The following is a 62,370-nucleotide window of genomic DNA, read 5'->3' on the forward strand; positions in this document are numbered from 1 at the left end:
AGTTAGCAAGCTTATTTCTCTGCTCAAATCAGCTAACGTTGTTTTGAGGAGAACAGGCTAGCTCCCTGTCGACTCACGACTCAACAGGCAATGGGGGAGAAGATTAGATGTACAGTTGCTTCAATCGGGGTGTTGGAGTACCCAGACGAAATGGCGGCAAACTGCCCCAGAGATAAAAATTAAAAGGTGCGATCTCTCAGATTCTATCTTAATTACAGAGCTAGACGTCTATGTTGAACCAATGCAATTGTATACATTTTATTGGCTTACTATTAGCTGCTTTTCCTGAAAATGTCTCTGATATACAGTACCAGTCAAAAGTTTGGACACCTACTCATTCCAGCGGTTTTCCTTATTTTTATTATTTTCTACACTGTATAATAGTGAATACATCAAAACTATGAATTAACACATGGAATCATGTAGTAACCAAAAAAGTGCTAAACAAATAAAAATGATATATTTGAGGTTCTTCAAAGTGGCCATCCTTTGCCTTGAGGACAGCTTTGCATGCTCTTGGCATTCTCTCAACCAGCTTCATGAGATAGTCACCTGGAATGCATTTCAATTAACAGGTGTGCCTTGTTAAAAGTTAATTTGTGTAATTTCTTTCCTTAATGTGTTTGAGCCAGTCAGTTGTGTTGTGGTATACAGAAGATCGCCCTATTTAGTAAAAGACCACGTCCATATTATGGCAAGAACAGCTCAAATAGGCAAAGACAAACATCATTACTTTAAGACATGAAGGTCAGTCAATCCAGAACATTTCAAGAACTTTTAAAGTTTCTTCAGTTGCAAGTCGCAAAAACCATCAAGCTCTATGATGAAACTGGCTCTCATGAGGACCGCCACATGAAAGGAAGACCCAGAGCTACCTTTGCTGCAGAAGTACAGTTCTTAACTGCATCTCAGATTGCAATGCAAATAAATGCTTGAGTTCAAGTACAGATACATCTCAACATCAACTGTTCAGATGAGAACAAACTCTACTAAAGGACACCAATAAGAAGAGATTTGCTTGGGTCAAGAAACACGAGCAAGGGACATTAGACCGGTGGAAATCTGTCCTTTTGATCTGAGGAGTCCAACCACTGTGTCTTTGTGAGATGCAGAGTAGGTGAATTGATGATCTCTGCACTGATTTATTTAGAATGCAAAAGACACTTAACCAGCATGGCTACCACAGCATTCTGCAGCAATACACCATCCCATCTGGTTGGCACTTAGTCCCACTATCATTTATTTTTCAACAGGACAATGACCCAAAACACACCCCCAGGCTGTGTAAGGGCTATTTAACCAAGAAGGAGAGTGATGGAGTGCTGCATCAGATGACTTGGCCTAAACAATCACTTGACCTCAACCCAATTGAGATGGTTTGGGATGAGTTGGACCGCAGAGTGAAGGAAAAGGATCAGCTTGTCTTGTCTGGACTCAGTGCAGATCTAGGATCATTGTTGCTTTTTAGATCATAATGTATCAAATTACATGGACTGGTGGGACCTGACCGTAGATCAGCACTCCTACTCTTGGATGCTTCTACCAAAAGGCAGAAGACCACCTGCAGGGACGGGGCTGGGATTAAAATAAATAAATAACAGGACAAAACACGCATCACGACAAGAGAGACAACACTACATAAAGGGAGACGTAAGACAACAACATAGCAAGGCAGCAACACAACAACATGGTAGCAACACAACATGGTAGCAGCACAAAACATGGTACAAACATTGGGCACAGACAACAGCACAAAGGGCAAGAAGGTAGAGACAACAATACATCACGCAAAGCAGACACAACTGTCAGTAAGTGTCCATGATTGAGTCTTTGAATAAAGAGATTGAGATAAAACTGTCCAGTTTGAGTGTTTGTTGCAGCTCGTTCCAGCTGCAGCGAACTGAAAAGAAGAGCTACCCAGGGATATGTGTGCTTTGGGGACCTTTAACAGAATGTGACTGGCAGAACGCGAGTTGTATGTGGAAAATGAGGGCTGCAGTAGATATCTCAGATAGGGGGGAGTGACGCCTATGCGAGTTTTATAAATAAGCATCAACCAGTGGGTTTTGCGACGGGTATACAGAGATGACCAGTTTACAGAGGAGTATAGAGTGCAGTGATGTGTCCTACAAGGAGCATTGGTGGCAAATCTGATGGCCGAATGGTAAAGAACATCTAGCCGCTCGAGAGCACCCTTACCTGCTGATCTATAAATTATGTCTCCGTAATCTAGCATGGGTAGGATGGTCATCTGCATCAAGGTTAGTTTGGCAGCTGGGGTGAAAGAGGGGCGATACAGGAAACCAAGTCTAGATTTAACTTTAGCCTGCAGCATTGATATGTGCTGAGAGAAGGACAGTGTACTGTCTAGCCATACTCCCAAGAACTTGTATGAGGTGACTACCTCAATCTCTAAACCCTCAGAGGTAGTAATCACACCTGTGGGGAGAGGGGCATTCTTCTTACCAAACCACATGACCTTTGTTTTGGAGGTGTTCAGAGTATTCAGGCCCTTTACTCAGTACTTTGTTGTGAAGCACCTTTGGCAACGATTTCAGCCTCGAGTCTTCTTTGGTATGACGCTACACGTTTGGCATACCTGTATTTGGGGAGTTTCTCCCATTCTCCTCTGTAGATCCTCTCAAGCTCTGTCAGGTTGTATGGGGCTTGTCGCTGCACAGCTATTTTCAGGTCTCTCCAGAGATGTTAGATCATGTTCAAGTCTTGGCTCTGGCTGGGCCACTCAAGAACATTCAGAGACTTGTCCTAAAGCCAATCCTGCACTGTCTTGGCTATTTGCTTAGGGTAGTTGTTCTGTTGGAAGGTGAACCTTCGCTCCCAGTCTCAGGTCCAGAGGACTCTTCATCAAGGATCTCTCTGTACTTTGCTCCGTTTATCTTTGACTCGATCCTGACTCGTCTGAGAGTACTTTAGGTGCCTTTCAGCAAATTCCAAGGGTGCTGTCATGCATTTTACTGAGGAGTGGCTTCCGTCTGGCAACTCTACCATAAAGGCCTGATTGATGGAGTGCAGCAAAGATGGTTGTCCTTCTTGAAGTTTCTCCCATCCCCACAGAGGAACTTTGACAGAGCTCTAGAGTGACCATCGGGGTCTTGGTCACCTCCCTCCCCCGATTGCTCAGTTTGGCCAGTTCCAAAAATAGTCTTGGTAGTTCCAAACTTCTTCCATTTAAGAATTATGGAGGCCACTGTGTTCTAGGGGACCTTCAATGCTGCAGAAATGTTTTGGTACCCTTCCCCAGATCTGTGCCTCGACACAATCCGATCTCGGAGCTCTACGGACAATTCCTTCGACCTCATGTCTTGGTTTTTGCTCTGACATCCACTGTCAACTGTGGGACCTTACAGTATATACACAGGTTTGCCTGATGCCTCGCCTGGTTTACCAACTACTTCTCTGATAGTGTTCAGTGTGTCAAATCGGAGGGCCTGTTGTCCGGACCTCTGGCAGTCTCTATGAGGGTGCCACAGGGTTCAATCCTCGGGCCAACTCTCTTCTCTGTATACATCAATGATGTTGCTCTTGCTACTGGTGATTCTCTGATACACCTCTACGCAGACGACACCATTCTGTATACTTCTGGCCCCTCTTTGGACACTGTGTTAACTAACCTCCAGACGAGCTTCAATGCCATACAACTCTCCTTCCGTGGCCTCCAACTGCTCTTAAACGCAAGTCAAATTAAATGCATGCTATTCAACCGATCACTGCCCGCACCTGCTCGCCCGTCCAGCATCACTACTCTGGACGGCTCTGACTTAGAATATGTGGACAACTACAAATACCTAGGTGTCTGGTTAGACTGTAAACTCTCCTTCCAGACTCACATTAAGCATCTCCAATCCAAAGTTAAATCTAGAATTGGCTTCCTATATAGCAACAAAGCATCCTTCACTCATGCTGCCAAACATACCCTCGTAAAACTGACCATCCTACCAATCCTCGACTTCGGTGATGTCATCTATAAAATACTCTACACTCTACTCAACAAACTGGATGCAGTCTATCACAGTGCCATCCGTTTTGTCACCAAAGCCCCATACACTACCCACCATTGTGACCTGTAAGCTCTCGTTGGTTGGCCCTGGCTTCTTACTCGTCGCCAAACCCACTGGCTACAGGTTATTCACAAGTCTCTGCTAGGTAAAGCCCCGCCTTATCTCAGCTTACTGGTCACCATAGCAGCACCCACCCGCAGCACGCGCTCCAGCAGGTATATCTCACTGGTCACCCCCAAAGACAATTCCTCCTTTGGTCGTCTTTCCTTCCAATTCTCTGCTGCCAACGACTGGAACGAACTGGAAAAATATCTGAAGCTGGAGACTCATATCTCCCTCACTAGCTTTAAACACAAGCTGTCAGAGTAGCTCACAGATCACTGCACCTGTACATAGCCCATCTGTAAACAGCCCATATATCTACCTACCTCATCCCCATATTGTATCTATTTATTTATCTTGCTCCTTTGCACCCCAGTATCTCTACTTGCACATTCATCTTCTGCGCATCGACCATTCCAGTGTTTAATTGCTATATTGTAATTACTTCGCCACCATGGCCTATTTATTGCCTTAACTCCCTTATCTTAACTCATTTGCATTCACTGTAAGTAGACTTTTTGTTTTCTTTTGTTCTACTATATTATTGACTATGTTTTGTTTATTCTATGTGTAACTCTGTGTTGTTGTATGTGTCAAATTGCCATACTTTATCTTGGCCAGGTCGCAGTTGCAAATGAGAACTTGTTCTCAACTAGCCTACCTGGTTAAATAAAGGTGAAAAAAAATAAAACAGGTGTGTGCCTTTCCAAATCATGTCCAATCAATTGAATTTACTACAGGTGGACTCCAATCAAGTTGTAGAAACACCTCAAGGATGATCAATGGAAACAGGGTACACCTGAGCTCAATTTTGAGTCTCATAACAAAGGGTCTGAATACTTATGTAAATAAGGTATTTCTGTTTGTATTTTTAATACATATGCTAACAATTATAAAAACCTGTTTTCATTTAGTCATTATGGGTTATTGTGTGTAGATTGATAAGGAAAAATAATGTATTTAATCCATTTTAGAATAAGGCTGTAACGTGTGGAAAAAGTTAAGGGGTCTGAATACTTTCCGAATGCACTGTATATTGATATATCTCTATCTACCATTTTCTTTCACTAGATTACATATTCAACAAACATATCACACAATAGTTTACAAGGGTGTCTGTGATGGATCTTGCCATCCAATTAAGTTTGTTTTTCAAATATTCTGGTTAATTATGTTTAAGTTTAGATTTTCAGCACTCAAGTCCCCTTTACTCAACAAATTTGATCCCTACTTAGCACAGTGGAAAGAGTGCTTCCTAGCTATCAACTTGTAAACAATTACCCATTCCTTTAGGTGAGTACTATTTTAATAGTATGTTCAAAATAATACACATTTATGACTGTTGCATCCCGTTTTTCTTTATTCTGATGGGAATGACATTTGTTTTTTATTATAATTATTAGGTGTAGGTTGCTAGCTACAGTATAGCCTAACGACATCATCAAGTTTGCTGACAACACGACAGTAGTAGGCCCAATTACCATCAATGACGAAAGGACCTACAGGGAGGAGGTAGGCACTCTGACGGCGTGATGTCAGGTAAATAACCTCTCCCTCAACCAAAACAAAGGAGCTGATTGTGGACTTTAGGAGGAACCAGGCTGGGCACTCCCCCCTCAGGAGGCTGACGAAATTTGGCCTGTCCCCTAGGGCCATTAGGGTTCTATAGGAGCACCATCGAGAGCATGCTGTCGGACTGCGTCACAGCCTGGTAGGGCAACTCCACCACCGCTGACCACAAGGCTCTACAGAGGGTGGTGCACCCAAAGGTGCGTTCGGCTGAGCGTATCACTCTCTGTAAAACTTCCTGCCCTCCAGGACTCCTACAACACCAGTTGTCGCAGGAAGGCCAAGATCATCAAGACACGGCCTGTTCTCCCCGCTTCCATCACTCAGACGCAGGCAGTATAGAAGCATCTGTAACGGCATTCAGGTGGAAGAAGGAGAGGACCAAAGCGCAGCGTGGTTAGTATTCATCTTATTTAATAATAATCCAAACTGAACACTTCCAATTACAAATCAACAAAGTGAAAACCGAAACAGTTCTGTCTGGTGCAGACACACAAAGACTGAAAATAACCACCCACAAAACACAAAGGAAAACAGCCTACCTAAATATGGTTCTTAATCAGGGACAACGATTGACAGCTGCCTCTGATTGAGAACCATATCAGGCCAAACACAGAAATAGAAAATCATAGAAAAACTAACATAGACAACCCATCCAACTCACGCCCTGACCATACTAAAACAAAAGACAAAAAAAAGGAACTAAGGTCAGAACGTGGCAGCATCATGGCAAAAACTGACAGATTGGCCAATAGCTTCTACCACCAGGCTGCTGAATAGCCACCAGTAGGCTCCCCCTCTTGCCCCCCAGTCATTCTACCTCCCAATGGACATTTACCCTTCCCCCACTCCGCAATGGACATGTATCATTGTTACAGTTGTAAATATGTATACATTATATTTTGTATTATAGTTTCATTCACTTCTCTTTGACCTGTACTGTTGGAGCTCGGCGCTTAAGAATTTCACTACACCCTGCAAATACATCTGAGACCCTGTGGATGTGGCTAATAACATCATCTATCTATACTGAACAAAAATATAAACGCAACATGCAACAATTTCAAAGATTTTACTGAGTTACAGTTCATATAAGGAAAATGATTGCGGCTGGGTACAGCCATCGGTGGGCCTGGGAGGGCATAGGTCCACCCACTTGGCAGCTAGGCCCAGCCAATCAGAATGAGTTTTTCCTAACAAAAAGGCTTTATTACAGACCAAAATACTCCTTGTGTTGTGTGACAAAATTGCACATTTTAAAGAGGTCTTTTATTGCTCCCAGCACAAGGTGCACCTGTGTAATGATCATGCTGTTTTATCAGCTTCTTGATATGCCACACCTGTCAGGTGGATGGATAATATTGGCAAAGGAGAAATGCTCACTAATAGGGATGTAAACAAATTTGTGCACAAAATTTGAGAGGAATAAGATTTTGCTACGGATTTTGCTACACTCGCATTAACATCTGCTAACCATGTGTGTGTGACCAATAAAATTAGATTTGATTTGAAGTAGAGGAAGATGGGTCAAGGGGGAGGGATCCTGAGAGGAGTGGTGAGTAGTAGATAGTTACCAGTACAGAGGGACAGGCCAACAAGTGATATATGCTTCAGTAAGATTGGATTTTTAGCATTTATACCAATGGTTATCAACTGTACTGCAGGGATGGAACATAAGTCGCAGAAAATTAAGGTTGTGGTGACAGCTGCAGAGAGGTATTTGGGTGTACAAGACTTTAAGTCAGAAAAGTTACAGGGTGTGTTGACTGGTGGTGTGCCCTCCTTTCAGGCTGTTGGCCTGAGGTAGGACTAGATAGATTGAAATAGTGGACTAGGGTGGTGTGTTTTTAGTGTATGGTTAGATGGTATACATTTGTATTATTTTATTGTGTTTATTGTTTCAAGAAAAGTATAAGCGAGTTATACTCCAGTCTAGTAGGTGGCGGTAATGCAATATTTATTGGATGCCAACCCCCGTTAAACCTAATCGAAGAAGTGATTCACACACTGTCTATTTCATTACAGTAACATCGTTAGGCAGGCCTGAAATAAATAATAAAAAAATGTTACTGAATGAACCACCCATCTCTTGTGGGTAGTGGCGTTCAGCTCGTCTTTTTATACCCTGGAACAGCACTCTTATCTCGTGATTCATGATGCTGCGCAAGTGATGTTATTTTTGAAATATATTCGCGCAAGTATGAGTAGGCCTGCTTTATCTAATGTAAATTCTCAAAACAGGTAATGTGATGTGACCACTACAGATTGTATTTGTGTTTTGTTTTACGACTCACAGCTCTCTGCCCTCAGCACAGCGAACAATGAATACTACAGGGTAAGTTCTTGACACATTTATGCATGTTTGTTTTTTTAACTTTATAGGCAACCATGGTAACAAAAGATAAAGTTACTAGATTCGTTAGGCTACGTTTCGTTAAAGTCAATTCGGCTGCAATAAAGAAAAAAATTGTACAAAAATACCAACCCCAAACTGAATTAGCTAAAATCTGTGGTCTATCGTTGTAAACTACTGTATTTCCGGTAAAAGCATTATGCCCTTGTAGCTAAGCCTAGTTAGCTACATTTGTAATTTTAGTTTTTTGGCCTCCTTGGCTTCTTCGCAACAACACACCTGGCCCATGTCATCATACATGAATGACAAAGTATCTCCTAAATGGGGACATTGTCATTGTGCACACTGTGGTGAAGGATATGACAATTCTACACAGCAGAATACATTGTGTGGATTTTTTGAAATTATTTGTTTTCTCTTTCACTGTACACACCAGTTTGAGAAAATCCTGTTCCTGGAGACCTGTAGGCTAGGGTATGCAGGCTGTTGTAAAACACCTGGTTCTTGATTTGCCAGTTGAATAAGGGGGGTTACAATTTTTTTTTATAAAGTAAAGAAAATGACAGACACATTAGCCTGTCTTTGAAAATATGTCATTATATCAATAGAAAAGAAATGTGCTTGTATCTTCTAGTCCAGGCTATGTTGTTTTACAGATGTATAAACTATATGTAAACGTATAGTAGTTTATGAACTACTTTATAAGTCTACCTTTTAGCCCAGTAATATATAAATGAGAGGCCTCTCCCAGCACTAGGCCTAGGCTACACAGTTCACACTATAGAATGAACTGAAGTAGCCTACCAAAAAAAAACATTAACTGGGAAATCAAGGAACACATGAAGGATACTCTATTGTTGAGCTTTTAATACAGCACACACTCAGCCAAGGGCATATACTGGCCTGTCTTGCTAGCTGTTTAGGCATCTCACGTGGGCGTGTGAGTGAGTAACCTCAGAGTAGTTGTGATATCTGAGTTGAGTGGCGCATAAAGGAAATGCCACGGTAAAAAATATTTTTCACTTTAAAATGTATGTCAAACAAAAACCAATGATTGCAAAGTTAAACAAACCATACAACTATGCACAAGGACTACGTTTAGGCATTTTAAAGTGAAAAATCTGATTCAGTGTCACTTGGACTTGCCCGTAAACATAGTTCTTCTTTTCTCTGGAACTACATTCAGTTCCTCTTAGTGACAATTATTTTCTCAAGGATCATGAAGGTTTTGTGTACACATAGCGGAACAAGATTCAAATAGAACGTTTATATTATTCTGTGTTGATAAGATCTAGCATACAATGCTGTAGTATTTTGATAGTTTCACTTGTGCTTTTTCTGACCTGTGGGTTAGCAGCCTGTCAACCAATGTCTTGTTGGTAGTATAGTATTAATTTAGTCAACAAAGTAAAAGGACTAGAGTTGATTTACTGGTTACTATAAGTATACTGAACAAAAATATAAACGCAACATGCAACAATTTCAACGACTTTACTGAGTTACAGTTCATACAAGGAAATCAGTCAATTAAAATACATGAATTATGCCCTAATCTATGGATTCCACATCCATGGGTGGGCCTGGGAGGGCATAGGCCCACCCACAGGGAAGCCCAGCCAATCAGAATGAGTTTTCCCCACAAAAGGGGTTTATTACAGACAGAATAGTCCACAGTTTCATCAGCTGTCTGGGTGGCTGGTCTCAGATGATACCACAGGTGAAGAAGCTGGATGTAGAGGTCCTGGGCTGGCGTGGTTACAAGTGGTCTGCACTTGTGAGGCTATTGTTTGTACTGCCAAATTCTCTAAAATGATGTTGGAAGCGGCTTATGGTAGAGAAATGAACATTACATTCTCTGGCATCAGCTCTGGTGGACATTCCTGCAGTCAGCATACCAATTTCTCCTTCAAAATTGAGACATCTGTGGCATTGTGTTGGGTGACAAAACTGCACATTTAAGAGTGGCATTTTATTGTCCCCGGCACAAGGTGCACCTGTGTAATGTTCATGCTGTTTAATCAGCTTCTTGATATGCCAAACCTGTCAGGTGGATGGATTATCTAGAGCAAATGAGAAATGCTCACTAACAGGAATGTAGACACATTTATACACAAGAGAAATAAGCTTTTTGTGTGTTTTTTTAAACATTTCTAGGATATTTTATTTCAGCTCAGGAAACATGGGAACAACACTTTACAAGTTATGTTTATATTTTTGTTTCTCTATATTATGCTAAGTAGCTCCTCAGTGGAATGGGGGCATCCTCCAGGAGCCTAATTGTTTGAGATGTCACTCAACATTGTGTAAAGCTATAGGCCTTAGTAGTGTATGCCTGGTAGCTCTATCCTGGATCCATTCCTCTCAGTTCATCTAGACCAGGGTTCTCCAATCTTGTTCCTGGAGAGCTACCGTCCTGTAGGTTTTCAGTCCAACTCTGCTCTAGACTTTGTTAGTCAGCATTGATAGCTTTTCAACAGCTTTCCCTGTTGTAGTAGGCCTATGCTACGGCTGGGTCTCACTGTTATGTGAGACTGTTATGTTGTTGCACAAATAAACCTAAACTCACAGAATTAATGTTGCTAAAATGACCGGTTTTTATCATGTGCTCTTAAGTTATACAGTATTGTTAGCGACTGAACAAAAATATAAATGCAACCATGTCAAATATTTTACTGACCAACAGTTCATATGCACATTGTAATATTGTTGTATGGTGGTATTATACATTTTTGTATTATAGATATGTAGTGGTGTAATAATTTTATATGTTGTACTGTTTTATCTTTTGTTTTGTGTGTGATGTAAGTGCCTTAATGTGTTTGGACCCCAGGAGGCAGCAGCTAATGGCGATCTGTAATAAATCAGTCAATTAAGGAAATCAGTCAATTTAAATAAATTCATTAGGCCCTAATCTATGGATTTCACATAACTGGGAATACAGATATGCATCTGTTGGTCACAGATACCTTAAAAAAAAAAGTTGGGACGTGGATTAGAAAACCAGTCAGTATCTGGTGTGACCACCTTTTGCCTCAAGGAGCGTGACATCTCCTTCGTATTGAGTTGATCAGGCTGTTGATTGTGGTCTGTGGAATGTTGTCCCACTGCTCTTCAATAGCTGTGCGAAGTTGCTGCATATTGGCGGGAAGAGGAACACGCTGTCGTACATGTTAATCCTTACAGATCCTTGCGACATGGGGCTGTGCATTATCATGCTGAAACATGAGGTGTTATCGTTGGATGAATGGCACAACAATGGGCCTCAGGATCTCGTCACGGTATCTCTGTGCATTCAAATTGCCATTGATAAAATGCAATTGTGTTCATTGTCCATAGTTTATGCCTGCCCATACTATAACCCCACCCCACCGCTGATGTCACAATGTTGACATCAACAAACCGCTCGCCCACATAGTGTGCGGTTGTGAATCCGGTTAATTGTACTGCCATATTCTCTAAAATGACGTTGGAGGTGACTTATGGTAGAGATATTAACATTCAATTCTCTGGCAACAGCTCTGGTGGACATTCCTGCAGTCAACATGCCAATTGCATGCTCCCTCAAACTTTTAGACATCTCATCACGACTCAGGATATGACCAAGATGCAGACACGGGAGGCTGATAGTACAGTTCTCAGATGATTTATTAGAAACAGAGTGGCCTTTTATTGTCCCCAGCACAAGGTACACCTGTGTAATGAACATGCTGTTTAATTCACTTCTTGATATGCTACACCTGTCAGGTGGATGGATTATCTTATTTCAGCTCATGAAACATGCATTCATATTTTTGTTCAGTATAGCTTCAGGAGCCTCGGTCTCATGTGTGGCAAATCCACATTTCTGAGAATGAGTAAGCATACTGTATCTACACCAGTTCAGCCTAATCCACCATATTTTCTTGAGATGGGCTCATGACTCGTGCACACCGAGCCTGATAAAATCGGACATTTACAATGGGGAGAAGGGACGACTTCTGTCACATTGGGTTATGGGTATCTCATTTTAGAAGTCTCCTGGTTTCCTACTCCCTAGTTCTCACTGATAGGAAAGCATTGGGTTTAGAGATATCTAGGCTAGTGTTACAGTCTACCTTGCCCTACAATAGAGCCATAATAGAGCTTCACTGCATTACCTTCTCTTATTTAGAAGACAGGAACATGATTATGACAAAGGAAAGCAAGTATTTCAAAGCATTGAGACACTGGCAGTCTCGGCGTAGAAGAGCCTTCAAGTGAAAAACTTGAAAAAGTAAATAATTGTTTTATGGTAAATAGGTCAGGTGGTGGAGCCAGTCAAGTGTACTCTAATCAACACAAACAGTCTATATTATTAACCTAATACATCAATGTCTGTGATGATTGCACACTTCTGTGAGGGGGGCCCTAATTGATTGTGTAGGGTTGTTCCACACATGCTGAGCGGCCTCTCTTAGTAGGTACAAGTAGCCTAATCTTCCCAAGACAACTTTAACATCATTGTCAACAGTACATGGTTGTCATTAGCAATTAAGGCACTGTTTCTTTCTACACAATATAGCAAAATGTTTAGCTAAAAAATCTCCCCAGTGAGGGGCGCCCCATCATAAGTTGTATATTTCCACGTGTAATTTAGCAGTTTTTCCAAACTTCTGCTGTTTAGATAATGAATTACAGGTGAAAATAAGTTTGAGATAGTTAAGAGGCTGCTGAAAACAGATCCTGAGAAAGTTTCAACGTAGCCGAAATAACCTATAGACAACAGTATTATTATCATTTCTTTATTTGACCCCTTTTGTATCCCCAATTTCGTGGTATCCAATTGGTAGTTACAGTCCTGTCCCATCGCTGCAACTCCCGTACGGACTCAGGAGAGGCGAAGGTCGAGAGCCAAGTGTCCCCTGAAGCACGACCCAGTTGCAGCCGGCTGCTACAGAGCCTGGACTTGAACCAGGTTATCCAGTGGCACAGCTAGCACTGGGATGCAGTGCCACTCGGGAGGCCCAGTAGTAAACATTTTTACAACAAACTCACTTTGGCACTACTTTGACTTGTGATATATGTTAGTGATAAGGAGGGCATGTGGCAGGTGTTTCCATCTCCATACTCAGACCATTACCGTCAGTAGTGGAAGTAATGATATTGTAACGAGTGCACTGAGAGTGGGGAAGCAAGTTCAGGGAGTGAGTGTATTAATAAATAAAATAAACAATGAACACGAAACACAAACAACGCACCGACATGAAAGCAGTGCTAATAACACATGAGGAAAGAACCAAGGGGAGTGACAGATATAGGGAAGATAATCAAGGAGGTGATGGAGTCCAGGTGAGTGTCATGAGGCGCAGGTGCGCGAGGGTAACAAGTGTGCAGGATAATCAGCAGCCTGATGACCTAGAGGCCGGAGAGGGAGTATAGGTGACGGATATATTGGTGTCAGAAGTACAAGGTGAGGGTCTATTTTGAACTAGAAGTTATTGCCCTTTAAATACAGGCCTGAGAAAGGGGTTGGGAGTATTGCCTAAAACAATTAGTCATAGCTGTCACTTAATCACTGCTTATCTCATGGACTATTGCCTACTATCTGTCCTACTTTCTCACTTTCTCCACAAGGTCACTACTTTTGAAACCTTTCTGATTACTGTTTTGTATTTGTTTCAGAAAAACAGCACTGTAAGCAGCCCTAAGGCAACAGAAGACCAGGTCTGGCCACCCAGGCCAAGGGAGGGTGCAGGGTTCTGGGTGTAGGGTGCCCTGGCCACTGGGCCTATGGAGCAGATCCACTGGGTGAGACGCCGCTGGCAGCAGCTGGTTGCCACAGATTCAGGTCGAGGCCAGTACTCGGCCCCTGCCGCCCTACCCACCAAGAGTTCCCCAGTGCTCCACAACACACAGCTGCTTACTGGCAAACGGAGGACGGTCATCGCCCGGCACGGACGCCACCAGCAAGAGTACCACAGCATCTCCAAGGGATGCCAGGGCAACATAATCCGCACCACCAAGTACAACCTTCTGAGCTTCATTCCCATGAACCTGTTCCAGCAATTCCACAGGTGAGCGGAATACCTAACCTCATGCTGATTTACACAGGGGATGGGGTAGACCATACCTGATTACAATCAGGCAATCATGTTTGTTGATGTTGGGAAATGACTTCAACTCGAGCAGGAGTGCATAGGAGTCACTTTATTGTAATCATGGAATTAGGTTTGTTGTGAATTAACTCAAAACAAGCAGATGCCAAATGGAGACTGCAGAGCGCCCATAAGTGTACAGGTAGCCTTAGGGGCTGAGAGTCGATGTGGGATTTATCAAGCCCCTCCTCCTCAGGGTGGCCAACCTGTACTTCCTGTTCCTGGTGATGCTGAACTGGATCCCAGTGGTGGAGGCCTTTCAGAAGGAGATCACCATGATTCCCTTGGTAGTGGTGCTCATCGTCATCGCCATCAAGGATGCCCTGGAGGACTACCGCCGCTACCGCTTTGACCAGAAGGTCAACAACAACATCGTTACAGTGTACAGCGGGTGAGTGTGCCGGCTGGACAACAATGGCCAGGGTTTATCCTTCATACGGGGAATAGATCAACAACAGTCACTGTGTTGTTACATACTACTTCATACATAGTTATGGAGTTGAGTGTTTTTTGTTATTACACAATACACAAGCGGAGTAAGTTATGGTAATTATTACTATTGTGTAACATTGTTCTAATAAAATATCCTTAGTTACCAGATGCATTACGACATAGGTATATTGATTTTATGATGGCTAGTATTCAAACTGAAGGTCTTAAAACATCTTGAACACAAACTTCATATCCCACAGTCCTCTGTGTTAATCAGCAATAAAGCACCATGGCCTTTTCGCAATTGAATTTGCTCAACTCCTGCGTCCTCTCTCTGTCTCGCCTCCATTTGAAAAAGGTCAAGGGTTATTGAGGAGCGGCAGCGAGAAGAGGAAACGTGAACGAAAATGTGCTTGTATGAAATTAGACTCTCCTTCTCATCTTGTGCGTCATCAGGCAAATGACGTTTACAGGGGTGGATCCCAAAATAAATGTGTAACGTGATCAAAACAAATGATGTTAGTTGTGCAAGACATTTTATAGATAAAACATGTGGGCATGCTTTTCTCCACTGACAAAACAAAATGTGATTCAGGGGGGGTGTGACAGATTTTGTAGGATTCCGGTAGGATACACATGACTATCCTCAATGAAAGGTGGTTATCAAGGAGGGGAGGACACTCTTTCGTTTGCCTACTAACAAATTGACATCTCCTCAACCACTTATCGGTTTCTGAGTAACGAAGGAGTAGAGAAGGTGGAGGATGGACTTTTGCCCAAATGAGAAAAGACCCATGAATTGCATACGGGGACTTCCTGTAACAGTAGGATCAAAGGTGAAGTAGAAATTTACATGATACAGTCTACAGTTCTGTATTACCATTAGCATACCAAATATGAACATCTTTTCTAGAGAGAGCCTGATGCTGAGGACCGGTGATCCTTACACTGGATTAAATGTTGGTTATTGTAGATTCAGTTGTCTGTGTGACTGTATGTGGTATAAAGAGCACCATATATACAGCACAGATAATCTGGGCTTGCTCATTTACCCATTCCTTTGTGATGTCAAGGGTTTCTCAATCCTATTTCATAGAAAGTCATAAAAGTTCAACTTTGAGTTGTTTGTTTAAGACATGGAGGAGTGGCTCTATTGGTCTCTAAGGCAGCGAGGTGTAGTGTTAGTGAAGTTCCGGAGAGATACTCTCCACCATGACAGAAACGAAGCTCTCCCCGGCAAAGTAACTGTCTTTCTATCTAAACTTCAACCTGGCGACTCAACATCCTGGATCATGATAGACGATGACAGTAAAACAGAGTGGGCATTTGAATCTAGATGCAGAGCTCGGTCGGTCACGAGTGGCTGGAAATGCCGGAGAGAGATACAAGGGTTGACCAATAAGTAAACCCTCTGGATTTTAACTGGTGGAATCTTTCACTGGGCTTAGGAGTCATGTACAGCTTGGAGCGGCCGGTCCAAGGACAAAGTTCCTGTCCGAAGGACCGACTGGGGAGGAAGAGGAGGACGGTGGTATCCTCCCTCACAGAGGATGAAGAGCTGACGGAAATCCTCAAGTCATACAGCAGCAACAAGGTGACCACCACCAAGTACTCCTTCCTCTCATTTATCCCCAAGAACCTGTTCGAACAACTCCACCGCTTTGCCAATATCTATTTCATATTCCTGGCAGCTCTGAACTTTGTTCCAGTGGTCAATGCCTTCCAGCCCGAAATCAGCATTATTCCCATTCTCCTGGTGCTGGCAGTGACGGCAGTAAAGGATCTTTGGGAAGACTACAGGAAACACAAGTCGGACAAGTTCATCAACGGACTGGTCTGTGAGATTTACAGCAGGTAAATACACTCAGCGTAAATTTTAGTAGAACATAGGGTTGTTTGTTATCTCTGAATGGGAGCAAATGGAATTCAAATGGAATTAGTACTGCTTATATGGGGTAAACTGACTGAAAAATGGTTTGAAATGTTCTGGCTTGTGCACGAGATCCGTTTACAGGTTAACATTCTGATAGCTATATAGCAAACTGACCAGTAATTATGTGACAGCTACTTCTACAGGTAAACAAAACGTACATGCCTGTAGTTCTGCAGCTTCTTCTTTATACTTACGAGGGTTGTATATGGTGCCATCAAACTGACAAACATGCCAACTAGATCAGGTACAGTGCCTTCGGAAAGTATTCAGAACCATTCACTTTATCCACATTTTGTTACGTTGCAGCCTTATTCTAAAATGGATTAAATACATTTTTTTACTCATCAATTTCAACACAATATCCCATAATGACAAAGCGAAAACATTTTTTTTTTTGCTAATGTATTAAAAACAGAAATGCCTTATTTACATAACAATTAAGACCCTTTGACATGAGACTCGAAGTTGAGCTCAGGTGCATCTTGTTTCCTTTGATCATCCTTGATGTTTCTACAAAGATTAGAGTACACCTGGTGTAAATTCATTGATTGATTGGACATGATTTAGAAAGGCACACACCTGTCTATATAAGGTCCGACAGTGCACGTCAGAGCAAAATCCAAGCCATGAGGTCGAAGGAATTGTCCGTAGACCTCCAAGACAAGATTAAGTCGAGGTGAGGATCTGGGGAAGGGTACCAAAAAATGTCTGCAGCATTGAACGTTCCTTGCCTCTATCATTCTTAAATAAACAAAGTTTGGAACCACCAAGACTCTTCCTAGAGCTGGCCGCCTGGCCAAACTGAGCAATAGGGGGAGAAGGGCCTTGGTCAGGTAGGTGACCAAGAACCCGATGGTTACTCTGAAAGAGCTCCAGAGTTCCTCTGTGGAGATGGTTTTCCCATCTGGGAAGGTTCTCCCATATCTGCAGCACTCCACCAATCTGGCATTTATGGTAGAGTGGTAAGACAGAAGCCACTCCTCTGTAAAAGGCACATGACACCCCGCTTGGAGTTTGCCAAAAGGCACCTAAAGACTCTCAGACCACGAGAAACAAGATTCTCTGGTCTGAAGAAACCAAGATTGAACTATTTGGCCTGAATACCAAGCGTCACGTCTGGAGGAAACCTGGCACCATCCCTACGGTGAAGCATGGTGGTGGCAACATCATTGATGGGGATGAACAGCGCAAAGTACAGAGAGATCCTTGATCCAAACCTGCTCAGGACCTCAGACTGGGGCGAAGGTTCACCTTCCAATAGGACAACGACCCTAAGCACACAGCCAAGACAACGCAGGAGTGGCTTCGGGACAGGTCTCTGAATGTCCTTGAGTGGCCCAGCCAGAGCTCTGATTAAAAATCTTTGGAGTGACCTGAAAGAACTTGAAAGGATCTATAGAGAAGAATGGGAGAAACTCCCCAAATACAGGTGTGCCAAGCTTGTAGCGTCAAACCCAAGAAGACTCTGGGCTGTAATCACTGCCAAAGGTGCTTTAACAAAGTACTGAGTAAAGGGTCTAAATACTTATGTTAATGTGATATTTCTTTTTTTTTTTTTACATTTAGAAAAACCTATTTTTAGATGGGGTATTGTGTGTAGATTGATGAATACAATTTCGTCCATTTTAGAATAAGGCTGTAACGTAACAAAATTTGAAAAGTCAAGGGTTCTCAATACTTCTTAAATGCACTGTATATGCTGAACTGAAAGTAGGACAAGTTGACAATCTCTAATTACAAGGGGTTAAATTATACCATCTGTGGTTGTAAAACATAAATGTTGTGCCATGTGAGAGATGGACACACACACACATTTCACTCAATTCCTCTCATGTCTATCTGCACATAAGGCCTTGACAAGAGAAATTCATTGTTCAATGGCTTTGTCCTCACTTGTTGAGGTATCTTTATCATAATCTATTTTGCTCAGGATGGGGTTGCTAACCCCATATCAAATCTATCCCCTTTTCTGGAGACTAGGAGTGAGTGGTCGAGGTAGCCTATTGGTTATTCCTCCTAGGTCTACATGTCCCACCATGCAATCGTTCATAGCCTCAGGCTTACTGAGGTCAGACAATCCTTAGGGCAGGAGTAGATTCTCCCGCGTGAACATTTGTGTTGTAGAATCATTTGTACACTGCAAATTGACCACAACTAAGCCCAAAAAGAGGCTGTATTTGAAAATATTAATTTTGTACCTTGATTACATTGAGACACAATCACGTCTCTTTTTTTATTTGTGGGAATAGATTTTCTAAATTAAACTCATCATTTTCACCTGAATTCCTGGTGATTTGAGTCATTTTTTGACCAAAAACCAAAAACTTTAGGGGGCCAAAAAAAAATCACTCGCGGGCTGATGTTGGACCCCTGGCCGCCTGTTGCCGACCCCTTTCCTAGGGCCTATCCATACCAACTATCTTTAACATATATTTTATATTGGGTGAATAACAAACCACGGTATTACAGTCATTTGTTTCTCAGTAATTTGTTTCTCAGTCTCTGCCAGGAAAGGGTGGTGGTGGCCGCAGCCCGTCTGGTGTTCAACCTTCCCAAGTTCTCTCACGTCACCCCGCTCCTCCGCTCTCTCCACTGGCTTCCAGTTGAAGCTCGCATCCGCTACAAGACCATGGTGCTTGCCTATGGAGCTGTGAGGGGAACGGCACCTCAGTACCTCCAGGCTCTGATCAGGCCCTACACCCAAACAAGGGCACTGCGTTCATCCACCTCTGGCCTGCTCGCCTCCCTACCACTGAGGAAGTACAGTTCCCGCTTAGCCCAGTCAAAACTGTTCGCTGCTCTGGCCCCCAATGGTGGAACAAACTCCCTCACGACGCCAGGACAGCGGAGTCAATCACCACCTTCCGGAGACACCTGAAACCCCACCTCTTTAAGGAATACCTAGGATAGGATAAAGTAATCCCCCCCCCCCCCCCTAAAAGATTTAGATGCACTATTGTAAAGTGGCTGCTCCACTGGATGTCATAAGGTGAATGCACCAATTTGTAAGTCGCTCTGGATAAGAGCGTCTGCTAAATGACTTAAATGTAAATGTGGTGGTGGACAGTAAAATAAATGATTAACCTTGAGGTGTGTTCACACACTGTGGCTCATAGCTGCCTTGGTTGAACATTGTGTGTTCACTCACTCCCTCTGACTTGAAGACTTGTTTCTTAACACCCACCCTACCTTACAGTTGGCATGGTTCCATCTTGTGCATGTTGCTGTGTACCAAAACACAGGTCACTGACCAAAATGTAGACAAAAAAAGTGCAGGGTTAATGGTCTTTCCTGGAGTTTTTACAATGTAAAATACGTAACCATGTCTGTGTTTAGGAACGTTTCATGGTTGTTTAGAGGGACCTGTTCCTTTGCTTGTGTGAATACTGCTCATATGTGTGAAACTGTTATTTTGTTGTCTTTTTGTGGTATTGTTAGTAGAGGTCGACCGATTAATTAGGGCCGATTTCAAGTTTTCATAACAATCTGTAATCTGCATTTTTGGACACCGATTGTGGACATTTTTTTTTTAACCTTTTATTTAATTAGGCAAGTCCGTTAAGAACACATTCTTATTTTTAATGACTACCTAGGAACGGTGGGTTAACTGCCTTGTTCAGAACAACAGATTTTTACCTTATTAGCTCTGGGATTCGATCTTGCAACCTTTCGGTTCCTAGTCCAACGCTCTAACCACCTGCCTTACATTGCACTCCACGAGGAGCCTGCGTGGCCGGCTGACTACCTGTTACGCGAGTGCAGTAAGAAGCCAAGGTAAGTTGCTAGCTAGCATTAAACTTATCTTATAAAAAACAATCAACCTTAACATAATCACTAGTTAACTACACATGGTTGATATTACTAGTTTATCTAGCGTGTCCTGCGTTGCATATAATCGATGCGGTGCCTGTTCATTTCTCATTGAATCACAGCCTACTTCTTTCTCCAAACGGGTGATGGTTTAACAAGCGCATTCGCAAAAAAAGCACTGTCGTTGCACCAATGTGTACCTAACCATAAACATCAATGCCTTTCTTTAAAATCAATACAAAGTATATATTTTTAAACCTGCATATTTAGTTAATATTGCCTGCTAACATGAGTTTCTTTTAACTAGGGAAATTGTGTCACTTCTCTTGCGTTCGGTGCAAGCAGTCAGGGTATATGCAGCAGTTTGGGCCGCCTGGCTCGTTGCGAACTGTGTGAAGACCATTTATTCCTAACAAAGACCGTAACATAACATTGAAGGTTGTACAATGTAATAGCAATATTTAGACTTAGGGATGCCACCCGTTAGATAAAATCCTGAGTGGTTCTGTATTTCACTGAAAGACTTGAAAGACTGAAAATAAGTGTTAATTCAGTATTGTTGTAATTGTCATTATTACAAATAAATAAATAAAGAATCGGCCGATTTAACCCGTATTGGCTTTTTTTGGTCCTCCAATAATCGGTATCTGCGTTGAAAAATCATAATCGGTCGACCTCTAATTGTTAGCAACGTTTTAACAACAGTGGGGGACTTCAGGCCTTCATCATATTTGATAGTACGCACATTGCCCCACTCTCATTGCCCTCAAGCAGTTAACAGGTTATCTGGTGGTCTTTTTTACCATAGGAAACGGCAGATGTATGTGGACCAGCGTTGGCAGGACGTCCATGTGGGGGACTTTGTCCGTCTGTCCTGTAATGAGATCATCCCTGCAGACATGCTGCTGCTATACTCCTCTGACCCCCACGGCGTCTGCTACATCGAGACGGCCAACCTGGACGGGGAGACCAACCTCAAACAGAGACAAGTGGTCAGAGATCTGCCACGACAGGTATGTGGCTCTCATTGGTTTTTTGCTGTTATCATTAAATCATCATGATGGCACTTCAGTGTTTGAAGTACTTGAGGCTTAAGTCTCTTAAAGCAAGCGTGCAAGAGACAGGGCGGCTCGCCCTGCCTAAACAAAACACTGCCGTTTATTGTACAGCTAAAGGTGGAGTGGTACAATAATCAATAAAAAGCTTGATAAAACATGACACTAAGCTGTAATTTACCTGCATTACGCAACTGCACTGTATCTGTGTAAAAAGCTGTACGTATCCTGTAAAAGTATGGTGTAAGGAAGAAGAACATCAATAGGGATTAGGTCAAATATTGTCCTTGGGTCTAGTGGGAAAATGACTACAGAAATATTTAGTGTGCATGTCATGTGTTTCAGGATTCTGAGTTGACTCCAGAGAACTTCCACAGCCGCATTGAATGTGAGAACCCCAACAACGACCTCAGCCGGTTCCGAGGTTTCATGTGAGTCTGGTTTTGACTACAGACACTGTATGAAGACAGACGTCATTTTATAAACTTTTGAAAGGATAGGTAACTTCATTATTTCTTTTTATTTGTTTCCTACAGGGAGTACCCCAGTAAGGCACGTGTGGGCTTACACAACAACAACCTCCTTCTGCGAAGCTGCACCATCCGCAACACGGAGACCGTCATAGGCATTGTGGTCTATGCAGGTAAGAGGGTGAAACAATCCTCTTTCCGCAGGTCTAGCTCTTGCTAGGGTTTGGAGTATCCCATTATCCAACCCGGGTGTCCACAGCTGGTTTTCATCATATTTCAAGTTATACCTGGACAACCAGCAGGACTGTGGCAGTTTAGCACCTTTGAAAAGCGTTAAAAGATGGGCAAAGTGCTGTTTCTTTAGACCGATTTGCCTCATGATTAGTCAACTCTTGCACATTTTTTGTCCTTCACATCATAGTGCTGCTTCAGGCTCTTAGTGTGTCTTCACCAATCGGATTCACGGAAATCACTGGTCACGCGGGATGTGGACAACGCACAAAGTGCGCTCACAACTATCCTCCGGTACTTATTTAGCAAGCGTGATAACACATTACTCCAGACAGACACATGCAAAAACTCTTATTTTTATTTTTTTTAATTAGCAGCCTATACACCTAAACATTAGCAATCTGACATGCAGTATTGCATGGAAACTAGACAATTTTTCCATCTGATCAACTGTAGGCTGCATAATCTGACCTACTATGCACCCTGTCCCTCTGGCCAGGGTAAACAGAGCGGTAATATTGTGTATTTATAGCCCATTTCTTTGTCAGAAAATGTGAATGGGATCAAATGTGGTTTACATTCAAACCTTTGCTGACTAGGCAACCTAGCTAATCCAAAATGATTAACTGGAATTCATCAATAAACACAATAGCTGACGTAGACTGTGAGTTCATTTTAAATTAGGCGTACAGTTGCATAGGGCAGGACTACATGATGCAAACCTGTATAAAGCATGCTCAGCCCTGTGAGTTTTATTGCTAAATCATGTTGCTTTCTGTGTGTCTGTAGAGGAAAATTCCTAGTCCTTCTTTTAAAATATAATTCATATGATCAAGTACAAGGTTTCTGCAGTTTTACAGGGTTTTCATCCTCCCCAAGGCCATTTGTTTTTCCAGGAGCTTTTTTAAAATCATGTGACGTGATTAGAAAAACTCTGGTCCCATCATAGCCCATATTAAATATTTTTACAACCAATTAATCTAGTCATACCGTATAAGGTCTGGAGTTTTATCTGGTTAGGTTACCAGATCAGGAAAGACTACGGGCCCCAGAATTGTTTTTACACCACACCACTCTGGGACCTCTGGTGCCACCTCTGGTAACAGACTATGCTGGTGAGAGATTAATCTGCCTCTCGTGTACTCAATAACACTGAACCTGAATCTTCTGTCATAAAGCCTATATAATACTGCCCTTATGGAAAAATGGCTGTTGAGAACTACCACATTGTCCTGCCCCCATAATCTATATCAGTTGGCTGCTAGGAATGTAGCCTGCCCCTAGCTCCTGTCCCCACTAGACATAGTCAGGTAGGGCTGACTACAACACGGCAGGCTAAACCAGTCTGTCTGCTCAGGCACATAAGGTTTCTGCTCCCATTATTTTACTACAAAATCCATACAGGTATACAGTTACAGTACATCAGCTCTGGTACAATCAATGGCTTTTTCTCTCTCTCTCTCTATCTATATATATATATATATATATGAAAGAGAGAGAGAACGCATATATATATATATATATATATATATATTTTTTAAACCTTTATTTAACTAGGCAAGTCAGTTAATTAAGAACAAATTCTTATTTTCAATGACGGCCTAGGAACAGTGGGTTTAACTGCCTGTTCAGGGGCAGAACGACAGATTTGTACCTTGTCAGCTCGGGGATTTAAACTTGCAACCTTCCGGTTACTAGTCCAATGATCTAACCACTAGGCTACCCTGCCGCCGCCGATATGACATTCATTGAGTTTTCTTTCATTTTTCAGCAGCAAAAATTAAGGCTTTTGACGTCTTGTGCACTGCATTTCAATACCTATGCAATTTTATTGTAAAGAATTTCTCTGTTGTAGAATTGTATGTAGAGTTATGCCGTAAGGGTACTATCCCCTCTGCATGTTTATTCGTCACCCACAAACAAATACGGTATTTTGACCCAGGTCTGCTGAAGTGGTGGAAAAAGTACCCAACTGTCATACTTGAGTAAAAGTATAAATGCCTCAATAGAAAGTTACTCAAGTAAACGTGAAATTCAGCCAGTAAAATACTACTTCAGTAAAAGTCTAAAAATATTTGGTTTTAAGTATCAAAGGTTAACATAATTGCTAAAATATACTTAACTATGAAAAGTAAAAGTATAAATCACTTAAAATTCCTAATATTAAGCAAAGCAGATGGCACCATTTTCTTGTTTTTAAATGAACGGATAGCCAGAGTCATAGGCAGTAGGGATGACCATTTGTTCTCTTGATAAGTGTGTGAATTTTACTATTTTCCTTTCCTGCTAAGTATTCAAAATGTAATGAGTACTTTTGGTTGTCAGGGAAAATGTATGGAGTAAAAAGTACCATATTTTCTTTAGGAATGTTGTGAAGTAAAACTTGTCAAATATAAATAGTACAGATAACCCAATATACTACTTAAGTAGTACTTTAAAGTATTTTTACTTCAGTACTTTGCACTACTGGTCTGCTGTAAAAGCACACATACATGTACATTTACATGTATATAGCCATGGTTGTGTTGTGTGATCTTGAACGCAGGTCACGAGACCAAAGCCATGAAGAACAACAATGGACCGAGGTATAAACGCAGTAAATTGGAGCGCAGGCTGAACGTGGACGTGCTGTGGAGCGTTGTCCTGCTGGTCATCATGTGTCTGACTGCAGCTATAGGTCCGTACTGATCAATATAACTGACCACATCTATATGAAAACATGTGTCCGACCACAGCTATACAGTAGGTCTGTATTGCTCTCAATTTAACTGACCACAGCTGTATGTTTTTGCTGGCCAAATCTATATGAACACACTACTTATCTTGTCCTACCACACAGTTCTTGGTCTTTGCTGTTTTACCACAGCTACAGTTGAAGTCGGAAGTTTACATACACTTAGGTTGGAGTCAATAAAACTTGTTTTTCAACCACTCCACAAATTTATTGTTAACAAACTATAGTTTTGGCAAGTCGGTTAGGACTTCTACTTTGTGCATGCCACAAGTAATTTTTCCAACAATTGTTTACAGACACTTATAATTCACTGTATTACAATTCCAGTGGGTCAGAAGTTTACATACACTAAGTTGACTGAGCCTTTAAATAGCTAGGAAAATTCCAGAAAATGATGTCATGGCTTTAGAAGCTTCTGATAGGCTAATTGACATAATGAGTCAATTGGAGGTGTACCTGTGGATGTATTTCAAGGCCTACCTTCACACTCAGTGCCTTTGCTTGACATCATGGGAAAATCAAAAGAAATCAGCCAAGACCTCAGAAATAAATTGTAGATCTCCACAAGTCTGGTTCATCCTTGGAAGCAAATTCCAAATGCCTGAAGGTACCACATTCATCTGTACAAACAATAGTATGCAAGTATGAAAAACATGGGACCAAGCAGCCGTCATACCGCTCAGGAAGGAGGCGCGTTCTATCTCCTAGAGATGAACGTACTTTGGTGCGAGAAGTGCAAATCAATCCCAGTACAACAGCAAAGGACCTTGGGAAGATGCTGGAGGAACCGGGTACAAAAGTATCTATATCCACAGTAAACGAGTCCTATATCGACATAACCTGAAAGGCCGTTCAACAAGGAAGAAGCCACTGCTCCAAAACCGCCATTAAAAAAGCCAGACTATGGTTTGCAACTGCACATGGGGACAAAGATCGTACTTTTTGGAGAAATGTCTTCTGGTCTGATGAAACAAAAATATAACTGTTTGGCCATAATGACTATTGTTATGTTTGCAGGAAAAAGGGGGAGGCTGGCAAGCCGAACACCATCCCAACCGTGAAGCATGGGGGTGGCAGCATCATGTTGTGGGGGTGCTTTGCTGCAGGAGGTACTGGTGCACTTCACAAAATAGATGGCATCATGAGGTAGAAAAATGATGTGGATATATTGAAGCAACATCTCAAGACATCAGTCAGGAAGTTAAAGCTTTGTCGCAAATGGTTCTTTCAAATGGATAATGACCCCAACCATACTTCCAAAGTTGTGACTTTGTTGTCCTTAAGCCATTTTGCCAAGGTATTGGAGTGGTCTTCACACAGCCCTGACCTCAATCCCATAGAACATTTGTGGGCAGAACTGAAAAAGCGTGTGCGAGCAAGGAGGCCTACAAACCTGACCCAGTTACACCAGCCCTGTCAGGAGGAATGGGCCAAAATGAATCCAACTGCTTGTGGAAGGCTACTCAAAACATGTGACCCAATTGAAACAATTTAAAGGCAATGCTACCAAATACTAATTGAGTGTATGTAAACTTCTGACCCACTGGGAATGTGATGAAAGAAATAGAAGCTGAAATAAATCATTCTCTACTATTATTCTGACATTTCACATTCTTAAAAAAATGTGGTGATCCTGAATTACCGAAAACAGGGAATTTTTATTAGGATTAAATTACAGGAATTGTGAGGTGTATGTAAACTTCCGACTTCAACTGTATAGCGCTGCTGTAAACAAGTCTTTTGACCACATCCGTATCATTCTTTGTGTCCCCCAGGCCATGGTCTCTGGCTCAGGAACCTGAAGGACACTTCCTTTCTGATCCCTGATACCACGTCTCCTGCCCTGTCTGGCTTCTACCTGTTCTGGACCATGATCATAGTTTTACAGGTAGGTAGCACGCTAAATTTCTTAACACTGTGTTAATATGCTAAATTCATGATGCTAAATTATTTTCCATTCTCTCCTCGGCAGGTGCTCATCCCCATCTCCCTGTATGTGTCCATCGAGATCGTCAAACTGTGTCAAATCTTCTTCATCCAGAACGACGTGGACTTCTATAATGAGTATATGGACTCCAGGATCCAGTGTCGGGCCCTGAACATCACAGAGGACCTGGGTCAGATTCAGTATGTGTTTTCAGACAAGACTGGCACGCTGACAGAGAACAAGATGGTATTCAGGCGCTGCACCATTGCTGGGGTGGAGTACCCCCACGAGGAAAATGGTGAGAAGTCAAAGTACATTTTTCTACACAACACAACATTTTCCATCAGGGGTACTCATGATTAGGGTTTCAAAGGGAGGGTATATTACTGGAAACGTTCAAAGTTTACCAGTAAAATATCCGAATTTTAGTATCTTTAGGGATTTTAGACATCTAGTGGCCCTTTTGGGTACTTCAGATTATCACAGGCGTATGTAATCATCTCTGGCCCTCTAAAATATTGGATTTTTTTAATATACAGTACCAGTCAAGTTTGGACACATCTACTCATTCAAGGGTATGTCTTTATTTTGACTATTTTCTACATTGTAGAATAATAGCGAAGACATCACAACTATGAAATAACACATATGGATTCACTTAGTAACCAAAAAAGTGTTAACTTCTTGGTGACATTCAGTATTGAGTAGCTTGGATGAATAAGGTGCCCAGAGTAAACTGCCTGCTACTCTGTCCCAGATGCTAATATTTGTGTATTATTAGTAGTATTGGATAGAAAACACTCTGAAGTTTCTAAAACTGTTTGAATGATGTCTGTGAGTATAACAGAACTCGTATGGCAGGCGAAAACCTGAGACAAATCCAACCCAGAAGTGGAAAATCTCTGAAGTTTGTAGTTTCATTTAAGTGATTGCCTATCAAATATGATGTGTCTATGGGGCCAGATTGCACTTCCCAAGGCTTCCAGCAGATGTCAACAGTCTTTAGAAAGTTGTTTGAGGCTTCTATTGTGGAAGGGTGTCGAATAAGAGCTGTTTCAACAAGTGAACTAGGCTGAGGCCAATCAGTTGTTTACTATGCGGTCACGAGGGCGCGCCGTTCCTTCTTTTTCCTCTGTAATGAATACGCTATTTTCCGGTTGGAATATTATTGAAGATTTATTATAAAAATAACCTAAGGATTGATTGTAAACAACGTTTGACATGTTTCTACAAACTGTAATGGAACTCTTTTGACTTGTGTCCTTAGTAGTGGTTTCTTTGCAGCAATTCGACCATGAAGGCCTGATTCACGCAGTCTCATCTGAACAGTTGATGTTGAGATGTGTATATTACATGAACTCTGTGATGCATTTGTTTGGGCTGCAATTTCTGAGGCTGGTAACTCTAACGAACGTATCCTCTGCAGCAGAGGTAACTCTGGTTCTTCCTTTCCTGTGGCGGTCCTTTATAAGAGCCAGTTTCATTATAGTGCTTGATGGTTTTTGCGACTGTACTTGAAGAAACTTTAAAAGTTCTTGACATTTTCCGTATTGACTGACCTTCAAGTAATGATGGACTGTTATTTTTCTTTGCTTATTTGAGCTGTTCTTGCCATAACATGGACTTGGTCTTTAACCAAATAGGGCAGTCTTCTGTATACCACCCGTACCTTGTCACAACACAACTGATTGGCTCAAACGCATTAAGAAGGAAAGAAATTCCACAAATTACCTGTTAACAAGGCACACCTGTTAATTGAAATGCATTCCAGGTGACTACCTCATGAAGCTGGTTGAGAGAATGCCAAGAGTGTGCAAAGCTGTTATCAAGGCAAAGGGTGGCTACTTTGAAGAATCTCAAATATATGTCATCATGTCTCGCTCCATCCACCAACACCACGTTGCACCACAGACTGTCCAGGAGTTGGCGGATGCTTTAGTCCAGGTCTGGGAGGAGATCCCTCAGGAGACCATCCGCCACCTCATCAGGAGCATGCCCAGGCGTTGTAGGGAGGTCATACAGGCACGTGGAGGCCACACACACTACTGAGCCTCATTTTGACTTGTTTTAAGGACTTTACATCAAAGTTGGATCAGCCTGTAGTGTGGTTTTTCCACTTTAATTTTGAGTGTGACTTCAAATCCAGACCTCCATGGGTTGATAAATTTGATTTCCATTGATCATTTTTGTGTTATTTTGTTGTCAGCATATTCAACTATGTAAAGAAAGAAGTATTTAATAAGAATATTTCATTCATTCAGATCTAGGATGTGTTATTTTAGTGTTCCTTTTTATTTTTTGAGCAGTGTATTTGTCATGAAACACCCTCGGGAGTGGCTCTAACTGCTAGGCTACCTGCCTCCCATGATACCATGACACTAAGGATTTTGTACAATGTATTTAACCATTTCTTTCGTCCCTCCCTATCGGTCTTTCTGGCAGCGAGGAGGCTTGAAGTGTACGAGGAGGATGAAGCGATGGGTTGCTCCCATACGCTCAAGTCACGTGCCAGCGCCAAGTCCCTGAGCTGCAAGTCACTCAGCTGCAACCGCAGCTCTGTGTCCCTGCACACACTGACAGGCCACTCTGAGGGGGAGGAGTCACCCAGCCCCACCCTGCCCCAACACAGTGCCTTCAGTAGCCCCATGGTGAAACTCATACACCCAGTGTTTCTTAATCCATTCACAATAAGACCCCTCAGGAGATGCACGTTTTTGTTCTAGCCAAGCATTAAGACACCTGATTCTTCTAATCAAGACTTGTTGATTCGTTGAATCACACACAACTGACGGCATGATATGAAATGTCTAATTCCTATTTTCCTGTCTTCCCTCAAGGAGAAGGATATAGTCCCAGACCCTTTCCTGGTTCAGAAGCTGAACTGTCTGTCCTCTCCACTCTTCCTTCTGAGGGATGCCAGTATGGAGCTCACCTACATCGTTGACTTCTTCATGGCTCTGGCCATCTGCAACACGGTAGTTGTGTCTTCTCCCAACCAGCCCCGCCATGTGGTACGTAACACAGCCTCAACTTAATAAAAGAAGGAGGTAGATGTTTGCACATGGTGCTTGAGGTGCTTAATTAAAGTACTTGAATTTGGCACTCTGAAATTCAAGCAATTCAAGTACTGCAATACTGCAAATCAGACATGTTCTCAGTTGGTACTTGAATTCTTATGAAAGAAGAGAAAATTATAAAATATGTTAATATGAAAAATAGTTGAAAATGTATCGGTCTTACGAATTAATTTCCAGGCAGACTGCCGAGTTTTATTTCCTCACGTGTTTCGCACTCTGGTTTCCAGGTGAGCTCGCTCATTCCACCCACACTGCCACTCAGCCAGGCAGGTACAGAACTGACTGATTAGGCGCTGCCAAACATCACATAGATAGTTAAAATGCCGGGCAAATGTAGATTCAATGTGTGTATGGAAAATATGTTTTTATATTTTTGTTCAGTATAACTTACCCTTTTTTTTTTTTACCACTACATCAATGGACCCAACCAATCCACAACGTGAAATGTGCAAAAAATGTGTCAGACTTTTTAGCCTCGTTCAAGGAGCACTCGCGATATTACTCTTCATCAAGTGGCAGCTGTACTTTTGTCGTTCTGATGGCTGTTCACATGGCGCTTTCCTCTCGCGACCGGAGACATTAAAGCTGCCTGTCAGAAGCAAGACGCTTTTTTGTAACTATGTCATTCCTGCTCTCCCTCTCGGCGGCCCATCATTACGCACACCTGTCACCATCGTTACGCGCACCAGCACTTCATGGGATTCACCTGGACTCTACCTAATTTATTGCCTCCCCTATATCTGTCACTTCCTCAGTTTCTTCTCCGTGTCTGCATTAATGTTTTGTACAGACTCTGTCCTTGTTTTGTTTCATGTCCATTATTAAATATTCACTCCCTGTACTTACTTCTCGTCTGCCAGTGTCTGTTAAGTAGTAGATTCCCGAAAGCCCAATAAAAATACAATAGTCATTAAGCTGCAATAGGAAATGTGTGGCATGTACCAAAGCTCTGCTCATCACTACTCGAATTACAACGTCATCAGTACTGACTTACCACTCATGTAAGTAGTAAAACACTTATTATTGAGTAGAACTTGTAAGGTAGTGATGAATATACTAAGTTTGTTGTTGAGGTTGTGGCGATATACTGCCATCTAGTGGTGACTAGAAACAATTGCATAATAGGAATAGGATATGACATGGGTCCTCAGATCCTCAAAGTTCCACAGCTGCACCATCGAGAGCATCCTGACTGGTTGCATCACTGCCTGGTATGGCAACTGCTCGACCTCCGACCGCAAGGCACTACAGAGGGTAGTGCGAACGGCCAAGTACGTCACAGGGGCCAAGCTTCCTGCCATCCAGGACCTCTATACCAGGCGGTGTCAGAGGAAGGCCCTAAAAATTGTCAGACTCCAGCCACCCTAGTCATAGACTGTTCTCTCTGCTACCGCACAGCAAGCAGTACCGGAGCGCCAAGTCTAGGTCCAGGAGGCTTCTAAACAGCTTCTGCTTCTGACTCCTGAACATCTAATCAAATGGCTACCCAGACTATTTGCATTGCCCCCCCCCCTCCTATTTTACACCACTGCTGCTCTCTGTTATCATCTATGCATAGTCACTTTAATAACTCTACCTACATGTACATACTACCTCAACTAACCGGTGCCCCCGCACATTGACTCTGTATCGGTACCCCCTGTATGTAGTCTATTATTTTACTGCAGCACTTTAATTACTTGTTACTTTTATTTCTTATTCTTATCTGTGTTTTTTTTAACTGCATTGTTGGTTAGAGTGTCGTAAGTAAGCATTTCACTGTAAGGTCTATCTATACCTGTTGTATTCGGCGCATGTGACTAATAACATTTTATTTGAACTATTGCAAATTGATGGTTCTTGAGCATAAATATTAGTGCTTGAAAAAGTAATTGAAAGTTGTCATGCTGGTATAAAGGATTTTGGAGACAGGCGCAGGAATACACAATAGGGGTTTTTAATACACCCATAACAAACATGTATCCAAAACACTGGGCTGTACCCCAAAAAAAGAGTGAGGGTAAACCTTGACTGACACGGGACAATACCCGTAATACACAATATATAATATATATATATATATATATAAAAGCACGCAGCATAACAGCTGCAACAACGTATAGGTAATCACATCACCAACGTTCATGGGAACAATAACCAACAAAGACAGAGGGAACAGAGAGCACATACTAATCAGGGGAAATGGGAACCAGGTGTGTGTAATCAGAAAAGACAGTCCGGGGTTGATGATAATGAATCCCGTTCAGTGAAGCCTAGAAAGCCGGTGACGTAGACCTCCGGAACTGGTGAACAGAATGAGCATCAGTACCGGGGGATCCGTGACAAAAGTCCTTGAATTTGACTTGCCACTTTCTGTACAAACCCTGTGTTTGTGATGTTTTAATACCAAACAATGTCCGTGTGTAGTCCTCAAAGGGGGAAAGCACATGCTGAATGTAACAAAAATGTATATGTTTGACCAGGGTTAGTGCCATTTCCATTTCAACTGATGTTGTCAATTACATTCCCAGGTCGAGGTGCCTGAGGTCTCCCGTACCCCCCTTAAATCCCTGGAGGACATCAAGATGCTGTTCCAGCGTTTTGGCCTCCCCCGCTTCTCCACACTCTCTCCTCCCCACACTACAGAGAGCCCTCGCAGCTTCACACGCAGGCTCTTTTCTAGGGGCAAAGCAGCCTCCTTCACCCCCAGCCCCTCCCCTACCCCCACCAAGCTGGGTACAGAGCCAGACGGGGAGCCTAACCTTGAGGCCTCCATCCTAAGTATCAAACCAGGGCTGGATGGGGTCCCTGGAGAGGATGGAGACCAAGGGTATGAGGAGGAGGGAGAGCATGGCTCTTGGAAAGGTGAAGAGGACAAGATGTTATACCTCAACCCGGGGGCCTGGAGCGGGCTGGAGAACTCAAACGGAGGCGAAGGCCCTCCCAGTGAACCTGGGGCAGATGAACTGATCTATGAGGCGGAGAGCCCTGACGAGGCGGCTCTGGTCCACGCGGCCAGGGCCTACCGCTGCACCCTGCAGGGACGCTCACTCGAGCGCCTTCTGGTGGAGCTGCCAGGGATGGGCAGCCTGGCTGTGCGCCTGCTCCATATCCTGCCCTTCGACTCCACTCGCAAGAGGATGTCTGTGGTGGTCCGCCACCCGCTCACCAACCAGGTGGTGGTCTACACCAAGGGAGCCGACTCGGTCATCATGGACCTGGCAGAGTCACCTAAAGGTGCTGAGCAGTCAGACGGGAGACAGGGTCACATCAGAGAACAAACCCAGAAACACCTAGACAACTACGCCAGGGAAGGCCTTCGCACCCTCTGCATCGCTAAGAAGGTACAGACGTCTACAGTGGTTAAGCTTTTTAGCTTTGACCTTAAATACCACATTAATTCACATTTGTGTCTATGGAAAAAAGACTTGATAACTTGGAATAGTTGATTGTCCTCAGTAGAATAAATTATTTTTCACAGACTGGTGACTTACTGGTGCATTGTGCTAACAGGTGTTGGAGGAGGAGGAGTATGAAATTTGGTTGAAGCGTCATGCATTTGCAGAGACCAGTATAGAGAACAGAGAGGAGCTTCTACTGGAGTCTGCACAGAGACTGGAAACCAACCTCACGCTACTGGGTAAAACTCCACTGACATGTTTTCTTACACCATTAGGAGAATAAGGATGATTTATTAATTTTTTTGCTAAAGTATTAGTCATAGGGTACAAATCAATTAAAGGCACAGCCTGTAACTTTCATAGTCAAAAGTATTGCTCCTACACTTGTTTATAAACTGTGGTGGTGAATTCAAGGAGCAACTTGGTTAGGGCTGTCCCCAACAACAAAAAATAATCTTGGCCAACCAAGAAGAGTCTGTCCTTTCGAATTTCAAATATTTTTCCATATATTGACACATCCTATGTCAGGGTTATTTTATGGCTCCCATAATTTAAAAAAATATATTATAAAAAAATCTCGGACCCAACATGCAAAAAGTCCCAAGAAGGAAGTTACTCTATTTAAATAATGCAAAAGTTCCATTTGAACTTCATTCATTAGGAGAGAGAATGCTGAAGGCAGTCAACTAATAAAGCAGGCAGTGAACCATTTTGTGGTGCTGAAACGTGAAGTTGCAATCAATAGGTGAACAGCACCTGGCGCTGAAAATATAGCTAACTTGTTATGCAAGTGGCGCACAGCAACATATGCAGTAAAACTACACCAGTTGAGTAATTCATTTCAACAATAACCTTAATTTTAATTTGACTTTACAAATAACAAGAGGGCTTAATTGGAGTTTATTTCTTCCGAGCCTATGCCTATATAAAACAACTTACGGTAGTCTACCTCAGCCAGTTATGTGGCTTAACAGCATCTTTCACAAGAAAAAAATATGGCCTAATAGAATATTTTTTTTACATTTATTAGGCCTACTTAAAATTGCAACTGGCCGAAACAGTTGCATCCTACATAAAACAATCATTTTAAGAAAAAAAGTGATGTCTGTATCGGGAGTCTCGGGATAACCTGCTCCTGTAACGACCAAAAATACTGTCAGCTTGAGACCTACATAGCCCTGGATAAGCACTCACAATAATGTTAGTATTTACTAAATACAGTCATATAGGCCACTGAGTTACTTACTTAATGGGAAAAGTTGCATTTCAACTCGGACATGATGTCGGATGAGATTAATGTGATTTTGGCAGGCAGTCCTCCATTGAGAATTTAACCCTGTGGTACCCCCATAGAGACTGCCAGAGGTCTGGACAACATGCCCTCCGATTTGACACACTGAACTCTGTCTGCAAAGTAGTTGGCGAACCAGTCATTAGAAAAACCGAGGCTGCCGATAAGAATACGGTGATTGACAGAGTCGAAAGCCTTGGCCAGGTTGATGAAGACTGCTGCACAGTACTGTCTTTTATCGATGGCGGTTATGATATCATTTAGTACCTTGAGCGTGGCTGAGGTGCACCCGTGACCGGCTCGGAAGCCGGATTGCACAGCGGAGAAGGTACGGTGGGATTCGAAATGGTCAGTGATCTGTTTATTAACTTGGCTTTCGAAGACTTTAGATTGACAGGGCAGGATGGATATAGGTCTGTAACAGTTTGGGTCTAGGGTGTCACCCCCTTTGAAGAGGGGGATGACCGCGGCAGCTTTCCAATCTTTTAGGGTTCTCGGACGATACGAAAGAGAGGTTGAACAGGCTGGTAATAGAGGTTGCAACAATGGCAGTGGATAGTTTTAGAAAAAGAGGGTCCAAGATTGTCTAGCCCAGCTGATTTGTACGGGTCCAGGTTTTGCAGCTCTTTCAGAACATCTGCTGTTTGGATTTGTGTGAAGGAGAAGCAGGGGAGGCTTGGGTGAGTAGCTGCGGGGGAGGCGGAGGTTTTGGCCGGTGTTGGAGTAGCCAGGAGGAAGGCATGGCCAGCCTTGAGAAATGCTTATTGAAATGTTCAATTATCATGGATTTATCAGTGGTGACCGTGTTACCTAGCCTCAGTGCAGTTGGCAGCTGGGAAGAGGTGCTCTTGTTCTCCATGGACTTTACAGTGTCCCAAAACTTTTTGGAGTTAGAGCTACAAGATGCTAATTTCTGCTTGAAAAAAAGAGCCTTTGCCTGGCTGACTGCGTGTATTGGTTCCTGACTTCCCTGAACATTTGCATATCGTGGGGACTATTCGATGCTATTGCAGTCCTCCACAGGATGTTTTTGTGCTGGTCAAGGGCAGTCAGGTCTGGAGTGAACCAAGGGCTATATCTGTTCTTAGTTCTGCATTTTTTGAACGGGGTATGCTTATCTAAAATGGTTAGGAAATTACTTTTAAAGAATGACCAGGCATCCTCGACTGACGGGATGAGGTCAATATCCTTCCAGGATACCCGGGCCAGGTCGATTAGAAAGGCCTGCTCGCAGAAGTGTTTTAGGGAGTGTTTGACAGAGATGAGGGGTGGTCGTTTGACCGCGGACCCATAGCGGATACAGGCAATGAGGCAGTGATCGCTGAGATCCTGATTGAAAACAGTGGAGGTGTATTTGGAGGGCAAGTTGGTCAGGATAATGTCTGAGGTTGCCCATGTTTATGGATTTAGGGTTGTACCTGCTGGGTTCCTTGATGATTTGTGTGAGATTGAGGGCATCTAGCTTAGATTGTAGGACTGCCGGGGTGTTAAGCATCTCCCAGTTTATGTCACCTAACAGAACGAACTCTGAAGCTAGATGGGGGGCGATCAATTCACAAATGGTGTCCAGGGCACAGCTGGGAGTGGAGTGGGGTCGATAGCGGGCAGCAACAGTGAGAGACTTATTTCTGGAGAGGTTAATTCTTAAAATTAGAAGTACAAACTGTTTGGGTATAGACCTGGAAGGTTTGACAGAACTTTGCAGGTGATCTCTGCAGTAGATTGCAACTTCTCCCCCCTTGGCAGTTCTATCTTGATTGAAAATGTTGTAGCTGGGTATGGAAATCTCAGAATTGTTGGTGGCCTTCTTAAACCAGGATTCAGACACGGCAAGGACATCAGGGTTGGCGGAGTGTGCTAAAGCAGTGAGTAAAACAAACTTAGGGAGGATGCTTCTGATGTTGACATGCATGAAACCAAGGTTTTTTGATCACAGAAGTCAACAAATGAGGGTGCCTGGGGACACGCAGGGCCTGGGTTTACCTCCACATCACCCGAGGAACAGAGTAGGATGAGGGTACAGCTAAAGGCTAGCAAAACTGGTCGCCTAGAGCGTTGGGGACAAGGAATAAAAGGAGCAGATTTCTGGGCGTGGTAGAATAGATTGCAGACAGGGGTATGGTGGGGTGTGGGTACAGCGGAGGTAAGCCTAGGCACTGAGTGATGATAAGAGAGGTTGCATCTCTGGATAAGCTGGTTATAATGGGTGAGGTCACCGCATGTGTGGGAGGTGAGACAAAGGAGGTATCAGAGGTATAATGAGTGGAACTAAGGGCTCCGCAGTATTCTAAAACAATGATAACTAACCTAAACAACAGTATACAAGGCATACTGACATATGAGAGAGACATAAAGTGAGGCATAAAGTAATCACAGGTGTTGATTTGGAGAGCTAACTAAGACAACAACGGGTGAAACAACAACCGCTAATCAGCTAAAACAACAACAGGTAAAATGGCGATGACTAGGCAGAGAGGGTAGGTTAACTACAATCAGTGCCGGAGTTCTCGGCTGGGGCAGACAGATAAATAAACAAAAATTATAATAAATGTAAAAAAAATAAACAAAACAAAAATAAACAGAATGGAGTACCGTGATTAATGGACAGTCCAGCAGGCATCAGCTATGTAGCCAAGTGGTCATAGGGTCCAGGGGGCAGCAATAGATGGAACAGGGGAGCCGCGGAGTAGTCGCTAGCACGCGGGCGGCACGGTGTTTAAAGTTAGTAGCCCGGGGCTAGTAGACGCGTCTGGTCTGACGGAGGCCGGTTGAAGGCACAGCTGGTGCGGCGGGGCGCCGTGTCGACTAAGGATCCAACCCAGATGGCGAAGTGTGCTGAAGTGAAGTAGCCTTCCAGATGACAAGTCCAAATCGAACAACTCAAGCTTTCTAGTAAAGGCCTCAAGTTTTTCCACCATGTCCACCACTGTTTTCCCTCTTCCTTGTAACTGCATATTTAACCCGTTTAAGTGACAAGAATATGTCAGCCAAAAAAGGTGTGTGTAGCTTGCAGTTAATGCTTCAATTTTTCTGTGTCAGGCCTCTATCTAAGGCGGGAATGCCACTTTGAAAGTTCCATGCTTAAATTCATAATGAAGTCTGAGATTGAGTTATTTGCAAACAGCAACATTTTCATTGCAAATAAGACACACTGGCTTTGCATTGGGAAGAATATTGGAAGATGAACACATCTATGAACACATATCTACATTATCTGTCCATTCTTTCACCTTTCTTTTGATACTTTTTGAGAGCGACATATTCTCTTGCTATCAAGCTAATTGTTCTGAACTAATGTTGACGTTAAAAAAGTAGTGCAGCTCACAGTAGGCTATGTAGATCTGTTTTTCCCAACCAATCAATGCACAGAGAAATAGACAAAAATAATAATTGAATGGAGACATTGGTGATTTTATGAGCGTAATCAGATCGAAATTATTTTATTGTCACTGAATTTATCATGTACCAATCAGATGTGTTAAAGGCCTATTAATTGTGCTAATATTATATGCTAATTGTGGAATGACCATTCGACTATTATCTCAAAGAATTTGGCCGAAGGCCAAACCTAGTTGACGAGTCCTGTCCTATGTGTTTTCATAAAATATATTCACTGAGCTTGTCTGATGCTTTAAGCACAGTTTGATTAAATAATTTAGACACACAAATGACTAGAGCGAGCCCAACCAGGAATTGATTTGATTGTGCCGGGCCTGGCTCAGACTTGCTGCGCTGTGTTAAAAAAAGAAAAGACAGCGAGTGACTGTGTGACTAGCACCCTTTTGTCTTTCTCTCTTCCCTGCTGCAGCGACCACCACAGAACATCAACGTGTTTACCGCGCTGTCCGTGTTGCTAAAGCTGCAACATAATTACAGCCATTTCTGACTGAAAAGTTCTCTTACCGAAATTCCTAATTTGTTTAGAAAAAAACCTTCCCTATTCCCTAAACCCTTGCTCTCTTTTCTGACAGTGTACAGTGCATTCAGAAGGTATTCAGACCCCTTGACTTTTTCCACATTTTATTTATTATACTTATTATAAAATTGATTAAATATATTTTTCCCTAAAAACAGTCGCATTAATGCAATTTCCTAAATGGAACGGTTTATTTATTGTTTAAGCTAATTGTTCAAGGCTCCTTTAATTTATTTTAAAACTAAAATGCTTGATTCCATTTCAAATCATGAATGACTGATATGCTGTGTGATGACATAAACTAACACATGAATGATTTATTGATGCAGTAGCCTATATAAGTATTGAAATATAGGCCTAAGTAAATGATGGTGTTAATGCTAAATGGGATGCGTAGCACGCGCTCCAGCAGGTGTATCTCATTGATCATCCCTAAAGCCAACACTTCATTTGGCCGCCTTTCGTTCCAGTACTCTGCTGCCTGTGACTGGAACGAATTGCAAAAATCGCTGAAGTTGGAGACTTTTATCTCCTTCACCAACTTCAAACATCAGCTATCTGAGCAGCTAACCGATCGCTGCAGCTGTACATAGTATATTGGTAAATAGCCCACCCATTTTCACCTACCTCATCCCCATACTGTTTTATTTATTTACTTTTCTGCTCTTTTGCACACCAATATCTCTACCTGTACATGACCATCTGATCATTTATCACTCCAGTGTTAATCTGCAAAATTGTAATTATTCGCCTACCTCATGCCTTTTGCACACATTGTATATAGACTCCCCCTTTTTTTTTCTACCTTGTTATTGACTTGTTAATTGTTTAGTCCATGTGTAACTCTGTGTTGTCTGTTCACACTGCTATGCTTTATCTTGGCCAGGTCGCAGTTGCAAATGAGAACTTGTTCTCAACTAGCCTACCTGGTTAAATAAAGGTGAAATAAAAAAATAAATAAAAAATGCTCTCTTAGGCCTACAGCTCAATGGTGGTTATGGTTATACAAGGCTGCTATACTAAGCCTTCTAATGATAATGACATTACTTATGATCATAATTGAGTGGCTGGTGCCAACACACTGACTCAACTCCAGCCACTTTAATAATGGGAATTGATGTAAAATATATCACTAGCCACTTTAAACAATGCTACTTAATATAATGTTTACATACCCTACATTATTCATCTCATATGTCTACGTATATACTATACTCTATATCATCTACTGCATCTTTATGTAATACATGTATCACTAGCCACTTTAAACTATGCCACTTTGTTTACATATTCATCTCACATGTATATACTGTACTCGATACCATCTACTGCATCTTGCCTATGCCGCTCTGTACCATCACTCATTCATATATCTTTATGTACATATTCTTTATCCCTTTACACTTGTGTGTATAAGGTAGTAGTTTTGGAATTGTTAGTTAGATTACTCGTTGGTTATTACTGCACTGTCGGAACTAGAAGCAAAAGCATTTCGCTACACTCGCATTAACATCTGCTAAACATGTGTATGTGACAAATAAAATTTAATTTGATTTAATAGTAATAATTACAAGAAAAAGGAGTGTTATTATTGTTGTTTTACAAATAATTTTTTTGACAATTTGGAACAGCGTAAAACAGCATTAAATCAATTAAGAATAATACCAGAGAGGCTGTTCTAACGAAAAACAGTTTAAAGCCTTTATTACAGCAAAGCGAAGATTAAAAACAGCCGAATGTGAAATTGTTACTTGACATGTTGTTGCATGAGGCTTGGTGCACATGGAATCAGTAGGCTATTAAACAAACACTCAAACAGGCAACAGAAGCAGGACCTGTCTTATTTCTGTAGATACAGTACCAGTCAAAAGTTTGGACACACCTACTCATTCAAGGGTTTGTCTTTATTTTGACTATTTTCTACATTGTAGAATAATAGTGAAGACATAAACTATGAAATAACACATATGGAATCATGTAGTCACCAAAAAAGTGTTAAACAAATAAAAATATATTTTATATTTGAGATTCTTCAAAGTAGCCACCCTTTGCCTTGATGACAGCTTTGCAAACTCAACTCAAGCAGCTTCATGAGGTAGTCACCTGGAATGCATTTCAATGTGCATTGTGCCTTGTTAAAAGTTTATGTGTGGAATTTCTTTCCTTAATGTGTTTGAGCCAATCAGTTGTTGTGACAAGGTAGGGGTGGTATACAGAAGACAGCCCTATTTGGTAAAAGACCAAGTTCATATTATGGCAAGAACAACTCAAATAAGCAAAGAGAAACAACAGTCCATCATTACCTTAAGACATGAAGGTCAGTCAATCTGGAAAATGTCAAGAACTTTTCAAGTTTCTTCAAGTGCAGTCGCAAAAACCATCAAGCGCTATGATGAAACTGGCTCTCATGAGGCCCGCCATCGGAAAGGAAGACCCAGAGTTACCTCTGCCGCAAAGGATAAGTTCATTAGAGTTACCAGCCTCAGAAATTGCAGCCCAAATAAATGCTTCATAGAGTTCAAGTAAAAGAGACATCTCAACATCAACTGTTAAGAAGAGACTGCGTGAATAAGGCCTTCATGGTCGAATTGCTTCATGGTCGAAAGAAACTACTACTAAGGACAACATAAGAAGAAGAGACTTGCTTGGGCCAAGAAACATGAGCAATGGACATTAGACTGGTGGAAATCTGTCCTTTGGTCTGATGAATACAAATTTGAGATTTTTGGTTCCAACCGCCGTGTCTGTGAGATGCAGAGTAGGTGAGCGGATGATCTCTGCATGTGTGGTTCCCACCGTGAAGCATGGAGGAGGAGGTGTGATGGTGCCTTGCTGGTGACACTGTCAGTGATTTATTTAGAATTCAAGGCACACTTAACCAGCATGGCTACCACAGCATTCTAGTGTGATATGCCATCCCATCTGGTTTGCACTTAGTCCCACTATCATTTGTTTTTCAACAGGACAATAACCCAAAACACACCTCCAGGCTGTGTAAGGGCTATATGACCAAGAAGGGGAGTGATGGAATGTTTCGATGTCTTCACTATTATTCTACAATGTAGAAAATAGTACAAATTAAGAAAAACCCTGGAATGAGTAGGTGTGTCCAGACTTTTGACTGGTACTGGATATATAATTTTTTGCTACTGCTCGACTAAAGACATTTCGGCCAACCAAAAGCCTATCGACCAAACAATCGACCAGTCGACTAAATGGGGTCACCCCTAAACTTGGTTAGGGGCTAGCAACAACCAATTGCAATGGCTGACTGTAGTGTTACTGTTTCTGTCGCCAGGGGCAACAGGGATTGTGGATAGACTGCAGGAAGAAGTGCCAGAGACCATTGAGGCACTACAGAGAGCAGGGGTCAAAGTATGGGTCCTCACAGGGGACAAACAAGAGACTGCCATAAATATCGCCTGTGCCTGCAAACTGCTCAGGACCACAGACCAACTGCTGACTGCTAATTGTGATAGCAAGGTGAATGTTATCCTGTTATTCTAAATTATTTGTCCTTCAAAATGTGTTCCTGTCATCCTGCTATCAATCTTCCTCATCCTGTCTTGTGTCTCTTCAGGAGGCCTGCAAGGCCTTGTTGCTGGAGCTGCGGGCGGAGGTGGAGCGTGGCGAGGCATCTGAGGGCACGTCAGGCTTCACCCTGGTGGTGGACGGGCGCACGCTGGACTTCGCCCTGCAGGAGGACCTGAAAGGGGACTTCCTGGAGCTGAGCCGGCGCTGCAGGGCCGTGGTCTGCTGCCGCTCCACTCCACTTCAGAAGAGCCATGTGGTACAACTGGTACGGGACCAGCTCCGAGTCATGACCCTCGCCATAGGTCAGTGGAAGTCGGTAACACTTAAATAAATGATAAGTCCAGGATATAAACATTTATGCACATTTATAAGGCAGTAGGATTAGGCCTGTCTTAGTGCTTCCAATCTAGATTTCTTAAGTCTGGGGCGTCCTTTTTGTCCAGGTGATGGAGCCAATGATGTCAGTATGATCCAGGTGGCAGATGTTGGCATTGGGATATCTGGCCAGGAGGGCATGCAGGCTGTGATGTCCAGTGACTTTGCCATCTCTAGGTTTAAACACCTCCGCAAGCTGCTGTTGGTCCATGGCCACTGGTGCTACACACGCCTGGCCAACATGATTCTCTACTTCTTCTACAAGAATGTGGTAAGAACATCTCTCACTCACCCCAGGCACACTACTCACCATCTCTGTCTTTATTTTCTCTTCCTCCCTCCCTTTGTCTCTCTTTCTTCCTGTGTGTGTAGATGTATGTGAATCTGCTGTTCTGGTACCAGTTCTTCTGTGGTTTCTCGGGGAGCGTCATGACCAACTCCTGGGTGCTCATCTTCTTCAACCTCCTCTTCACCTCCGCCCCTCCCCTTCTCTACGGGATCCTGGACAAAGACGTGTCTGCAGACACCCTCATTAAGTTACCGGAGCTCTACAAATCCGGACAGCATTCCAAGGTGTGTTAAGGCGGAATCTGGTTGTATTAGGACAATGATTTCCAAATCTGGTCCTTGGGTATATTTTTGTTGTAGCCCAGCACTAACACAAACACTCATTGATATGTTTTATTTATGTATCTGTCCAGGCCTACCTCCCATCTACCTTCTGGCTGACGATGCTGGACGCTCTTTACCAAAGCCTTGTCTGTTTCTTCATTCCTTACTTTGTGAGTAGATTTCCACAAATAGTGTTATTGCCATTGATCTATTGTGTTTTGATACATATACCCTGAGAAGGGGTCAGTGATGTGGTGTTGTTCTCTCTAGTCTGGGAGTAGTTTAAGTTGAATAGGGCATCATGTCATACCCTACCTTTGAACGAATGACAGGAATTCCTTATTTTTGGTCAGGCATATGCAGGGTCAGATGCAGACATGCTCTCCTTTGGGTCTCCCATCAACGCCTCGGCCCTCCTCATCATCCTACTACACCAGGTCATCGAGAGCCGCACACTGGTGAGATTCACACCTTACCTGACACACCCATAGGTTGATAATGACAATGCATTTACAGTGCATTCAGAAAGTATTCAGACTTTTTTTACACATTTTATTACGTTACAGCCTTATTCTAATATGGATCCAATTATTTTGGGGGATGGGAATGCCACTTTGAAAGTTCCATGCTTAAATTCATAATGAAGTCTGAGATTGAATTATTTGTAAACAGTGACATTTTCATTGCAAATAATACACACTGGCTTGGCATTGGGAAAATATTTTAAGATGAAAACATCTCTCTGTCCATTCTTCCCTGAAACTTCGATTTTCACCTTTTCTTTTGATACTTTTTGAGAGCAACATTCTTTTGCTTTCAAGTTAATGGTTCTGAACATATGTTCCCCTTTAAAAAAGTAGTGGAGCCTACAGTAGGCTACGTACAGTGCATTCAGAAAGTATACAGACCTCTTGACTTACCACATTTTATTGTTACAGCCTTATTCTAAAAATATATATTTTTAATTTCCCTCAATCTACACACAACACCCCATAATGACAAAGGGAAAGCAGGTTTTTAGAATTTTTTGCAAAAAAAAAAAAAAAAACCTTATTAAGTATTCAGACCCTTTGCTATAACACTCGAACTTGAGCTCAGGTGCATCTTGTTCCTATTGATCATCCTTGAGATGTTTATACAACATGATTGGAGTCCACCTGTGGTGAATTCAATTGATTGGACACGATTTGGAAAGGCACACACCTGTCTATATAAGGTCCCATAGCCGACAGTGCATGTCAGAGCAAAAACCAAGCCATGAGGTCGAAGGAATTGTCCGTAGAGCTCTGAGACAGGATTGTGTCGAGGCACAGATCTGAGGAAGGGTACCAAAACAGTTCTGCAGCATTGAAGGTCCCCAAGAACACCGCGGCCTCTGTCATTCTTAAATAGAAGAAGTTTGGAACCACCAAGAATCTTCCTAGAGCTGGCTGCATTGCCAAACTGAGCAATATTTCGCAACAAAGCATCCTTCACTCTTGCTGTCAAACTTACCCTCGTAAAACTGACCATCCTACCGATCCTCGACTTCGGCGATGTCATTTACAAAATATCCTCCAACACTCTACTCAACAAATTGGATGCAGTCTATCACAGTGCCATCTGTTTTGTCACCAAAGCCCCATATACTACCCACCACTGCGACCTGTATGATCTCGTTGGCTGGCCCTCGCTTCATACTCATCGCCAAACCCACTGGCTACAGGTCATCTGCAAGTCTCTGCTAGGTAAAGCCCCGCCTTATTTCAGCTTACTGGTCACCATAGCAGCACCCACCCGTAGCACGCACTCCAGCAGGTATATCTCACTGGTCACCCCCAAAGCCAATTCTTCCTTTGGCCGCCTCTCCTTCCAGTTCTCTGCTGCCAATGACTGGAACGAACTGCAAAAATCTCTGAAGCTGGAGACTCTTACGTCCCTCACTAGCTTTAAGCACCAGCTGTCAGAGCAGCTCACAGATCACTGCACCTGTACATAGCGCATCTGTAAATAGCCCATCCAATTTTCCTCATCCCCATACTGTTATTTATTTATTTATCTTGCTCCTTTGCACCCCAGTATCTCAACCTGCACATTCATCTTCTGCACATCCTACCATTCCAGTGTTTAATTGCTATATTGTAATTACTTTGCCACCATGGCCTATTTATTGCCTTACCTCTCTTATCCTACCTCATTTGCACATGCTGTATACAGATTTTCAACTGTATTATTGATTGTATGTTTGTTTATTCCATGTGTAACTCTGTGTTGTTGTATGTGTCGAACTGCTTTTATCTTGGCCAGGTCGCAGTTACAAATTAGAACTTGTTCTCAACTAGTCTACCTGGTTAAATAAAAGTGAAATACATAAACCAAAATTGTAAAAATTGGGGGAAAAGGGCCTTGGTCAGGGAGGTGACCAAGAACCTGAAGGTCACTCTGACAGAGCTTTAGAGTTCCTCTGTGGAGATGGTAGAACCTTCCAGACGGACTACGATCTCTGCAGCACTCCACCAATCAGGCCTTTATGGTAGAGTGGCCAGACGGAAGCCACTCCTCAGAAAAAGGCACATGACAGCCTGCTTGGAGTCTCAGACCATGAGAAACAAGATTCTCTGGTCTGATGAAACCAAGGTTGAACTCTTTGGCCTGAATGCCAAGAGTCACATCTGGAGGAAACCTGGTACCATCCCTACCGGGAAGCATGGTGGTGGAAGCATAATGTGGGGATGTGTTTCAGCGACAGGGACTTGGCGCCTAGTCAGGATCGAGTGAAAGATGAACGAAGGAAAGTACAGAGAGATCCTTGATGAAAATCTATTCCAGAGCGCTCGGGACCTCATCTTCTAACAGGACAATGACCTTAAACACACAGCCAAGACAATGTAGGAGTGGCTTCGGGACAAGTCTCTGAATGTCCTTGAGTGGCCCAGCCAGAGCCCGGACTTGAACCCAATCGAACATCTCTGGAGAGACCTGAAAATAGCTGTGCAGCGACGCTCCCCATCCAACCAGACAGAGCTTGAGAGGATCTGCAGAGAAGAATAGGAGAAACTCCCCAAATACAGGTGTGCCAGGCTTGTAGCGTCATACCCAAAAAGACTTGAGGCTGTAATTGTTTGTTTTTATACATTTGCAAACATTTCCTAAAACCTGTTTTCACTTTGTCATTATGGGGTAATGTGTGTAGATTGATGAGGGGGAAAAAACTATTTAATCCTTTTTAGAATAAGGCTGTAACGTAACGTGGAAAAATTCATGGGTTCTGAATACATTTTCCAAATGCACTGTATTTAGCACTTTTGACTAGGTCTCAGTGCATTCACATTTTGAAGGGGGTCAACTCATGGGTTCAAGTTGTGAATTAGTGCACCTGGGATCGTGTCTGAATATTCCTGTTCCATGTTATGTACTCTATTTATATTCCTATGTTGATCTGTGCTATGTTCCTGTGTTACAGACATGGCTACATGTGTTAGTGCTGGTGGGTAGTGCTCTCTTCTACTTCTCTTTCACCCTGGTCTTCAGTGTGGTGTGTGTGACGTGTAGTCCCCCCACCAATCCCCTTGGTGTGGACAAGCTACAGATGTCCCAACCACTCTTCTATGGAGTATGTGCCCTCACCACCGTGCTGGCACTGCTACCAAGGTATACACACCAACAAATCAAATCAAATTTTATTTGTCACATACACATGGTTAGCAGATGTTAATGCGAGTGTAGCGAAATGCTTGTGCTTCTAGTTCCGACAATGCAGTAATAACCAACAAGTAATCTAACTAACAATTCCAAAACTACTGTCTTATACACAGTGTAAGGGGATAAAGAATATGTACATAAAGATATATGAATGAGTGATGGTACAGAGCAGCATAGGCAAGATACAGTAGATGGTATCGAGTACAGTATATACATATGAGATGAGTATGTAAACAAAGTGGCATAGTTAAAGTGGCTAGTGATACATGTATTACATAAGGATGCAGTAGATGATATAGAGTACAGTATATACGTATGCATATGAGATGAATAATGTAGGGTATGTAACATTATATTAGGTAGCATTGTTTAAAGTGGCTAGTGATATATTTTACATCATTTCCCATCAATTCCCATTATTAAAGTGGCTGGAGTTGAGTCAGTCATGTTAGTGGTGGCTGTTTAACAGTCTGATGGCCTTGAGATAGAAGCTGTTTTTCAGTCTCTCGGTCCCAGCTTTGATGCACCTGTACTGACCTCGCCTTCTGGATGATAGCGGGGTGAACAGACAGTGGCTCGGGTGGTTGTTGTCCTTGATGATCTTTATGGCCTTCCTGTAACATCGGGTGGTGTAGGTGTCCTGGAGGGCAGGTAGTTTGCCCCCGGTGATGCGTTGTGCAGACCTCACTACCCTCTGGAGAGCCTTACGGTTGTGGGCGGAGCAGTTGCCGTACCAGGCGGTGATACAGCCCGCCAGGATGCTCTCGATTGTGCATCTGTAGAAGTTTGTGAGTGCTTTTGGTGACAAGCCAAATTTCTTCAGCCTCCTGAGGTTGAAGAGGCGCTGCTGCGCCTTCTTCACGATGCTGTCTGTGTGAGTGGACCAATTCAGTTTGTCTGTGATGTGTATGCCGAAGAACTTAAAACTTGCTACCCTCTCCACTACTGTTCCATCGATGTGGATAGGGGGGTGTTCCCTCTGCTGTTTCCTGAAGTCCACAATCATCTCCTTAGTTTTGTTGACGTTGAGTGTGAGGTTATTTTCCTGACACCACACTCCGAGGGCCCTCACCTCCTCCCTGTAGGCCGTCTCGTCGTTGTTGGTAATCAAGCCTACCACTGTTGTGTCGTCCGCAAACTTGATGATTGAGTTGGAGGCGTGCGTGGCCACGCAGTCATGGGTGAACAGGGAGTACAGGAGAGGGCTCAGAACGCACTCTTGTGGGGCCCCAGTGTTGAGGATCAGCGGGGTGGAGATGTTGTTGCCTACCCTCACCACCTGGGGGCGGCCCGTCAGGAAGTCCAGTACCCAGTTGCACAGGGCGGGGTCGAAACCCAGGGTCTCGAGCTTGATGACGAGCTTGGAGGGTACTATGGTGTTGAATGCCGAGCTGTAGTCGATGAACAGCATTCTCACATAGGTATTCCTCTTGTCCAGATGGGTTAGGGCAGTGTGCAGTGTGCAGTGTGGTTGAGATTGCATCGTCTGTGGACCTATTTGGGCGGTAAGCAAATTGGAGTGGGTCTAGGGTGTCAGGTAGGGTGGAGGTGATATGGTCCTTGACTAGTCTCTCAAAGCACTTCATGATGACGGAAGTGAGTGCTACGGGGCGGTAGTCGTTTAGCTGTTACCTTAGCTTTCTTGGGAACAGGAACAATGGTGGCCCTCTTGAAGCATGTGGGAACAGCAGACTGGTATAGGGATTGATTGAATATGTCCGTAACCACACCGGCCAGCTGGTCTGCGCATGCTCTGAGGGCGCGGCTGGGGATGCCGTCTGGGCCTGCAGCCTTGCGAGGGTTAACACGTTTAAATGTCTTACTCACCTCGGCTGCAGTGAAGGAGAGTCCGCATGTTTTCTTTGCAGGCCGTGTCAGTGGCACTGTATTGTCCTCAAAGCGGGCAAAAAAGTGATTGTCTGCCTGGGAGCAAGACATCCTGGTCCGTGACTGGGCTGGTTTTCTTCTTGTAGTCCGTGATTGACTGTAGACCCTGCCACATACCTCTTGTGTCTGAGCCGTTGAATTGAGATTCTACTTTGTCTCTGTACTGACGCTTAGCTTGTTTGATAGCCTTGCGGAGGGAATAGCTGCACTGTTTGTATTCGGTCATGTTACCAGTCACCTTGCCCTGATTAAAAGCAGTGGTTTGCGCTTTCAGTTTCACGCGAATGCTGCCATCAATCCACGGTTTCTGGTTAGGGAATGTTTTAATCGTTGCTATGGGAACGACATCTTCAACGCACGTTCTAATGAACTCGCACACCGAATCAGTGTATTCGTCAATGTTGTTATCTGACGCAATACGAAACATATCCCAGTCCACGTGATGGAAGCAGTCTTGGAGTGTGGAGTCAGCTTGGTCGGACCAGCGTTGGACAGACCTCAGCGTGGGAGCTTCTTTTTTTAGTTTCTGTCTGTAGGCAGGGATCAACAAAATGGAGTCGTGGTCAGCTTTTCCGAAAGGAGGGCGGGGCAGGGCCTTATATGCGTCGCGGAAGTTAGAGTAACAATGATCCAAGGTTTTTCCACCCCTGGTTGCGCAATCGATATGCTGATAAAATTTAGGGAGTCTTGTTTTCAGATTAGCCTTGTTAAAATCCCCAGCTACAATGAATGCAGCCTCCGGATAAATGGTTTCCAGTTTGCAAAGAGTCAAATAAAGTTTGTTCAGAGCCATCGATGTGTCTGCTTAGGGGGGGATATATACGGCTGTGATTATAATCGAAGAGAATTCTCTTGGTAGATAATGCGGTCTACATTTGATTGTGAGGAATTCTAAATCAGGTGAACAGAAGGATTTGAGTTCCTGTATGTTTCTTTCATCACACCATGTCTCGTTAGCCATAAGGCATACGCCCCCGCCCCTCTTCTTACCAGAAAGATGTTTGTTTCTGTCGGCGCGATGCGTGGAGAAACCCGCTGGCTGCACCGCCTCCGATAGCGTCTCTCCAGTGAGCCATGTTTCCGTGAAGCAAAGAACATTACAGTCTCTGATGTCCCTCTGGAATGCTACCCTTGCTCGGATTTCATCAACCTTGTTGTCAAGAGACTGGACATTGGCGAGAAGAATGCTAGGGAGTGGTGCACGATGTGCCCGTCTCCGGAGTCTGACCAGAAGACCGCCTCGTTTCCCTCTTTTACGGAGTCGTTTTTTTGGGTCGCCGCATGGGATCCATTCCGTTGTCCTGGTTGAAAGGCAGAACACAGGATCCGCGTCGCGAAAATCATATTCTTGGTCGTACTAATGGTGAGTTGACGCTGATCTTATATTCAGTAGTTCTTCTCGACTGTATGTAATGAAACCTAAGATGACCTGGGGTACTAATGTAAGAAATAACACGTAAAAAAAACAAAAAACTGCATAGTTTCCTAGGAACGCGAAGCGAGGCGGCCATCTCTGTCGGCGCCGGAAGTACAGAACAGTAGTACCAATCCTTTTCAGACAGAATCACTGCTCGATTTGAGACCCATGTCATAAAAAACATATTTTTTGTAAATCATTTTTTAAAACCTTTTCTACCTTCCCTCACTGTCACTCTTTCAGATTCCTGTTCCATGCATTGCGCAACAGCATCTTCCCCTCTGACACACTGAAAGCTGCTCTGATGGACCAGCTCAACCCAGACAACTACTGTAGGAGGATGCAGCACTGGAACCAGACCCAGACCCAGGCCCAGAGTAAAGCCAGGGGTCTCGTCATCAACGTGGAAGACTTGGACATCAAGATCCCTGACTTTATACTCCCTAAAGAGCTGAAGGAATGCAGAGCTGCCACTGGCTCTGTGCTCTCATGACCTCAGAGGCTACAGGAGGTGGCTACAATAGAAAGAAAAGAATAGTCCCCATTCAAGTCATTGATGGCACAATTGGTAGCCATTGTGAGTGCACTCTTAGGAGCAAAGAAGGAAGTAAAAGCTGGAAGTTTACCCATCAATTTGTGCTGTGATTTGTTGAATTAACTCAACTGACATTACAAAAAATACATTCCATTGCATGAGCCACATCAGTTAGCATCATTTACCAGTCAAATTGCAAGGGTTAGAGGTTCCAAGCCTGTGCTATTCATTATTTACATGGTGGCTACAGGGTTCAACCCTAACACCCTTCAAAGTTAGCTGGCTTGCTGCCTTGCATGCGTTGCTCACTGGTGTTGGTTAAGATCCCCATGCTGTCTATCCAGGGCAAAGAGATGGATGTATCTCACATGTGCCTAGAGTTGCATTAACATGGAGTCATGGTCCCTTGAGAAAAGATTGGTGATGTGGACACATATTCATAAATGTGTGTCTGCTGTGTGGTAGGACTTTGACACAATCCAGTGTCCATGGTGAAGAGGCCCCTTCATAGTGCACCTTACCCGAACACTGCTAGGTGTGGTCCACTCTGGCCCTCTTCAATGTGCACTGAGCATGTAGAGAACAGAAGGCTATTCGTTATCATTATTAGTTATCAAAGCGCTGCTTTGTTGAGAAGGGTGGAATTATATGCAGGAGTGTGTAATGTTTGGAATGTTTTTACAATCATTGAGCTGCGTACACTTATTTGAAAAGTTAGCATCAAGCTATGACTCCTTTTGTGTTTAGGCACAACTCTTCGATGTTGGCGTGTCTTAAACAAACACTCCAAAATAACATTGTAAATGATGCATATGAACCTTGGACACAGAGGTCCCATTGAAGGGCTAGACCAAATCAAAATGCTGTAAAGTGGCCTTTTCCTCCTGAATCACACTTGAATTCATTTTGACTGGAGTTGAAATGGACCTGACCTTTCTCACCACTGTTTGTTTTCCTCTGACCTTTAGTTGAGTAAAGCAGTCCACTAAAACATGGGATATATTTATTTAACATGTATTTCCTTGTTGAGATACAATCTCTTTTTGAGAAAGTCCTGACCAAAGTGGCAGCACATGTTTAGTTACAAGACAAGAACCAAAATGCTATGTACAGTTACACACTGACAAAATGAAAATGAAATGTGGGAATTGCCTGGGGCTTCTAAAGCAAGACAACCAAAAGTGCAACTTAGTAGGCCTAAGTGCAGGAGAAGGATTCAGGTATGGCCCTCTATGTGAAGTAGGCAGTGGTGTAAAGTACTTCAGTAAAAAATACTTTAAAGTACTACTTCAGTTGTTTTTTGGGGATATCTTTACTATTTATATTTTTGACAACTTTTACTTTACTACATTCCTAAAGAAAACAATGTACTTTTTACTCCATACCTTTTCCCTGACACCCAAAAGAATCATTACATTTTGGAATGCTTAGCAGAACATGAAAATTGTCCAATTCACACACTTATCAAGAGTTCATCCCTGGTCATCTCTACTGCCTCTGATCTGGCAGACTCACTAAACACAAATGCTTTGTTTGTGAATTATGTGTTTGAGTGTGCCCCTGGCTATCTGTAAATTAGAAAACACATTGTGGTTTGCTTAATATAAGGAATTTGAAATGATTTATAATATAAGTATATTTTAGCAATTACATTTACTTTTAATAATTAAGTATATTTAAAAGCAAATACTTTTAGACTTTTACTCAAGTAGCATTTTACTGGGTGAATTTCACTTTTACTTGAGTCATTTTCTATCAAGGTATCATTAAGTGTGACAATTGGGTACTTTTTCCACCACTGGAAATAGGCTTTACAAATGTTCTCTTGAGTTTGCCTGTATAAGGCATTGGGATTCATATCTACTTCTGAGAAGTGACGTTTTTCTCTACCACATGCAATTCTGACCTAGTTTGGTCTTTTTTAGACAGATCATCCTCAGTATTTTATGTGGTAACATTAGACTGATGTAATTTTTTAAAATAGATTTTTACAGTAAAATCCTGCATATCAAATCCTGTACAACATGGCAAAGGCAGCTGATTTGAATATAGTCCAATTGGAAAAGTTTCAGAGCAATGATTAGAAGTAATTTTTTTATATCAACTTAATTCCAAATGTGTGTACTGTATCAGATATTGGTATAAATACATTAGCAACTCATGTGCTCTGTATCATGTTAATTATTTGAGTTTAGTGTTAATAAACGTCTGATGTTAATTTGTGTACGATAATTAGGGTTATTATTATACAAACTACTTTATTAGCCTAATATTCTAAACAAGGGTAAATGGGGCCTGAGTCAACCCTGCTAGCTCCCTCTCCTCCTCTACCTCCCTCCATCTTTCTTTTAAAATGTGGATAAAGAACAGTTTAATCCTCCAAGCTGTGGACCCGTTGAGATCACAGTAGGCAGATGACTATGGCACAGACATTACTACAGTAGTCCTACAGTTTTACATTTTTGTTGTGGAGTGTCTGCTTAGAACTTCCTCATCATTTCCGTTTGGTCAGCGTGTGTGTAGGATTTCAGTTGGTGCTTTTAGAATGTTGAGTCGACGCTGTAGCCTGACAGGTGGAGAATCGCACAGGTGATTAATTGCTACTACAGTGACACGTGAAGTGTCGACAATGAGGTGGAGACATTCTTGTCCCTATTCGTACATTTTATCTTATAGCCTACCTGATCAAATGAAATTCAAGTTCTCTTCCTGTGCAGTGAGTTTTAGGAATGTTATCTGAAAGGCTTCAAGACAAGGGAATCCCTTCACTAGGCATCATAGTATTGTTATTAGCCTATTTATATTTAATTGTTAAAATATATTAATTGCTTAAATATTGCATTTAAAAAAGGGACAATCTGGGATTGGTACATCCATTTTCTGACTTTTTAAATTAATTATATATAGCAGTGGAAACCATGTATTTGATACCATTCCACTTTTACCACTCCAGCCACTAACATGAGCCCATCCTCTCCAATTAAGGTGCCACCAACCTCCTGTGATATATAGCCATTGAATCTTGAAGAATAGAACAGAAATGCCTCATGAGCATAGTTCAACTGTCTACCCTACCCATAGCTCTCAAACACTTGGCGGAATTCTGCCTTATCCCTACAGTTTTCAGTGGTTAGCTTCGCCCATGACTGGCTCATGTCAACTATAATCCTGCTGTTTAATGTTTAAAAAGTCAATAATCATCGTTTGCCATACGGCTTTCGAAACATACGGCCCTAATCTTTAATCAGCTAGAAAGGAGGGTACTTGAGAGAGGTCATGAGCAGATGAGCTCCCACATTTTTCAGCATGTTTTTAAAAATAGATAGTCATACAAACTTAGATTTTTTTGGAAGGAAACCAACAACCTGATTTTGGATGGAATTACTTGGAATGCTTCATACGGTCAAGGATTATTATTCCCAAACTATACATCAAATGCTCTGGCAAACAAGCAGAGGCCTGAAAACCACATCCAACCTGGAGCTGAGTAATGCTTAATCTGAAGCAATTTTTTTACTTTCAAAAGCAAAGAAGAAAAATAAATTACAATGATATATTTTACTTAATAAGGACTGAATACTCCGGCTACCAAGCTTTGCTAGGGCAAAGAGATACAACTTCAATTAGCCCTCGTGTGAAGCGAGAGGTGTTGAAGCCTTTGAGCTCAACAAATGGCAGGCTACCCCACCCAGATCCAGAGACCTTGAAGCCCCCTCCTGCTGTTCAAAGACCACCCACTGGCATTTTCTATAAGAAATCTGCCTCCAGAAATAAAAGCTTCTCCCAAGTGGGTGACACCTACTCCTGTTACCTGCTGCACTGCTGTTTGGATTCCACCTGGTGATCTGTTCACCGTCTGCCCTGGCCTGTCTCCCCCTGTCTGGTACAGGTACCCCACCACAGTCCCCTCCCCCCTCCCGAGCTTTCGCTCACTTCCAGCACACATGCACTGTTGGGGCTAGTGACTCTGAACTTACAATGGCTAGCCCCAAGTCTGTATATATTTTATTTTTTTCTTGTGCATTTTGCTATATGAATCCTACATGCTTTGTTGACTACGAACTTTCTTTACCCAACCATGGGATAGATTATGTTTGTTCCCATACTCGGGACTGATTCTCTGTTGGTTTCATAGACTTTTGGCCTCCCATCCCATTCTAAACACCTCTCACTGGCTTTGAATTCATGTTACCGGAGGCTAGAGGCTAGACCCCGGCGCCGACAGAGATGGCTGCCTCGCTTCGCGCTCTCAGGAAACTATGCAGTCTTTTTTTTTTATGTGTGTTCTCTTACATTGTTACCCCAGGAAATCTTAAGTTTGATTACATACAGCCGGGCAAAACTATTGGATATAAGAGCAACGTCAACTTACCAACACTACGACCAGGAATACGACTTTCCCGAAGCAGATCCTGTTTGGTCCACCACCCAGGACAATGGATCGGATCCCAGCCGGCGACCCAAAACAACGGCGCCGCTGGAGGGGCAGAAGAAGCGGTCTTCTGGTCAGGCTCCATAGACGGGCACATCGCGCATCTGCTCCCAAGTTTACTACTCGCCAACGTCCAGTCTCTTGACAAGGTAGACGAAATCAGAGAAAGGGTTGCCTTCCAGAGAGACATCAGAGATTGTTCTTTGTTTCACTGAAACGTGGCTCACTCAAGACACGCTATCGGAGTCGGTACCACCACCTGGTTTCTTCACACATCGCGCCGACAGAAACAAACATCTCTCTGGTAAGAAGAAGGGCGGGGGGGTATGCCTTATGATTAACGAGACGTGGTATGATCCTAACATACAGGAACTCATGTCCTTTTGCTCACCTGACCAAGAATTCCTTCCAATCAAATGTCGACCGCATTATCTACCAAGAGAATTCTCTTCGATTATAATCACAGTCGTATATATCCCCCCCAAGCAGACACATCTATGGCCCTGAATGAACTTCATTGGACTCTATGTAAACTGGAAACCACATATCCTGAGGCTGCATTCATTGTAGCTGGGGATTTTAACAATGCTAAACTGAAAACAAGACTCCCAAAATTTTATCAGCATATCGAATGCGCTACCCGGGCAGAAAAATCCTGGACCATTGTTACTCTAACTTCCGCGACTCATACAAAGCCCTGCCCCGCCCTCCTTTCGGAAAATCTGACCATGACTCCATTTTGTTGCTCCGAGCCTATAGACAGAAACTAAAACAGGAAATGCCCGTGCTCATGTCTGTTCAGCGCTGGTCCGAGCAATCTGATTCCACTCTTCAAGATTGTTTCAATCACGTGGACTGGGATATGTTCCGCATAGCGTCGGACAATAACATTGATGAATACGCTGATTCGGTGAGCGAGTTTATTAGCAAGTGCATCGGTGATGTTGTACCCACAGCAACTATTAAAACCTTCCCCAACCAGAAACCGTGGATTGATGGCAGTATTCGTGCAAAACTGAAAGCGCGAACCACTGCTTTTAATCAGGGCAAGGCAACCGGAAACATGACCGAATACAAACAGTGTAGCTATTCCCTCCGCAAGGCAATCAAACAAGCTAAGCGTCAGTATAGAGACAAAGTAGAGTTGCAAATCAATGGCTCAGACACGAGAGGTATGTGGCAGGGTCTACAGTCAAACACGGACTACAAAAAGAAAACCAGCAATCACACTGCCCTAACCCATCTGGACAAGAGGAATACCTATGTAAGAATGCTGTTCATCGACTACAGCTCAGCATTTAACACCATAGTACCCTCCAAACTCGTCATTAAGCTCGACACCCTGGGTCTCGACCCCGCCCTGTGCAACTGGGTCCTGGGCTTCCTGACGGGCCGCCCCGAGGTGGTGAGGGTAGGAAACAACATCTCCACCCCGCTGATCCTCAACACTGGGGCCCCACAAGGGTGCGTTCTCAGCCCTCTCCTGTACTCCTGTTCACCCATGACTGCGTGGCCACGCACGCCTCCAACTCAATCAAGTTTGCAGACAACACTACAGTGGTAGGCTTGATTACCAACAACGACGAGACGGCCTACAGGGAGGAGGTGAGGGCCCTCAGTGTGGTGTCAGGAAAATAACCTCACACTCAACAAAACAAAGTAGATGATCGTGGACTTCAGGAATCAGCAGAGGGAGCACCCCCCCATCCACATCGACGGGACAGTAGTGGAGAGGGTAGCAAGTTTTAAGTTCCTCGGCATACACATCACGGACAAACTGAAATGGTCCACCCACACACACAGCGTGGTGAAGAAGGAGCAACAGCGCTTCTTCAACCTCAGGAGGCTGAAGAAATTCGACTTGTCACCAAAAGCACTCACAAACTTTTACAGATGCACAATTGAGAGCATCCTGTCGGGCTGTATCACCGCCTGGTACGGCAACTGCTCCGCCCACAACCGTAAGGCTCTCCAGAGGGTAGTGAGGTCTGCACAATGCATCACCGGGGGCAAACTACCTGCTCTCCAGGACACCTAAACCATCCAATGTCACAGGAAGGCCAAAAAGATAATTAATGACAACAACCACCTGAGCCACTGCCTGTTCACCCCGCTTTCATCCAGAAGGCGAGGTCAGTACAGGTCCATCACAGCTGGGACCGCGAGACTGAAAAACAGCTTCTATCTCAAGGCCATCAGCCTGTTAAGCAGCCATCACTAACATTGAGTGGCTGCTGCCAACATACTGACTCAATCTCTAGCCACTTTAATAATAAAAAAATTGATGTAATTAATGATTAATGTATCACTAATCACTTTAAACTATGCCACTTTATACAGTATAATGCTTACATACCCTACACTACTCATCTCATATGTAAATACTGTACTCTATTCCAACTACTGCATCTTGCCTATGCCGTTCGGCCATCTCTCATTCATATATTTGTATGTACATATTCTTATTCATTCCTTTACACTTGTGTATATAAGGTAGTTGTTGTGAAATTGTTAGATTACTTGTCAGATATTACTGCATGGTCAGAACTAGAAGCACAAGCATTTTGCTACAAATAGCATTAACATCTGCTAACCATGTATGTGACAAATAAAATTTGATTTGATGAAATTGCTGTACAATATGATCTTGTCATCTGATGCACATTCAGATGTCATAAATCAGCACTGCAGAGTTCTCCCTGTACTATGCCGTGCCTTGATTGTATTACTGTTGATGATATCTGGAAATGTGCATATATCTGCTTGAAAGATTTCTGCTCCCGTAAAAGCCTGGGTTTTCTGCACGTTAACACTGGAAGCTTATTACCTAAAATGGATCAATTGAAAGTGTGGGTTCAGAGCTCCAATCCAGATGTGTGGTCACTACTGAGACGTGGTTAAGGAAGAGCGTTTTGAACACTGATGAGCACTGGTTGGTCGGCCCAATAATCTTTCCCAGATTATTACCAATCCCACAAGGTATGACTCCAAAGTCCAAACACCCAGAAAAGGCTACTCTTCTTGATGTTATTCTCACAAATAATCCTGATAGGTATCAGTCTGGTGTTTTCTGTAATTACCTTAGTGATCACTGGTTTACAGCCTGTGTTCATCATGGCTGCTCAGTGAAACAACCTGTCCTGATTTGTTATAGACGCTTGCTATAAAACTTTAATGAGCAAGCCTTCCTTCATGAACTGGCATCTGTAAAATGGTATAGAATCAGCTTGATCCCCTGTCGAAGACGCTTGGACCTTCTTTTTAAAAATATTTTCAGTGGTACTTTTAACAAACACGCCCCCATAAAGAAAATGCAAATTATAAACGGTTCAGCCCCTGGTTCGACCGTGATCTTGCAGAGTTACTCCACCTTAAGAATTGCATTTGGCGAAAGGCTCGGCACACACATACTCAGGCTGACTGGCTCTCGTTCAGGCAAATGAGAAATAAGTGCACTCAGGCTATCCAGAAGGCCAAAGTTTGTTACTTTAAGGGGCAGTTCTCTCTCTGTGGGTCTAACCCCATGAAGTTCTGAAAAACGGTTAAAGACCTGGAGAATAAACCCTCCTCCTCAGAGCTGCCCATGTCCCTTAAAGTTGATGATGTGGCTGTTACTGACAAGAAGCACATGGCTGAGTTTTTTAATCACCACTTCATTAAGTCAGGATTCCTGTTTGACTCAGCCATGCCTCCTTGCACTTCCAACATTTCCTCATCTCCCACCCCCTCTAATGTGACTATCCCCAATGCTTCTCCCTCTTTTTTCCCCTGCCCCGCTACAAAGTTTCTCCCTGTAAGCAGTCACCAAGTCTGAGGTGCTAGAGGAGCTCCTGAAACTTGACAAAAAAAAAAACATCTGGGTCAGATGATGGTTTAAACCCTTTCTTCTTTAAGGTTGCTGCCCCTATCATCGCCAAGCCTGTCTCGCCTTTCTGGGGAGGTACCTATTGCTTGGAAGGCAGCCACGGTTCATCCTTTATTTAAAGGGGGAGATCAAGCTGATCCTAATTGTTATAGGCCTATTTCTATTTTGCTCTGTTTATCAAAAGCGTTGGAAGAATGTCAATAATCAACTGACTAGCTTTCTTGATGTCTATAGTATTCCCTCTGCTATGCAATCTAGTTTCCATTTAGTTTATGGATGTGTCACTGCAACCTTAAAGGTCCTCAATGATGTCACCATTGCTCTTGATTCTAAGCAATGTTGTGGTGCTATTTTTATTGACTTGGCCAAAGCTTTTGATACGGTAGACCATTCCATTCTTGTGGGCCGGCTAAGGAATATTAGTGTCTCTGAGGGGTCTTTTGCCTGATTTGCTAACTACCTCTCTCAAAGAGTGCAGTGTATAAGTCTCAGCCACTGCCTGTCACCAAGGGAGTACCCCAAGGCTCAATCCTAGGCCCCACGCTCTTCTGCATTTACATCAACAACATAACTCAGGCAGTAGGAAGCCCTCTAATACATTTATATGCAGATGATACAGTCTTATACTCAGCTGCCCCCTCCCCAGATTTTGTGTTAAATGCTCTACAGCAAAGCTTTCTTAGTGTCCAACAAGCTTTCTCTACCCTTACCCTTGTTCTGAACACCTCCAAAACAAAGGTAATGTGGTTTGGTAAGAAGAATACTACTTCTGAGGGTTTAGAGCTTGAGGTAGTCACCTCATACAAGTTCTTGGGAGTATGGCTAGACCGTACACTGTCCTTCTCTCAGCACATATCAAATCTGCAGGCTAAAGTTAAATCTAGACTTGGTTTCCTCCATCCTAATCGCTCCTCTTTTACCCCAGCTTCCAAACTAACCCTGATTCAGATGACCATCGTACCTATTCTAGATTACAGACACATCATTTATAGATCAGCAGGTGAGGATGCTTTCGAGCGGCTAGATGTTCTTTACCATTCGGCCATCAGATTTGCCACCAATGCTCCTTATAGGACACATCACTGCACTCTATACTCCTCTGTAAACTGGTCATCTCTGTATACATGTCGCAAGACCCACTGGTAATGCTTATTTATAAAACCCTCTTAGGCCTCACTCCCCCCTATCTGAGATATCTACTGCAGCCCTCATCCTCCACATATAACACCCATTCTGCCAGTCACATTCTGTTAAAGGTCCCCAAAGCACACACATCCCTGGGTCACTCCTCTTTTCAGTTCGCTGCAGCTAGCGACTGGAACGAGCTGCAACAAGCACTCAAACTGGACTGTTTTATCTCAATCTCTTCATTCAAAGACTCAATCATGGACACTCTTACTGACAGTTGTGGCTGTTTTGTGTGGTGTAGTGTTGTCTCTACCTTCTTGCCCTTTGTGCTGTTCTCTGTGCCCAATAATATTTGTACCATGTTTTGTGCTGCTACCATGTTGTGTTGCTACCATGCTGTGTTGTCATGTGTTGCTGCCTTGCTAAATTGTTGTCTTCGGTCTCTCTTTTATGTAGTGTTGTCTCTTGTCATGATGTGTGTTTTGTCCTATATTTATGTTTTTAATTTATTTTTTAATCCCAGCCTCTGTCCCCGCAGGAGGTCTTTTGCCTTTTGGTAGGTCGTCATTGTAAATAAGAATTTGTTCTTAACTGACTTGCCTAGTTAAATAAAGGTTCAATTTTTCAAAAAGAATCCTTCAAATAGAAAAAATACACTTACTGTAGCAGTTTAGCACAGATCCACACAGCTCTTGGTAACACCATCTGTGAAACTACTTTCGCTACACTTCCAGGTTACGCTTACACACTAGATAGCAAATTAGCACAGCCTGTCTTCCGTCTGTTTTCAGTAAAAAAGCACTGTAACATGGAGATATGGCTGTGTGGGAACACTAACCCTATAAAGGTGTGTATTAATTTAACCTTTTGATTTTTGAAAATGATCTCTATTTGTGCTTTTTGTGACTCCTCTCTTTGGCTGGGAAAATGGCTGTTTTTAATTGTAGTTTGGTGGTGACCTAACAATCGTTTATGGTGCTTTCGCCATAAAGCCTATTTGAAATCGGACACTGTGGTGGGATTAACAACAAGACTACCTTTAAACTGTATAGGATACATGTATGTTTGAGGAATTGTAATTATGAGATTTCTGTTGTTTTAAATTAGGTGCCCTACACTTTCACTGGCTGTTGTCATATCATCCTGTTAACAGGATTGCAGCCCAAAGAGGTTTTAACAAAACTCCCCCGTCCAGAAGAAACCTTCATTCATAGACGCTAAAGGTAGTTAGCTAGCCCCATCCCTCCGGTGTTTACCAAAAATAAAAGTTGTGGAGTGGCTTATTTATTGTTGTTTGAATCCCAGATTGCCCCTTTGAATAAAAGGTAAAGGTAAAAAAGAAATATTCAATTTCACACTAAATTCAATTTTGTTGTATCTATTATGGTAGAGGCGTTGTTTATTAAAGTGTGAAATTAGTAACCCACTGGGCACACACTGGTTGAATCAATGTTGTTGCAATTTGTCAGCAACGTGGAATCAATGTGGAAAATACATGAGATTTGAAAAAAGTAATCAACCAGCGTTGTGAACATTGAAATTAGGATAAAACTTCAAATTAAATTGATTGACTTAAACTGACTGAGCAGGTTGTTACATCAAGCTAATTTTAACAGTCATCAGAACTATGTATACATTGAAATCAGATATACTATCTGCTTGGATAGTATATACTGTATATACTGAATAAAAATATAAATGCAAAATGCAACAATTTCAATGATTTTACTGAGTTAATGATCATATAAGGAAATCCATGGATTTCACGACTAGGTAATCGTCATTTTCCAACACTTTGAAACACCACCCACTTGGGATCCATGCCCTGCCAATCAGAATACGGTTTTCCCCACAAAAGGGTTTTAATTTCAGAAATAAATACGCCGCAATTTCATCAGTCTGGTCTGACGATCCCGCATGTGAAGAAGCTGGACGTCGTCTGCGGTTGTGAGGGTGGTTGAACATACTGCAAAATTCTCTAAAACAAAGTTAGAGGTGGTGTATGATAGATAAATGAACATTCAATTCTCTGGTGGACATTCCTGCAGTCAGCATGCCAATTGCACGCTCCCACAAAACTTGAGATATCTATGGCATTGTGTTGTGTGACAAAACTGCACATTTTAGAGTGGCCTTTTCTTGTCCCCAGCACAAGGTGCACCTGATCATGCTGTTTTATCATGCTGCTTCTTGATATGACACACGTGGGAGGTGGATGGATTATCTTGGCAAAGGAGAAATGCTCACTAACAGGCATGTAAACAAATTTGTGCCAAAAATTTAGAGAAATAAGCTTTTTGTGTGTATGGAACATTTCTAGGATCCTTTATTTCAGCTCATGAAACATGGGACCAACACTTTACAAGTTGTGTTTGTATAAACACAACATGCATTCAAAGACTTACAGTTCATATAAGGAAATCAGTCAATTGCAATAAATAAATTCGGCCCTAATCTATGGATTTCACATGACTGGGAACACAGATATGCAT

General features: G+C 42.8%; 1 protein-coding gene across 3 annotated transcripts; it reads left to right on the plus strand.

Moving 5' to 3' along the window:
- The first annotated feature begins 7,704 nt into the window (after positions 1-7,704).
- LOC115138617 (phospholipid-transporting ATPase VD-like) lies at positions 7,705-52,671 on the plus strand. 3 transcript variants are annotated; one of them, XM_029675659.2, is made up of 22 exons: positions 7,705-7,888; positions 7,987-8,025; positions 13,684-14,075; positions 14,353-14,547; positions 21,140-21,344; positions 21,732-21,817; positions 21,923-22,029; positions 24,633-24,764; positions 26,597-26,709; positions 26,794-27,046; positions 29,191-29,396; positions 29,586-29,759; positions 32,336-33,148; positions 33,318-33,444; positions 41,711-41,895; positions 41,993-42,248; positions 42,390-42,592; positions 42,694-42,894; positions 43,023-43,103; positions 43,287-43,391; positions 46,376-46,563; positions 50,162-52,671. In XM_029675659.2, the coding sequence occupies exons 3-22, from the start codon at positions 13,792-13,794 to the stop codon at positions 50,409-50,411; spliced, it is 4,164 nt and encodes a 1,387-aa protein (XP_029531519.2). In that variant the 5' UTR covers positions 7,705-7,888; positions 7,987-8,025; positions 13,684-13,791; the 3' UTR covers positions 50,412-52,671. The 3 variants fall into 3 exon arrangements, with proteins under 3 accessions (XP_029531519.2, XP_029531518.2, XP_029531521.2); XM_029675658.2 differs by having other exon boundaries at positions 7,705-8,025; XM_029675661.2 differs by lacking the exons at positions 7,705-7,888; positions 7,987-8,025; positions 13,684-14,075 and adding an exon at positions 16,037-16,442 and having other exon boundaries at positions 14,376-14,547.
- The last annotated feature ends 9,699 nt before the right edge of the window (positions 52,672-62,370 follow it).

This window comes from Oncorhynchus nerka, linkage group LG12 (genome assembly GCF_034236695.1).
Source record: "Oncorhynchus nerka isolate Pitt River linkage group LG12, Oner_Uvic_2.0, whole genome shotgun sequence".
Taxonomy (NCBI): domain Eukaryota; kingdom Metazoa; phylum Chordata; class Actinopteri; order Salmoniformes; family Salmonidae; genus Oncorhynchus; species Oncorhynchus nerka.

Bases quoted from the DNA above. Each gene is read 5' to 3' on its own strand.
- LOC115138617 (XM_029675658.2), top strand. From the start codon at position 13,792: ATGGAGCAGATCCACTGGGTGAGACGCCGCTGGCAGCAGCTGGTTGCC. The intron at 14,548-21,139 runs GTGAGTGTGCCG...TTTTTACCATAG, and splicing joins ATCGTTACAGTGTACAGCGG to GAAACGGCAGATGTATGTGG. The intron at 43,392-46,375 runs GTGAGATTCACA...CCTGTGTTACAG, and splicing joins TCATCGAGAGCCGCACACTG to ACATGGCTACATGTGTTAGT.